At 37.9% G+C, this 72,089-nt stretch overlaps 1 protein-coding gene across 1 annotated transcript; it reads right to left on the bottom strand.

Annotated features, from left to right (window-relative positions):
- Positions 1-24,677: 24,677 nt before the first annotated feature.
- Positions 24,678-45,587, bottom strand: LOC135197010 (zinc finger protein 628-like). Its single transcript, XM_064223901.1, has 3 exons — positions 44,872-45,587; positions 29,562-31,215; positions 24,678-29,173 (listed from the first exon to the last, which is right to left on the bottom strand). The coding sequence occupies exons 1-3, from the start codon at positions 44,882-44,884 to the stop codon at positions 28,216-28,218; spliced, it is 2,625 nt and encodes an 874-aa protein (XP_064079971.1). The 5' UTR covers positions 44,885-45,587; the 3' UTR covers positions 24,678-28,215.
- Positions 45,588-72,089: the final 26,502 nt, after the last annotated feature.

Below are 72,089 nucleotides of genomic sequence, written 5' to 3'. Positions count from 1 at the left end.
CTCATAGGACCTAGCGCTTGGCTTCCGGCCTAAATTCTATGTTCTATCTATCAATGGCGAGCATGTATGATTTTGTTTTTTTATACGAGGTGGGGCGTTGAATGACGGAGACAATGCTGGCCTAAAATGAAGCTCGTACCGCCATGCAAGTTGCAGTAATGGTCGTCTCCTCTTTAGAAATGAAAAAAAAAAAAAAAAAAACAGAACTGTTATTCTACCGAAACTTGTGATTTTGGCAATACGGAGGAACACTGAGAGTTTCACATTCCGGAACTTGAGTGGTGTGCAAGATAGTTTACTCAATACACATATTAACAAGAGGGCTTCACATGTAAAATGCTCGCTTTTGTAATTTTCCTAATGATAGTTTACTCAATACACATATTAACAAGAGGGCTCACATGCAAAATGCTCGCTTTTGTAATTTTCCTAATGATAGTTTACTCAATACACATTAACAAGAGGTCTCACATGCAAAATGCTCGCTTTTGTAATTTTCCTAATTCATGCAGGCTACTAGGATTAGCGATGAATTCGTTGCCATAAGGATTGCTCTTTGCACTTCGAAGTTACAAGACTAACTCCCCCCCCCGTATGAGGGTAGTGCGGCAAGTCATGCGGTGCTCTGTAGGCATTACTTAAAGTTTTTTTGCAGCGTCCCTTCGGCCCCTATAGCTGCAAACTCAATTCATTCGTTTTACTGTACCTCAATTCATATTCTCTATCGTTCATCTTACTTTATACCCTCTTAATTATTTCATAGTGTAACTAAGTGGTTTTCCTCATATCGAGTATCTCTCGAGTTGTTTACAACTTCATAATATTACTTACACACACACACACACACACACACCTATATATGGTTTCGTTTCCCCCGACTTTGCATTCTTTCGCCTTGTCCATTGTTTATTTCGTATATTCTTTGATTATTTTGTACTTCACTAAACTATTCAGAAACATAAAGATGTGATATCATAGAAGCATTACTGAATGGTCATCAAAGGAGCAGTGAAGTGAAACCCGCAGTTGCTCGTATCTCGTATGACAGTCACAGATCTTTTCCGTGAGGCAAATCCGCGATGGTGCTCCACGTTTTCCTAATAGAAAGGCAGAGTAGCCAGAGAGCTAATATGGCTCGTAGACTTATGAGTATCTTCGGATGTCTAGACTTTGGGACCAAAACTGTTATTTTCAGTATGTTTATTTGGATTGCCCTTCTGTTTGCTCAGCTTGTGTTACATGCAGATACTCATATACACAAACTATATATACTGTTATATATACCACACAGAAATATATCCATATACATACATAAACAATAGGTCGGGTAAATGAGAGAACAAATTTTTGGATATCAGTGGTGTCAAAAGGCGTCCCATAAATGAAACATGGCAAGTCAATCCCGTAGGCTTCATGGATTTCATGTCTCCTTCCCACGTTCACCTTCCATACCGCTCGGTGCCTTTAAGAAATATCGTGGACAAGCGAGTCTGATTGGATGCACATACGAGAAGGCTTTATGTATATACCCTAATATGTATATATATACATATATATATATATGTGTGGGGTTTTATATATATATAATATATATATATATATATATATATGTATATATGTATATATATATATATATATATATATATATATATATATATATATATAAAATATATATATATATATATATATATATATATATATATATATATATATATATATATATATATATATATATAAAATATACACCACCTTATATATGGGTTCTTATGCTCCTTAGGTCAAGCTATTCGATGACGAGAAGCAAAGCAGTTTAGGTATGCTCCTTTAAGTTCCTAAGGCCTCTGTTGATCTAGTGGTGAACTGTGGACTTAGTAGCTAGTCATGAATGGTTAGTTACAACGTAGTTGGAAAGAGCCTGGGCCTAAGAACCTTATCCCCAGTCCATATTATATTTATATACGTATACACACATCTTTTATTTTTACTGAAAAAATTTGTGTTTGATCCAGATGGTGGTCACACACACACACACACACACACACACACACACACACACACACACACACACATATATATATATATATATATATATATATATATATATATATATATATATATATATATACATATAAAATCCTTGGTAGAAAGGTAAGTGAAACAGGTATTTGGAACAAGTACTTTGGTAGTTCCTCGCTGGACGAGTGGTTTTCGCGCTCGGTTGCCAATCCTGTGGTCCGAGGTTCGATTCCCGCTCGGCCAACTCGGAATCAGAGGAATTTATTTCTGGTGATATAAATTCATTTCGCGATATAGTATGGTTCGGATCCCACAATAAGCTGTAGGTCCCGTTGCTATGTGACCAATTGGTTCCTAGCCACGTAAAAATATCCAATCCTTCGGGCCAGCCCTAGGAGAGCTGTTCATCAGCTCAGTGGTCTGGTAAAACTAAGATATACTTAACTTTCGTAGTGTGTATAAAGCGTGTGTAATATAGTACCATATATACACATGAATTTGCTTATTCCATAATATAAACAACAAAAATGATAAAATGACGTATGTTACCAAGAGCACAGTATTTCGAACTGTTACGAGTCTTATGGAATAAATGGCAGAAATCACAGTAAGCAATATATATATATATATATATATATATATATATATATATATATGTAATGTACCTGACAGAAGTGAGTGTGCTATTAATTTCACGTGACTCATGGCAGTTCGAAAAGCTGCGTGCTATTGGTCACATAAATAATTTTAGTATTGTTGTTTATATTGTGGGATAAGCACTATATATTGGTAGGTAGATTGCTATTAACTAGGGACGCATACTTCACAGATCACTCTTTACTAAGTGTGAAAAGAAACTGAGAGCTATTGAGGAGACATAGTGTAAATTAGTTTAAAATCGCGAATGAAACGAATATAGTACTTAAACACTTTACGTAAGATAAATCAGTCAGGACGTTAAATACGAATTATTGCAGAGCTTATGAAGTAGATGCACGCTCTTAAACTTAGGTCAAATGCATGTTTAAAGACTTACCGGATCCTTAAGAATTAATTATGCCCGTGTTGCCCCTAGTAGGGAATTGGGTATATACCTCGAACCTTGGTTATCAGTAGGCTGTTGTGAGTGGCAGCTTGTGTCTCAGAGAGAAAGAGAGAGAAGTTAAGTGATCAGGAGTCATCAGTGTTTCATTAAAATATAAACCATGGGAAGGTTTCGACTAGATCATTCTTACCACGCCGGTGAGTAAAATGAATAATGGAAGTCCTCGGGTAAGGGCTAGTAGTATGTGTGTGACATGTAGACCGGATGTATACCAGTTATGACTCAAACATACACAACCCGACCCATATGCTGGTTGTGAGTTGTGACGTATTCGTGCTGCTACTCCGGTATTTTAGGGTGATGCGACCCAGTGATGAGGAACTTTGTATAATGTTTTGAGATTCGACTTTAAGTAGTCAGCCATGGCTAAGTCGGATGTAGTGAGAGGCAGGTGTTGCAGTATTATAATTTTTAAAGAATATTCATAGTATCCTGAGTCTTGAAATGGAGAAACAAGTCCACATTCATGAAAAGGGGAATCCAGCAGTTTCCCGAAAGCTTTCTGTACAGATTTATCTTTAAAAATATGTATATATACATAACTGTGGATTTATTTCTCCACTTTTATTATATATATATATATATATATATATATATATATATATATATATATATATATATATATATATATTATCAGTCCTCTAACTCGACTGGGTGGTATTTCTAGTGTGGGGTTCCGGGTTGCATTCTGCCTCCTTAGGAGTCCATCACTCTTCTTACTATGTGCACCGTTTCTAGGATCACACTCATCTGCATGAGTCCTGGAGCTACTTCAGCCTCTAGTTTTTCCAGATTCCTGTTCAGATATTATTATTATTATATTATTATTATTATTATTATTATTATTATTATTATTATTATTATTATATCTTCATCCTCTTCGCCTGGCTTTGAATTCAAACCAGATTCCCCAACAAGAACAAGAGCGGAAAAGGTCAGGGTTGTACGGATTGTAACCTCACCCAGACAGGAAAATCGTATTGCTCACGAACTGAAGCAGGTCACCTTATGTAGCCACGCTTCCAGCAAATGCAAAGTTCCTTTACCGAGAAAAAGACAATTAAAAATGTAGCTGTGTCATTATTTTCGTTGCATAATCGTGGATGGGACGGAGGAGTGGCGTGACATCTCCTCGGGGCATCCCACTCAGACCAACCTCGTAGCACACAGCGGTAAAATTGGGACTAAATAGATAATTTTGATAAGATGTTATTTTCACATGACGGCATGGGTGGTAGAGAGGCGTGTGGGTTGAGAGAGAGAGAGGGAGAGAGAGAATGTACATACACATGCAATAAAGGTAGGAGGATGATTGATAGATAAGCAGTCAATTTAAGACCTCTCTCTCTCTCTCTCTCTCTCTCTCTCTCTCTCTCTCTCTCTCGTACGTTTTGCCATGTTATTATGTATAATATTAAGTTTTAAAATGCAGAGGCAAATATACTTTGAAAACATGATGTTAAATAAAGACTGTCAGTGCCTGTGTATATATATATGAGAGAGAGAGAGAGAGAGAGAGAGAGAGAGAGAGAGGCAGCTAAATCTAATGAAGTGTCAGACCTGCGCTCTAGCAGCTATCAGGTGCACGTTATCAACTTATTTCCGCCTACCTCCGGTATCCTACACCCACCCAGCCATCAAATTAAGCAGTGATAACACTTTACTCTGCCTCCTTCTCTCACTATTTGTTCTTATATATCTGCCCATGTGTTCATTACTCTTCTTGTCGTTTCTTGCGTGATCTGCTTCTCTCTCACTGTCAGGGTTTTTATTTTTTTTTTTTATTAAAATGTTTCGTATATAACATATTATTAAGACCCTTTGGGTCACACAGCGTTGGAGGCGGTTATGTGATGAAATATTATTGGGCTATGTACTAATATGCAAGAGCACGTTTTCATTTATATACAGCATAGCCTCATACATTTTTGTTTTTGTCTTCAGTATATGCACCATACTTTTCTATGTTGATTTATTCGCTGCGTCATTGGCATGGCAACCGTAATGGTCGTAGGCATCGGTGTGTTACTTGATTTGCTTGAACAAAAGCACACTAGACGAAATGTCCCTTTCTATGTTTAACAAAATTAAAAACAATTGAAAAGAATACGACCACGTCCACATATTAAGATTTTCTCTCTCTTCTCTCTCTCTCTCTCTCTCTCTCTCTCTCCTTCATGGTCAGGTAAAAAGATGGTGGAAAGCTTATAGCATAGGGGTTGTTAGATAGATAGAGGGTCGGGTGCGGGAGAGGGGGGTGGGAAGGGGAAGCGGGGGGCGGGGGGGGGAAGGGGAGAGGCCCAGAAAAGGAACTTGGCCTGGGGTGGACGATGATGGTTATAGTTGGGTTAAAGGATAATAATTGGGTGGTTGGGGGGAGAATCTGCTGATGTTGGTTGGGTGGCAGAGGTGATGGTGGTGGTGTTGGAGGAGGAGGAGGAGGAGGAGGAGATGGAGAACGAAACTTTCAAGGGTTGAGAATGGGAAGAACAAGGGGAATGGGAGAAAGGACAAGTGATTTTCTTGGAAAACTTAAGGAGAGAAACCAGGATACCACCCCCACCCGTTTCTCTCTCTCTCTCTCTCTCTCTCTCTCTCCTAAGAAAATTTGGTGAGTTCGAGTACTCTCTAAAAACCGAGTACTCTCTCTCTCTCTCTATCTCTCTCTCTCTCCCACTAAGAAAATTTGGTGAGTTCCGAGTACTCTCCTCTCTCTCCTCTCTCTCCTCTCTCCCCTAAGGAAAAAAATTGGTGGAGTTCCGAGTACTCTCTCTCTCTCTCTCTCTCTCTCTCTCTCTCGTTGGTTTTTGGATGAGGGGTCTATACACGAGAAGGGGCAAGTATCGAGATGGTAGGTAATAATTTGTGAGCAATATAACCAGCAATGTTTACATTTCTTCTTCTCTCAATGCAAAGAAGGAAGGCTGAAAGGAAGTAACTCTTTTGGGTCAGAGCACCCTTCGCGTACCCACACCACCCTTCGCGTACCCACACCACCCTTCGCGTACCCACACCACCCAACTGAGATGGTCGTCGCCGGATGATTATGATGGGCACTCGTGGGGTGGGTGGGTGGTCAAAAAAGGGTATAGTTTAGGAAGGTGGCGGTCGGTGGTGGGTAGTGGTGGCTGCAAAAAGGATGGACATAAATTCCAATTTTGTCTTCTGGTGGCAGGTGTTAGTAGGAATCTCTCTCTCTCTCTCTCTCTCTCTCTCTCTCTCTCTCTCTCTCTGTTCCTCCACTTCGTTCCCATACGGGTAGTGTCTGCCTGTCCCCCACCCAAAAAATTCCACCCACTGAACTCCGTCTCCTTAATTTTCTTCCACTTTATAAAATTCCACCCTCCATCCTTCTTCTTATATAAAATTCCACCCTCTTAGAGTTCATCCACTCGTGTTCTACATCATCAAGTAGAATCTGTGAAACAAGAGTATTTAAAAGATACGACACAACTTAAAACCTAGTACAAACGTCAGAAATAAAAGCGAAGATACCAAGTAAATGAATGGTGTAAACTGCTCTTGGCCATTAAGTAATGTATATTCTCTTTTTTCACTTAGTCTGGATCTTATGGTGTACTGTGCAACAGTTCGGCTCGGGCAAGTTTTTTTTTTTTTTTTTTTTTTTTGTAATGCGGTGCGTTTCACATGCTTTGGGTACAGGCTTATCAAAGATGATTTTAGTCCACTGCAAAAACCGTTTACCTACCGCATTGCCCATGCTAGGCATAGCCCATGTTATAATATCCGTTCTGCAGCGTCTCACAATTCGGAGGGAATGAGAGAGACTTCTCATGCACGTAGTGCTCCCATTTGAATGCCAATTTAGGCGCTTTAGATGAATAAGAAAATACATAAATGATTAAGTAGATTCGTTTTTCTGGTCTATCCTTATTGTCAAAGAATTTAAAAAGTAGCAACAACTTCACAAAATGGGAGGCATGTCCAGGTATTTTAAGATTCATTTTAATTGAAAGAACAATGGCTGACTCATGACCTGTATTGAGCTTCTTTGTCAAGTCTTCCACTCTTTATTCCTAAAATTTTGTCCGCAAAGGAGGCGTATTGCGCCTTGTTTTCTCAGTATCTATGAGGCAGCCTTACGGGCAGATGTATGTACAAAGATCGTGGGTATCGAAAAAAAAATCTATTATAACTTTATTCACGTTTATGCAGTAGTAAAAAAAAAAAACAATGACAGCATAAATTTTAAAGAGTTTTGTCCAAAGATTTGGTGGAAATTCAAACTTCTTATCACACGCAAACGTTTTTTCTTTGTTTTTTTTATCGCTAAGTCCCGATCCAAGCCTAATTCTGTAGAAAGTTTAACGGTTTTGATAAAGTGGAATTTGGTTTAGCAGCTGTAATCTTAAAGAGCGACGTTTCCAGTTCCTTATGCCATGAGAAAGAGCAACTTAGCCTGAACCCAGGACCTTCTCCCCCCTCCCCCCCCTCGGTTCTGGTGATAGAAGTTTACTCTCGACGTGGTTCAGAAGTCACGTAAAGCCGTTGGTCCCGTTGCTGAATAACCACTGGTTCCATGCAACGTAAAGACACCATACAAACAAACAATCTTCCCCCAGGGAGGAGCGCCGTCAGTGCACCTCACACGCGGCGGTGCACTGTAGGCATTACCTAAGGTTCTTTTTAGCATCCCTTCGGCCTCTAGCTGCAGCCCATTTCATTCCTTTTACTGTACCTTCGTTCAAACATATCCTCTTTCTTTCATCTTCCTTTCCACCCTCTCCTAACAATTATTTTACCTGTTACACCTTTGTAACCTTTTGCTCTCAATTTCCCTTTCAGCGTTGAAGAACCTCATCGGTCCGAGCATTTGGCCTACGGAGTAAAATTTTATATGTATATAAATAAATAAATATACGTACATGTTATATATATATAGATATATATATATATATATATATATATATATATATATATTCGTGTCCAATCCAGCACGAAGGAACACGTACTTGAGAATATCCTTAAATCTATGGTAGAAAAGTAAGTGAAACAGGGTCTTGGAACAAGTCATTTCGTAGAATACTCTACATGTTCAGGTTGTCACCTTCATAATGTAGAATATACAACGAAAGTACTTGTTCTAAGTCCCTGTTTCACTTACCTTCTTATTTGATTGTGCTTTCTGCTCTGCATTGATGTTGTTCCTTGGCTTCCTGGGTGTTGTTCTGTCGCAGGTGGTGTCGTTGGCGGCTCTCGAGACGTTGTCGTGGTTCCTTCTGCCTTAACTGAAAAGCAAGCACATAAATCGTGCTTTTGACGCTTCTTCACAAATGTGGCCCCCAGAGCTGGAAATGATTTTTCATTTGACGCAGTTCAGAGCTTGATACATTTGGCTTTGCAACCTTCGGAAAATGTATCTAATAATAAGTCTGTTTAGGGTGGTTTGTCCTGATGCTTTTACACACACACACGTATATATCCTTAAATCCAGGGTAGAAAGGTAAGTGAAACAGGGACTTGGAACAAGTACTTTCATTGTATAGTCTACATTAATCAAGGTGACAACCTGAACATGTAGAATATTCTACGAAATGACTTGTTCCAAGTCCCTGTTTCAATTACCTTTCTACCCTGGATTTAAGGATATTCTCAAGTATGTGTTCCTTCGTGCTGCATTGGGCACGTGTGTGTGTGGTGTGTGTGTGTGTATATATATATTATAATATATATATATATAATATATAATATATTTACATAACATACATATATGTATATTTATTTATTTAGATATATTAATGAAATGGTGAAGGACAGAAGAAATACTTTATATATTTAGATAAAAACTCCTGAAAGTGCATAAATAACGCCCCACGCACATTACGAAAACTACACATCTCATCGTAATTACGAGACGTCAGTAATAATTACCACACGAAAGAAATATTAAAAGTAAAGAGGACAGAGCAACTGGTGCGAATTCTGATTTATTATTAACAGGTCCATCAAAATGCGCAGATGTCTTCGAGAGACATTTCATGGGTGGCTCTGAACGTACTGCGCATGGCGTGAATAGGAGACACTGGGTACGATTTCTCCTGTTTCCAAAGGCGGTAAATTGTAATGATGAAAAATGATGTAGTACATAATTTCCGTTGTACCATAATTTCCGTAGTATTCAGTACAAGAACTAAAGGTATTCTGTTTACATATGGATATAAATATACGTATGTATATATATATATATATATATATATATATATATATGTGTGTGTGTGTGTGTGTGTGTGTCTGTATATATATATATATATATATATATATATATATATATATATATATATATATATATATATATATAATGCTCTTGAGATGTTCCCGGGGTTCTCTTTACAAGCTATTGGAACTTACCTCATAACATGAGACAGAATGAGAAGTACTTCAAAAGTCCCTTCTCAGCCATGTGCTAAACCTGTTGGGAAAAGTTGCTATATTTCCAAAAAAAAAAAAATAGATAAATAAAAACTCTTTCAGCAGAATATTGGTTCAAGTATTGTGGCCATTGCTAGAAGCGTCATAAATAATCCAGAAGACCTGATTATGATGACTACCACCTCCAACTGGTAAAAAAAAAAAATAAATAAATAAAAAAATACGATAGGGGAGGGTGCCATAAGTTTAGTTTTCGTTTTCGTTTTAGTAATGGGATCCGCATTATCCAGACTCTTTCACTCCCATGTCAAGCTTCCTTCAAAAGGTCTGGGAATTAAAAAAAAAAAAAAAACTTGCAATCATCTTGAGGAAGTCTGTTCCTGGATCCTGGATGAAGGTTATGTGTAAGAAGATTTTTTGTTTTTGTTTTTTGTATACATCTTGGTTGCCCTCTTTTGTTAGTTTATTCGTTCCTCTCGTAATTATTCTTGTATATTTACTCATTCACCCTTTCCTCCTTTTTCTCTGGGAAGAAATGAGAAGGGTTTTGAACTTCACAAAAGCGGGAAAGGACGAGATGAAAAGAAGTCGACGATTGCTAGAATCTCCTTCCCTCTCTCTTTCTCTCGTAGAACAAGGCCAGGTGAGGAGACCGCAGGTTAATGGGCGTGTGTGGGCGGGAAGGAAACGTGGGCTGTGGACTTGCGTGGCTGTGGGTTGTAGGTTACATCCAGGTGGTGTTGGATCGTGTTGGAAGGAGAGAGAGAGAGAGAGTACAGTTCGGAGAGGGAGAGACAGTAAAGTTCGGACATGACTTGCAAAGTGACATGTTAAACGTGGAAAGTTATGCCTTCAAGGAAAACAAATCTGACTGAAGTACTTAGCACTGTAATGATAATTGGCAACGGGAGAATCTCTCTCTCTCTCTCTCTCTCTCTCTCTCTCTCTCTCTCTCTCTCTCTCTTGAGGTAAATCAATTTATGCGCCTTCTTCACACTCAGTCTCGTAATAGATGTAAACAAGTTTTTCTCTTTCTGATACTTGGTTAGATACTTCGTTGTCTTATGGTTAAATTCAATAATATTTCTTGCTTATTTATTGACCTTAGTAAAGAAAAAAAAATTATACATAATAATAAAACGCAAAACGCAGTGTCTATCCACTAACTTATTTTTCGCTGTACATAGCGAACCACTGAACCAGCCCCTGTGCAAGCTTTCGCAGTGAAGGTACCATTGTACCGGCATCAGAACGGCACGTAACATTTGCACAATGAAGGTACTATTGTACGAGCATCGGGGCAGTTCGTAACCTCAACAAGAACGAGACTTGGCGTCTCGACTATCTCATATCACGGCCATTTTTTGACAGTAGAGTAGAGCGGTTTGGTATGAGCTCCGTTCAGAAGAGCCACTGAATTGAGCATATAACAAACACGGCTGAAGATGAGTAATGCAGATCTTGTAGTTGTTTTTGATTGCGCTGGCTTTATGCCACCACGGGCTCTTGCTCATAGATCAGCTAGTGTCATTACATTTTTGCAGTAATAAATGGTCATGAATAAATGAGTAAAGAATTATGGCATGAAAAGCGGAAATATGGTAAATGCAGATCGTGTATGTATGTAGCAGCACCGTTTCAAGATGTGTAGAGGGAACTCGAAATGGGCCTTGCATGTATCGCAGTTAACTCTAGATAGCATCTGTTTGGAGCCGTTTTATTTGAGCGTTTTCCTCCTGATTAATCCCAAAGTCCTTTGCTTTAGACCTTGTTTAATCCCAGCGTTATTAACCTCACCGGGCATTGTTGGTGGTTTCTCAAGTTTGAACTCTGCTTGGGTCTCCGGTGTCACTTATGCATCGTTCGAGTTAGACATTGTACGATGCTCCCAATCTTTCTCTGCAAGGTTTTCTTTGTTGTTATTTATACCGTATTATCCAGTCCAGGCACTGATCCTGGTTTCTAACCATTCACGGCACCACATTGGTTCATCTGCATGTGGTTTCTAAACACTCACTGTAGCATGTGCTAAATAAAACTTTTTAAACTCTGAAAGTTCCTCCTGATTTTAAGGTGGTTTCTTAGATCTAAGGGTGGCTTAGGATATAAATCCCACAGAGAGGGGTTTGTGTCATCAGCTTACTTCGTGCGGTGCACTGTAGCCATTACTTTAGTTTTTTGCGCGTCCCTTCGGCCCCTAGCTGGAACTCCTTTCATTCCTTTTGCCGTACCTCCGTTCACATTCTCTTTCTTGCAACTTACTTTCCCCCCCCCACCCCCCTCCCCCCCCCCTTTCCCCCCCCCCCCCCCCCCCCCCCCCTCTCCTAACAGGTGATTCCATGTGCATCTGCGAGGTTTTCTTCTCGCTATACCTTTAGACTTTTTGTGCTGTCGTTTTCTGTTTCGGCGCTGAATGGCTACATAGGTCCCATTGCCTGGCTTTTGGCCTCAATTCTATATTCTATTAGGACATAAAAACTACTTTAGCTGTGCCAGCATTTTTCTTGGAACTTTGCAATATCTTTTCCCAGCCTTGCCTTTTAGGTGGTTTCTAAACTTTGTTACCGTGGTTTTGAAATATAACTATATATTACGTATATATATATATATATATATATATATATATATATATATATATTTATATATATATATATAATATATAGTAATATATATATATATATGTATATATATAAAGAGTGGGTCTATTTAGTGCATAGATGCCCGCTTATCCTCACCCGCCGACATTACGGTTAAATGACTATAACTTGAGGCATAATTTGCATTTTTATTGTTTTTATTTGGCTCCTTTTGCAAGATATTTCTTTGGGTACAGTTATTAGGGCTTGTGCCTTGTATGATAAGGCGCCCTATGAGGTAATGTTAGACTAGCGATAAACTTACGCTAAGTCGGTTGGTATTGCACTTCCATCTTCAATGGAGTGTCTGGGGTTTTGTAGATCACTTACGAAGTCGGTATTATCTTTACGACGATGTGTTAAACTCATGGTTTCGGTGAGGTTCTTGTAGAAAACACTAAGTTAATATAAAAAATTATATATTCTTCTGAAGTTTTACATGGTGAAGATCAGATATGATTGTACAAGTCTTCTAATAACGATAGCTTGATCGCTTCTGCCAATGATAATGGCTAATCCTATTCCTCTACATGATAAAGCTTAGGTAAAGAGGTACAGGTCTTCTAATGACGATAGCTAACTCTGTTCTGCCTGTCTACCATCTCTGTTACAAGTTATGAAGGAACAGACAGTAGTTCGAACATATGAAAACATACATACAATGACATAGTTTCATACGAACACACAATCGAATGAGACACGCTACAGATCACGTAGGCCGCCGTTTGAATAATAGGTCGGGGTAGTTGTCTCAAGCAGGGAGCTTGGACTAATGTTTATAAACAATTGAATGACTACAGGTGACGGCATGTTATCTTAGCCTACATACTTATTGTATACGTCATCTTTAGCGTCTCTAGTCTGATCACATTCCTGCAAGCAATCTGGTTGACCTCTTTAGTTTTAGACTTTTATTTATTATATGGACCGAACATTCCAATACTTTTTATTATGTAAACACTTACATCAGCTCGGTCAGCTACCAAAACCAACCACTGAATATTACTCAAACTTGACTTGCATTTGACTTATAGGAGTGTGATACAGCACTGTGTTTATATATATAAGTAAATAAAATTCATTGTGTACATGAATTGATTCAGTAATAAAATATAAAACAATGATATTGGTAAATAATAGTGATCACGTGATATATAATGATACAGTTTTTCACTTCATCTCATTAGGAGACATATGCCACAGAAAATACTAATGTACTCTGATAATTGCATAGAATGAAGATTAACATGATAAAAATCATAGTTTTAACTGATAAAAATTTCATATATGAAATGATAAAGTTATTAATGTTTATGCTGATTGATTCGTTGATCTTTATGCTAACTGTTATATATATCTGATCATTAATCTCCATATACTAACACATATAAAACTGCAGGATATTGGTAAGAAAAAAAGGTAACGGATTGATTATAGGCTACCTGATTTGTTTATACATTGGTATATGGATTCATATAATTATGATTAATATATGTGCACTTTAAATAGATTCCTACTGCGTACACGCAAAGATATATTTAGATTCTGTTATTTATGATCATTTATATAAGAGATTCCTATTGCGTACACGCAAAGATATATTTCGACTCTGTTATTTATGATCAATTATAGATAGGATACATGATACTTATATATATAGGATACATGACCGAGGTTATACTACTTCACTTTTAACTAGCGTTCGAACAACTTTTCGTCCATTACACAGTTCCAGACAACCACCTTTAGCCAAATGAAACGGCCTTTTTCAATGGTTAAAACAAGGGGAAAATTTGCCTGGGCGGGTCCAACGTTCTATTTTTGCGCTCATACTTATTCTCTGTATCCTAAGCTACACGATTACGTTCGCGATGAAAAAAAACATCCCCAGCACGAGTCCTTCGCCAGCAAAGTAGAGTTGAATATCCTTCGGGTCGTAATTGTCGGAAGTATGTCCCTTTTTGTAGTCGATTTCGACAGCCGCCGGAGCATTCCGCATTAAAACGAGATTAACGACGAGATACGGTGTCGGTCGAAGAAGTCCATGAAATTCCTTTCACATTGTAGGCGGTTGTTACTTGACTGTAGTCGTCCGCTGCGACGAACGATTTTTTGAAGTTGCGATGTGAAACTCTCGTACTGCAGGATACTGTAACCAGGTTCCATTAATCAGCCTGTAAGTGAAATTATACTTGTCACAAGGGCCAAGTAAATTCAGAACATCCAAATACAGGGGAGGGGAGAGAGCCATTTAGACCAGACTTAACCCACATGAATTCGCTGATATTTTGGAATTCAAAAGAGTCCGCTGTACAAACTTTTTTATCCATGGCATTAACAATGAGTGAACCTATCCAGGTCTATGATGACTCGTAAAAATATCCATAATTATAAAAAATAAATAGATATCAATACGAATCTCAAAGAAAATTCGATATTACTGGTAGTAAGTTACTAGACAAAGAAGTGGAAAATGGAGCTATTTGTAAGATTGCCAGGCAACATAAGAGTCAAAGAAAATATTAATCATGATTCTATGCGCCCTAACAAAAGTTTAATATTCAATTTTCTCGTGCGCATCCTCTGAGGTTAATTTTTAAACTTTATTAATAGGTAGGAGATGCAACGAAAAAAAAACCCACTATGTAACTAATTTCCAAATAAACTTTGGGTTTTTCAAGAAAAAGTGACATTTTCCCATGAATGTTTTACTTGAATTGTAATAGGCTAATGTTGCAAGTAAATATTTCATATATACATATCTTGATACTTCTAAATGTCTATGAGGTTCAGAAAAAAAAATTAATTCATTTTGTTGTTATAGAAATTCTATTTGCTTATTTTGTTTATTAATTTTAAAATGATTGCAAGTTGCATTGCGCATACCGATAGACACTTGTACCTAACGTCTGCCTTGCCCATGAGAAGTTCGGTTTAAGCATTCCTTTCTCCAGTCAATCTGCTTTTGCAAGCAGAGACGACACACAGATGAAGCCTGTGTAAGCAGATTATTGAGGTTAAAAGGAACAAATGCTGATACGGCAATGATGGCGTCGTCACTTGGCAGGAGATTGCTCTCAGCCAGCTAAGAGTTACGTTACTTGCTGTAATAAATACGACTTTAGGATAAATTTTTTTGTTTTTTAATACTCGACCCACATGAGAAGAATGTCTGAAAAAAAAACAGTACCAAAATTGAACAATATATTAGTTTCATGTTGGAAAACTGCATGATTATGTTAAATTAAATATTCCTTATTGAAACTAATGAAAAAGGTTTCCATACAAATTCTATATATATTATTAGCCCTGTATAAGAGATTCATATAGGATTATTTCATAGATAACATTTTCACTTCTAGACTTCCTGAACTTTAAATCTCTTTTATTTTATTTTATTTTTTTATTTTATTTATTATTAGTTTATTTATTTATTTATTTATTTAATTTTTTTTTTTTTTTTTTTTGACTACGAATAATAAATCACCGGGACAGACAATATGTCAGTAGATTTTGGATATGTGTTTGAACTTTTAGCTTATTTGTCATTACTAAAGCGTTAAGTTAGAGTTCAAATCTTTACGCATATATATTTGGTTACGTTTTGCTTATTGATTTTATCGTGATTCCTTTTTTATTATAATTTGTAACCCTTCCGACTTCTTACGGAGTGTATTATATTGACTCCACTTGTATCCATATTTATTTTATTTTTTTTTATATTTATTTATTTATATATATTTGATAAATTAATGGTTGGCTTGAATATGTGGAAAGTGTTCTAGCGGCGTACCGTATAAGGCTACTTGCGGCATTAATTCTATAGATACAAGATATAAATGATAAGTATTTAAACCGCGAGAACCGCTATAATCCCAGTTCGGATCCAATATCACGAGTTGTAACTCGTAAGACATTGACACTTTCCTATTTAATTATCAGTTATTCTACCAAAACCGATTGACTCTGGGTGATAAAAACATATATTGGTTTTTCTTAATGGAAAGGAATTCACACCACGTGTTATGGAGATTATTATTGATTTACACCACCCGAGTCAGATTATCATGTGTTGAATTCCATGTTTACTGATTTAGCACTCATAAATATTCCTAACGCACTCAATTGCGGTGTTTGTTTTTAGTGCTATTAATTCTATATAACGTGTCAAGGAACTATTGACACTAAGAAGTGTTTATCCCCTCTGTCAGACTCGTAATTCTGTTAATAATTCTACGTATATTCTTTCAAGGATTGATTTGGCACAGGATAGGCCCTTAAACTGACAGGTGTCTTAGTGTATCCTTGTTTTCATGACACGTGTTACAATTAGTTATGTGCTTTTTATATCTGTAAGCATTGTAGGCCAGTAAAATATGTTTGGCTTTCTGTGACATAGTAGGGAACCCTGGATGACGGAATGCAACCAGTTTATGACAATTGGTATGAAAGAGATTATTACTACTACCTGGTCGTTAGTCACCTGCTGTGTTCTTCGGGTTTTCCTCGTCACGGACCTACATATAATATTACATTTGATTACATTATTCTGATACACATACTTTAAATATACTTTTGCTTTAGGGTTTCTGCTCGAAGTGTTTATTGTTTTTGCCTAGCCACTGACCCTGTTTCCGTTTCGAAGTGTTTATTGTTTGGTGTTTATTGCTGCTGACTCTGTTTCCGTTCGAAGTGTTTATTGTTTGGGTTATGTCTGTTGACTCTTGCTTTGTTCAGTGTAACAGTTCTGCTCTCCAACCCAGATATTCAATGCTCACGATCTCTTGGGTTAAGGAATTTTCTTGTTTAGATACGGTTTTAACAATAGGTACGGATGTTTCTATATCTTTTAGTCCAATTAATGGTTCTTTGCTGTATGGTGCGGGATTGCGGGATAATGCGTCAGCTATGATATTTGCTTTCCCAGGTAGATATCTTATCTTGGCTCCAAAGACCTGAATGATCATTTGTCACCGAGTTCCTTTTGGACTGTGATTAAAGCCTTTGAAAAACTCGGTAAAGGACTCATGTTCAGTAAGGACTTTATCAGGATAGCCATAGATTATGAACTTAAAATGTACTAGTGAGTTAAAGATACCTAGCCCTTCCTTGCCTATTACTGTATATTTACTTTCAGAGGGCTTTAGTTTACGTGAATAAAAAGCTATAGGAAAGAACTGTTTATCATATTACTGAAGTAGTACCCCTCTTACCCCTTGGTCTGAGGCGTCTGTTGCAATAAAAAAAAATTCCTTATTTAAATCAGGGATTTTAAGTTAGGTGAGCTGCATTATTCCGCTTTTAAGATATCGAACGCCTGTTGATGCTTTTCAGACCATAATAAATCTACGCTCTTCTTCGTAAGATCTGTTAAAGGAGCTGCTATGATTGAAGAGTTACATATTTACATACGATTGTAATACCCACTACAGCGCAAAAGTGCTGTATCCCCCTTTTACGTTAATAGGTACCGGAAGTTATGAATAGCCGACACCTTACCTTGGACTACTTTAAGACCTTGACTAGACACATAAAACCTAGATAAACATGTTCGGTTTTTTAAAACTCACATTTAGATATTTTACTCTGAGATTATTTGTCTTTGTCTCTGTAGCACTAGCTCTAGTTTATGTGAATGTACTTCTAAGGTATTAGAAAAGATTATAAGACCAACCAATAGGCATGTAGGGTATCCCCTAAAAGTCTCCAAACACTATATTGTAATTGGGGCGCAACGTAAGCCGGAGGCATACGTAAAAATTGATAATGTCCCCTGAGTGTGCTGAAAACGGTGTATGAGGTACAATCACTTAGGTAATGGTATCTGGTAAAAGCTTTTAAGTAAGTCCAAGTTGGTGAAAAAAATTTATTCTAACCTAACAGAGATAAGATGTCGTCGGTACATGGCACTGGAAACTATCGGGAGTCGTTTCCTTGTTTAAGCGTCAGAAATCTACGCAGATACGCCAAGTCCGATCTTTTATGGCATGACGTTTGAGGAAAAATTATATGGGCTTATTTGATTTCCTAATGACTCCTATTACTAACATTTTTCAACTTCGTCATTTATCTCTATTTTGAAATTTCATTGAGAATCTATACGAAGGTACGTAAATAGCTTTATGTTGTCCTTAAAAAACCGTGTTTTGTGTTAAATTACATCCGTTTTTTTTCCAGAGATCACTCGCCAGTGGAGAAACTTCCTGGTATTCAGGTAAAAGATAAAAAAAAATTTCTGCTGAATCACCTCTGCTTGAATGACTTTACTGATATTACTTTAGATAGATTATCAGAGAGATTCATCCACGACTGGTTGGGCGTGATTAAAAATTAGCAACAATAAAAAATGCGATATTTATAACTTCCGTATCCAAGATATGTATACTTTTAGGGCTTTGTTCGCGGAAATCGTTATATTTCAGAGTGTCGGGAAGGATTAAAATTTCATTTCCCAGCAAAGTCTTTTTACACGCACTAAGACATTCGAGGGTGCATGCTCTTCTCGAGATTTTGCGTGCAAAGTGCGACTGCGGTTGTGGGAGAATTCTGTTGGGTCATTTGAACAATGTTACGATTTATGAGACAAATGTATAGTTCCTTTATATAAGGTATTATTTGTTTAACTGTCTCATTTTTGTTCAAACGGATTTTAATATGTTTGAAGGTTTATGGGATTTTCCTTTGATAAACACGCCTTATTTTGCAGGATGTAAGATAATATTTTGCAGGATGTAAGATAATATTTTGTATACCCCTAGATGAATCTTACAATTACACTAGATACAGATCAATGTTTTTTATAACTATAGAGGTATCTGTAAACGCTCGCTTATCCGGACTTCTCATTAGGGAAGTTCGAACAACAGACGGTGAGTCCGTAAATACAAGATATTACGTGTACTAAAGAAATAAAACAAGATATTCTAATTTTTATGGCGCGTACAGTTGGGCTTAATCCACCAGTATTTATTATAACTTATGTATTAAAAAGAAACGAAAACCTGTTCTGATTACTTTATACGGTCGTGTGTTTCATAGGAAAAATCCTTTTTAATTCAAAAAGATATCGGTATGTATGAACCAACATCGCTTTTCCCCACTCTGCTAGAGTCGCTTATTGTGTGGAATTTGCTTTGCTTTGAAAACTCGGCAGATTTAACTGACCTTGACCGCTTGACTAGGTGACACAGTCACCGAGTTTGCTTGTTTGATTCTGAACGGGCTACTGTTTCTATTTCTTTTTGTAATAATTAGGATCCTTCTCTTTATTACCATCGGCAACGTATTGTGTGTTTTTAGCATTATGTTGCTGGTTACGTATAAAGCAATGAATGACGAACTATTAGGAACTGAGCGATTACTAATAAGACAAGTTATCACTACTGCATACAATATTAACTGTTTGTACTTCATTCTTTGCTAAAATTTGAAATAGTGAGGGATCCTGGTCAGCGCATTCAGCCTGATGAAAGTTTTTTACAGACATGTTATTCCTTGCAATCCAGCCATATTTTTAAAGTTGAGTTGAGTCATTGAGGTTCGATATTTTATATAACTCAAAAAACTCAAGGCTAAAACTGCGATCGGGACTTTGCAAAGGAGCATTTATTGTCATGACCCGAAATAGTGTTACCTCTAATTTATATAGATTTGTACGGGTGTTCCACTTGTTTTTTTGTGTGTTTCTAATCACTACGGTGCTTAACGACCCTATCCATGCATCTGTATAAATACAGACGTCCACTGCGTAAACGCATATTCACTGTTTAATATGATTTGTTACGTAAGGGATTAATAATCACCCAAAATGATAAAATTAACATAGTATATGATTATGATATTTCAGTAGAACTTCTGGAAACAGACACTCAAAGATAAAAAAACTCGCAGTAGCGAAATCTCAATGATGTAGATAATTTCTGTAAAAAAAGTAAGATTAAGATGTCTCGTAACTTCAGCCACAGGAATAACGAAATTCGACCTGCAAAGGAAACACTCAAAGTTACTCCAAATGAATAAAAATTGTACTTAGCTTGCTTTTGTGGGAAGTCACGGTGTTCCGATAACGGACACACGGCCTGGTCCTCCTTCTCTATTTAGCGGATGACCTGGTTTGGCTTCAGTTTCCCCCGTGCGCGTTGTTTCGATGATTCGAGCCCTTGAAAGATCCGATGCTGCAGACGCGTTCGGTTTGTTTCTTGCAGTGCCGGAAACGCTCACTAACGATGTTTTCTTGAATGATTCTAATGAGAGACGAAGCTTCCGTTGCCGTAGAAAAGGACACGTCGGTTTTGTTTCTTGAAGTTATTCACTAAACGATGATACTAAGTTGCTTGACGAATCTTGTTGTTTTCTGAAGTCGCTCACTAACGATGATACTAGGTTGCTTGAAGAATCTGCTGCTCCCGTCGTCGTTGACTTCTTATGATACATGATTTATTATTCTGGTTTTTTCTTCGTAGGACGTTGTAGAGTTCTTCTGGTCCGCTGGCCACCAATATTAGGGCTTGTGCCTTGTATGATAAGGCGCCCTATGAGGTAATGTTAGACTAGCGATAAACTTACGTTAAGTCGGTTGGTATTGCACTTCCATCTTCAATGGAGTGTCTGGGGTTTTGTAGATCACTTACGAAGTCGGTATTATCTTTACGACGATGTGTTAAACTCATGGTTCGGTGAGGTTCTTGTAGAAAACACTAAGTATAAAAAATTATATATTCTTCTGAAGTTTTACATGGTGAAGATCAGATATGATTGTACAAGTCTTCTAATAACGATAGCTTGATCGCTTCTGCCAATGATAATGGCTAATCCTATTCCTCTACATGATAAAGCTTAGGTAAAGAGGTACAGGTCTTCTAATGACGATAGCTAACTCTGTTCTGCCTGTCTACCATCTCTGTTACAAGTTATGAAGGAACAGACAGTAGTTCGAACATATGAACATACATACAATGACATAGTTTCATACGAACACACAATCGAATGAGACACGCTACAGATCACGTAGGCCGTTTGAATAATAGGTCGGGGTAGTTGTCTCAAGCAGGGAGCTTGGACTAATGTTTATAAACAATTGAATGACTACAGGTGACGGCATGTTATCTTAGCCTACATACTTATTGTATACGTCATCTTTAGCGTCTCTAGTCTGATCACATTCCTGCAAGCAATCTGGTTGACCTCTTTAGTTTTAGACTTTTATATATATGGACTAACATTCCATATTTTTATTATGTAAACACTTACACAGTCACTGATATTCATGTTAAAACTTTAAGTATTTTTTCGTTTGCTTCTTAATTCATTCATGTTCTTTTTTTCGTATTCTTTTGTCTTTATGTTCATTTTTCTTATTTTTTATTTTGATTATCTCCCTATGCGGTAATTTTGATTTTATCCCTTTTGAATTATTATTCTTTCTTAATGCTGTATTGATCGTATATACAATCCTTTAGATGTCTGGCGCAAATGAAATAAATTACATGGTGAACATTAGATCCTGTATATTATATTATTACCGTTCTTAGGGTTATTTTCAAACAACATATTTTCCAGTTTGCTGTTATATCTAAAGATTAACCTTACGTTTAGTTTTCTCAACAGTGTGATGCCATCTAAATATTATTCATGAAAAGGGAAAATTTTGACCTGTGGGATTTTCTTTTTTTTATTAATTTATTTGTACCACCCACAAAATTAATCTAGAAGAAATATTAACAGTATTCCTTTCCTAGGTGTGTTGTTGGTTAGCCAACCCAAAGAGCTTATATTTCCTGTATTCAGGAAATCCACCTGCAACTTGTTGTGTTGATGTATTTTCCACTATGTATCCGAGGGCTTCAAGAATATGTAGAAAGCGAGTTTACCTATAGAATAAGTTGCTGTTGATCTGTGCTATCCTGAATATTTTTGGAATTTTTTTTTTTCATAAGAACGGTCCAAAAAGTCTTTTACAACGGCCAGACAGAGAAAAGGGAGTCAAGAATCAGTATTTATATAGCCTATATAGCTACCTTTCCAAGAATATTAATGTAAGATGTTACCCTACTGTGAAAAATAAATATCTTGGTAATTTTATATATATCTGAAAAGTATGTTGATTATTGTTAATTAATTTTAGATATAACTGAAAAATATGATAAAAAAATAGCCCTTTGAACGATGGTAAGATGCTGTATCCGATGTTTAGGCTGTAACTTTTTTGAGCCAAATATCTAAAGGCATTTGTATACGAAAAGAGAGCATGAAACTATCTCTAAAGAGTACACAAACTACACTAATATATATATATATATATATATATATATATATATATATATATATATATATATATATATATATATATATATATATATATATATATATAAACTAAAAAAACTGTTAATTAAAAGTAGCCATTTTGAACGGTAAGATACAGTAGCCCATGTTAGGATGTAATTTATTTTATTCGGACCAAACAAAACATCTCAAGTCCTTCCATAAAGAGCAAGACAGCAGAAAAAAAAGTGTACATAAACGCTGCTCTGGCATCCCATTGCCTTAACTATGGTCATCGTATTAACTGGGGTGCTGATGTCGTAGTAATCCATGTTAATGACTTGACCCAAAGCAACATCTGGAAACAACGTTAATTAACTGTATAAAAGGGCGAAATTTAAATAGTAGCCCTGGTATCCTTCTCAACGACCAATTATTATCCTGCCCTATTTTTTTTCTCTCTCAATCCGATTTAACAAAGGCCATAAAAGAATTGAGCTCTGGGGAGTCTGTCCTTATTTCATTGCAAGTCAGAAAGACGAAAGTATGAGCTATGATTAATAAAAATGTTTATTCTTCCATTCATGCCAATATACATGTTTCATAGCTGTCATGCGTTAACTCTCTTGATATTAATCACGCACATACATACATATATATATATATATAATATATATATATATATATATATATATATATATATATATATATATATATATATATATAATATATATATATATATATATATATATATATATATATATAATATATATATATATATATATATATATATATATATATATATATATATATCAGGCAGTCCTCGGGTTACGACGGTCTCGGCTTACGATGTTCCGAGGTAAGGTGCTTTTCAATTATATTCATCAGAAATTATTTCCAGGGTTGCGACGCATGTTCCAGGGTTACGACACCTACAACACTGATCTGGCAGATGAAATATGACACGAAAAATGCAAAATAATCAATATTTAAAGGGTTTTTTTATGAAAAATGCAATAAGAATGCAGTTTAAATAGTTTTCAATGCACCCAAAGCATTAAAAGTAAGGTTTTCTTAGGATTTTTGACCATGTTCTGGCTTAAGACACGTCTCAAGAACGGAACCCCCGTCGTAACAACCCGGGGACACTGCCGTTATATATATATCTATTTATATAGATATTATATATATATACTATTATATATATATAGATATATTATATAAATATATTCATATATGTATACATTATATTGTGTATGTATGTATGCGGTTAATATCACGAGAGTTATCACGTGAAGGCCATGAAATGTTTATATAGCCAAAAGTAAAAAAAAAATGGAAAGCTTTATTAGAAGATATATGTAGTACTTTTGTCTTTTTGACATCGTCAGACTCACAGTGAAATAAGGACAGATACATCTTGTATATGTACAGTATATGTAACCTTTTTAATAGTGTTTTTGTACTTATCTGTTATTATCTTGGGTAATTTTATTACTCGTGTAGTTTTTTTATTTGTGGCCATTTTTAGCAACTGACTGCATATTTTTTCGGCAGTTTAGTTACTTTTTTAATAATTTTGCTTTTAAATGTTTAAAACAAATTTATTCATAGATATATTCTACTTTTTTCGTGGACAGTTTCAAGACATTCCTTTGACTTTTTTTATACTCTTGTAAATTGTGTGTCTTTCAAATAAGGTTTTGGTTTTTGCTTATATATCTTTCAAGAAGTTTAGAAGTGTTCTCGTAGCTATTTCGATAGCCATTTGTAAACTGAAAAAATTTGCTTTAAGATTTTGAAACCTTTCAAGGGGAATATTGGTCAATATGACGGCTGTTTTAATTCCTTTATTATATTTTAAAAGCAAAGTTTCCGTTAACGACCGAATTCACTTCTATTGTTTGCATCAGAGTAGACAAATTAATCATCGGATATCAAAGTAAACAAATTAATCATTGGGTATCAGAGTAGACAAATCAATCATTGGGTTTCAAATTAGACAAATAAATCATTGGGTATCAGAGCAGATAAATTAATCATTGGGTATCAAAGTAGACAAATTAATCATTGGGTATCAAAGTAGGCGAAATAATCATTGGGACTTTTATTTATTGTGTAATTCCTTGCTTTGTTATCATTGTAATAATGTCAATTATTACGAAAATGCTGTTTGTGATGATGATTGTAAGGCATTGTAAGGCAGGTACGTGTCTCCATAGAGCACAGTATTAACACATTATACAGAAGGACGGAAAGAAACGTCAGTCTTTTTAATATCATAATTTCCTTTATTGGTATGAAAAAGTACATTACTAGTAAGAGGTAATTGAAGGCATTAGGGAATGGTCGGTGTATAAACAAGTCAAGACAGAAACAGGTTATAATTGGATAACCGCCTCGGAGACTCCATTTAGTCGTAAAAATACAAGACAGTCCCGGGAAAAAACAGATGAAACAGTTCTACATTTTCTACCTACGCGAGAAAAAAAAAAAACATGGTGACAGCTCTATAAAAATTGAACTTTGGAATACAGTGGAAATATATCATACACGTTTGATACAGAAGAGTAGAATAAAGGAAAAAAATGAGACAAACGCCTTGGAAGAATCGTCAGTATTTCACAGCTCATTGAATCAGTCCATTGAACAGACTTTCTTATGTTTTATTGACTAAACGAAGCCTCTTTTAATACGAGGGGACACAAGGTCGCGTTAGGGAGTCTTGGAGTCTCACGGCTCCTCATCCCCCTACCCTCCAAAAAGAAAAAAAAGTAAACTATCTACATCATGTTGGAATTGCAGAGTTTTACCCTGATTAGTCACCAAAATATTCTTTTTTTTATTTAAATGAAATTTTTTGCCGTCATCGTCATCATGTTCAATTTGACGGCCAGGACAGTTGCAACCATCTCAAAAAAAAAAAAAAAAAAAAAAAAAAAAAAAAAAAAAAAAAAAAAAAAAAAAAGAAGTCTGTTTGGATTTCCACGAGACTCCATCTTTTCTGTACCAACTATAAATAATGGAAGGGGCTCGAAGGATTTTCTTGTTTTCATGAATGACTTGTACAGTAAAAGGATAAGGTCAAGGACTTTACGACTGTGATTAGAAGACACACTCACGCACACACGCACACACACGTAAAAAAAGAAATTGCTTTTTCCTTTTTATATATTATTGTAAGTTCGATGCTGCTAAAACTCCTGTTTAACGGTGAGCATTAAATCGAGTTAAGTTACTACAAAAGACATTTGTCTGTGAAGGAAATGCACTTCGTGACTTGTGTGTTTTATTTTTAGAAAAAGGGTATTACTCTACCATGACATTCTGTTGACAGATCAAAATGGTTGACATCAGTCCCCTCTTTACCAGTGGGAATGGAGTTCACATTGAAAATACCTCGACGACACCCTCACATATCCTTCCAAGACACCTGTTTGTAATATCCTTTACAATAAATAGGCTACAAGGTGACTCCAGGTACCATTGTCTGCATCACTGAGATTTTATTCGCAACGGCGAACGGAGAGACAGAAGAAAGACGAGGGTTTCAAGTGTTTGGCCAAAATGTCGCGCACTTGCAGTAATCCTGATGAACTGTACCGGAAGCTCAGAATTGTCCAGGCGAAAAATAGTCGTTTAGGAGAACCCTCTTCTTCTTTTCTGTCGCTTTCGTCGCTTTTTGCGGCGTGTGGTCCAAAAAAAAAAATCTTTTTAAAACTGTTTCTTCACAACTAGACTCCTGAGTTGTGTTTTTCTGACTGAGGAATCCACAAATGTCACAAAAACGGAGAAATGCTATTTACAAGGTTAACAAAGAGGCTATTATTGTAGGCACAACACCTGTGTGTGTGTGGGGTTTTGAGCATATTTTTTTTCTTGTTTGGAAAATAATTGACACACGTTTCAGGATAACAGGTTATTTTGATTTTCAGAATCAGATTAGAAAATGGGTTGCTGTGTGTATCGAGCGGGATTATTCCAAAAGCCCATGGTCTCAAATTCACAGACAGACAAACAGACAGACTTAATCGAAAGAATTTATGGCTACAGTGAAACACTGCTTGTTAGCACCAAACACATTTGGTCAAGAGTAGTAGTTATTACACAGTTCAGCGTATAAATAGTTAATTGGCTTTGTATATATCAGTACTTTGGCAACAGTCTGACTAGAGGGCCAAGTCTACAACTGCTTTTTTTTTAATAAATCACAAAATAAAAATCACAATCCCTGGTTGCAAGTCCCCCAAAAGAAGAAACTTGAGTCTGGGGTCAAGGTTGAGTAGTCAGGAAATAAAATAGTAGATTACGAAGGCTATAGTCAAACCTGACCCACAATATTAAAGGGAAATCATTTAGACATTCCATATTACATAGTAACAATAAGAATCACAGAAATCCATCGGGTTGCAACGTAACAATAATCATAATAATTATAATTAACAACGGAAGGCGACAAAGTCACGAAAAAACAGATTCACAGTCCTAGAATATTATTATCAACAAAATCTTTGGTCTGATTTGGACTTGAGAAACGCTCACCCCCAAAAAACGGTCCTCGCCCTCCCTACCTCCCTTCGAGAGAGAGAGAGAGAGAGAGAGTCTACGTACATCCAACTGTGAGAACCGTTTGGTTCCTCTCCTTGTTCCCAGTTAGTCTGTTCCTTCACAGACGTCCCAACAATTCCCTAAAAATGAATCCCTGCCGGCCCAGCACAGTCTTCGGCTATTGAAATATTATCTGTGGGACGTTTCAAAAGAAAAAAAGTATTAACCTTTTTTTTCATTCCCACTTTAATTTTTACTCATACACATCTACAAAATGATTCTAAGAAAGATCAAAAGAAAAAAAAAGCAAATAAATTTAAAGTACTGCCTGAGCCATTGCTTCTTCTTCAAACTAAATCATGAACGTACAATCAGGCATCCGTCTCAAAGGGTCCCTAGAAATGAGGAGGAAGGACTATTTTCTTCCTCATCATTCATCCCTCTCTTTCTCTCTTACGGTCCTCTTTTTAAGTGTCATGCAGCAGGTTGGCAATCCACACGTTCACAACCCAGTCCACAACCTTTGAAGTTGCCCTTTCGAGAGGGGTTAGAATTCTAAGTCCCACAACCAAATGTTTATAACCTACAAAAGGTGTAACAAAATATCCATTATTTACACCCCCTGGTGGGATTCCAGGATTTCTTGCGATCCAATTAGATCCTATTCTTAATCGAAGTATTCCTTTGTATCAAAACATACCCACTTACACACACACTCATAAAAGGGTTGAATTGAGCTTTTAACATCAATTACTTTTGTAAACATACAGCCACTTCTCGCAGTTTGACAGAGGTATTGTCATCATTCTTATCTAAGAGATAAACACGCCTGATTCAGTAAACTAATAATTGTACTCAGAATCTCCACATCTCTAACGTTAGGACATACCAAATGGAATTGTATCTTAGGACAAGATAATGGAATTGTAAATGGAAGGATAAGGAGTGATTGCATACAACTGCTTGGAAAAATTAAGGAAAAGGTCAAATAATAAATTAATATTAATCCTAGAAAAATAGGATTAGCGTTATAGTTTCAGTCAATATATACATATTTTGCAAGTATGTAAATGAACCACACTGACAGTGGCAATATAAGGTTACTATATTACCAGATGATTAGTACATCCTTACATACGCTATCGTAATCATAACCACCTAACATAGGTAGCTAAATGTTTCAAGGAAAACATTGCAAGAGTTGTTTCCAACAAATTTCTACCCGTTGTACCAACTGAATTAAAATCAAACTAGGTTTAACTAGTGGACTGCTGATTTCACTTGGGCAGAGGCAGCTTTGTGAGCAAGGTTACGATGACTTATACCGCGTCGACCGTGGGTCCATCTCATGTGCAACTGTAGTCGAGCCCTAGATGAAAAGATTGGACGACGAGGACACCGACGGCACTGGCGATTTGCAAAGCCTGGGTGATTGGCCAGACCCTTCCTTTTCACTTTGAGAGGTACTCTGCGGCGGGGTGTGCTAGAGGTAGACTCTTCATTAGATTCTGATTCTGCCACTGTTATGACTTTCTTTGGGCAACTTTGCTTCCTTGATCTCTTGCTGAATCTTTCAGTATCAGGCTCCTGTACTTCAGCTACTGGAGAAGGTGATTCTCGATTAGCTGCTGGAATAGCAGACTCAATCATTGTTGGAGTATTGGCAATTGCTGGTACTGGTGATGGAAAAACATCAGTGACAGTACGTTTACGATTAAGACCAGTCACAATGGCATCCAGGGGACTCTCCAGAGAACTTGGGCGTACGTGTACCTTTTTCCAGAGTTGAGGACCATACACAGCGGTAAACACATGTACACATGCAGCACATACTTCCTTGTGGTGTGTGAGCCAATGATCTCTTGACAGCTCATCATGTGTCAACTGGTAACCACAGTGTGGACAGCAAGAGGCACCACTTCCACCATGATCACTGCGCACATGTTCAGCCAAGGCCCCACCACCACTTAGGGTCTGACTACAACCATTCACTGGGCATATCAACGGTGAGGAAGGTGGTGAAGGTTCAGACCTAATTTCTGTTTTCATAGATAAGTCGTGTGCTGTTTCCTGCACAGCTGGTGTGGTGGATGGGATGGTGGTGGTGCGGGTTATTCTTGGGTGGCTCAGATGCTGGTGAGTCTCGAGTGCAGGACGGGTGTCAAAAGTGAGACCACACGAAGAACAGATGTACCGTCTGGAGTAAGGGTTGTTGTGACTGTAAGGAAACAAAACAGTTATTCGTCAATGATTTAGAAACTATTGAGCTAATGTTAAGGAAGGGATTCAGAATTTGACTGATTGACAATATTGATTTAAAGAGGTAGCTATAATATTTAGTTTTTCAAAGCCAGCTCATTTATTCAATTTCACTGATTGTATCCTTTTGCTAATCAAGTACGCTTGAAGATACTCGTGAATTTTTTTTGTTTTGTAGCTTTCAAGAAGTAGTTAGATAATCTAATCAGTGAGTTAGCAAAATTTTGATTTTATACTAAAGATTTTTATAATTTCATGGAACTGGTAGTTTTTTCTAAATTAAAAAATTGTCAATAAGGGCTTGATGAAAATATGCATGAATATCTCAGTAGCTTTTTAATACTCACTGTTCTTCACGGGTATGCTCCAGCAGACGTTCTTGGGTGTCAGCAAGAAAATTGCACTTGTTACAGATTCTCTTGTTATGAACTTTCCACACGTGAGTGGACAGCCGTTCAGCCCTGGCAGCTTTGTAGTCACACATAACACATGCAAATGGCTTTATGTGTGTATTCATATGTCGCTTGAGGCACCAATTGTCACTTCCTGACCAGTGGCAGTAGGGGCAAGTGTATGCTCGATCTCCTCGCCTTCGTCCACGACCAACATCTGGGCTTTCATTTCCAGTTATAACATTCAGACTTAAGCCCATAGTTATTACTCCCGCAGGAGATGGTGGATTGCATTCTTCAGGAGTGGAAGGAGCACTCATAGCTGTTGCCACATCAGACACAGATACTGCTGGAGTAGCAGTTGGGGGAGACGGTACTGGAGGTACTACAACAACTGGAGGTGGGGCTGCTACTGGTGTCACAGCTCTAGGTGGTTGAGGAGCTTCTGTTGGGAGTGATGCCACTGGGGAAGGAGGGGATCGCGCAGCAACTCTTCCTGTTCCTGGCTGTTTGCGGATTTTGGATATTTCATACTCGGTCTCGGGATGCATCCTCACAAAGTGTTTTTTGACGTGGTCTGCACGGTTGAACTGTTTGAAACACAAGTAGCAATGAAAAGGTTTGTCATCTTTGTGAATATTTTCATGACGGGTGTAGAGGTCCCGTCTGTCAGTGGCATAAGGACAGTGAGGGCAGTAAAAACGCTTGTCTGCTAATGTGTTGCTAGAGTCTATTCTGTTTTCTACTTTGTTACGAAGCTCTTGCATCAGACGAGTCACCTCCATGAGAGTTGAATTCTCCTTCCACATTGTAGTGTCTGCAAACTGTTCATTGTGTTGTCTTGTGAGATGCATCTTTACACAGCGTGACCAAGCAGATGTGTATGGGCATCTGGGGCAAGAGAACACCCTCAGGTTAGCGTGGGCACCTAACCAATGCTCTGCTACTCTAGACAGAAACCCAACACACTCACAATCGACACACATGAATAGTTTTTGGGCTGGATTGTATGCCGCTACTTTTGATTCTGTCCACGTGAGTCTGATGTCGTTTTCAATCCATATATCTTCCACTACCTTCGGTTTGATGTCATCAAGGGTGGCACGTCGGTAGGATGAGTAGAGGGACTTCAGGCCTTGTGTCCTTAGGTCAAGTGCAGTTTCACATTCTTCTTCCTTGGCAGCTGGTTCACTCTTGACATTATTCTGCCAAGAGCTGTCACTGTCTGTGCTGGTTGGTGTATCGTCGGCAGCAGACAACTTGCCACTTCCTATTGAGGAGGTTTTGGTGGTGAGAGCGAGAGCGTGGGGAGCAGTGAGGGCTAACGGCAGATGAGATGTTGGATTCAGAACAGCTAACGAGGCGGCCACGGACGCCGGGTCGTACGGGTATATTTTGGCCGCCATTTGCTGCAAGATCTGGGTGTAGGCAGTCAGGTCGAACGACAGCACAGGAGAGACTCCCGCAGCTGTTGTGCCCTTGGCGTTAGGGGATGATGTGGTGGTCATGGCTCCTCCCAGAGCCAGCAGACCTGAACCCAGGCCTGCCGTTGCTGCTGCTGCTGCCTGGTTCATGACTTCGCTCGTCCGCATTGTTACCGTCGCATCATCTGCAACAGAGAAGAAGAAATTGACTTAATGAAGAATTCAACGCTGGTTGATTAGTGGTAGTGCGATCACCCTATAATTTTAATGCTACTCCCCTCTGATCCAATTTCCCCTCTACTTAAACCCGGCTTGCAGGTGTTTCTCTAAACAGTTCACAGGTGCCATTTTATACTGCACCTGTCGCAGTGTATAAAGCAAGGAACATCAAGTTGATGAGGTACCTTTTTCTCCTGCTTTTCTTTTATTTTAGTTATATATATCACAGAAATTACTTTTCCTCCATACCATATTTCTTATAGTTACAGTCAACTGCCCACATGTTTGCATTCCTTCGAAAAATTCCATGTACTAAATAGCCAATACTGACAACGTTTAGTCAATCTCCCTCTCTCTCTCGTCGTAACAATACGGGTGAACAGCATACGCAAAGCCCAATTATTAAGTATATAATCATGTTTATGTAAACAAAAAATAGTTTTACGTGAATGTTACCCGTGACGATGACATTAAGAGACTGTTAGTAACATAATTAGATGCTAGTGAAAATATTAAATCTCGGTGTTCAAAAAAAAAATTGCTGGTTTTTTTTTCAGCGTTGAAGGCCCTAAACGGTGGAATCGCACCTGACACTAAAGGATGTTATTATCTGTATCCGTTTACTGGTTCAGTTCGGTGAGGCATACTGTAGACTAGTTTATACATACACACACACACGTATTATACATACATACATATGCACATATAATATATATATATATATATATATATATATATATATATATTAGATATATCTATATATTATAATATATAATATATATATGTGTGTGTGTGTGTGTGTGTGTAATACATGTATGTGTTCGTATCTGTGTAAACTATACTGTCTACAGTATATATATATATATATATATATATATAATATATATATATATATATATATATATTATACATATATATATATATATATATATTATATATATATATATATTATATATATATATATATATATATATATATATATATGATTTTGATCGACTTGTGTTATAGAATGTTAACTTTCACTGCTCGTGGGAAAAAGCTACAACTGTTTGGTGGTTATTTACAATGTGAGTCACAGATCGAAATATACTATTATTATTCTTATTATCATCAATGTTTTAACAACCTTGCAACTCCCTTGCAACTTCCGGAACCGGATTCAATCTCGTGTCATTTAAAACGCGAGTCTTCAATTCATTAATTACACCCTCCATCTGCTGCTGCCCCACCCATTTACCTACACCCTCTCTCTCTCTCTCTCTCTCTCTCTCTCTCTCTCTCTCTCTCTCTCTCTCTCCTCTCTCGTCTCTCTCTCTCCTCTCGTCTCTCTCTCTCTCTCAAGCATAAGTTGCAGTAACAGATAAAAGGAAAAATGTAACAAGTCTTCATCATTATAACCACATTCATATTGTTGATTCATGATGTCTTGGCTACTTGGTGAATAAGTTGTGGTCGCTTCCGGTTATACTGGAAATGAATAAAACTTCGCATATTTTTTAAGTCAATGTAGGTGACGTGATTCACTTCCGCAATCGCCAAGTTTGGTAATAGATATATTCTTGCGTTCAGTATAATGAATTCATTCTGGGAAATTATGTCGTCATTAGGGTATATATGTCACGTGACTGCCGTGTATGCAAAGGGAGACTTTACTTGTGACGCTATTCACTGCAAAAATGTTATAGACCGTAAGTTCCTCATGGAACGAGTGGGTTGCGTACCCGCCTACCAATTTGGTAGCCCGAGTTCGGAACCAGAGGAATTTTTTCTGATGATTAGAGATTCATTTCTCAATGTAATGTGGTTCGGATCCAACAATAAGCTGTAGGTCCCATTGCTAAGTAACCAATTGGTTCATAGCCACGTAAAATCATCTAATCCTTCGGCCCAGCCCTAGGAGAACTGTTGATAGCTCAGTGGTCTGGTTAAACTAAGGTTTACTTAACATATATAGAATCTGTCGCTTCTTTCGGGCCTGGGCTAGAAAAGGACATCAAGTTCTTCGTCCCATTGGCTTTTCATGTGAAGATGCTCGAAACCAGCCCATCCTGAAGGAACGAAAGAAAGATAATAAGGTATCTTCCCCCGTAATCGATGTCAGTTTCGTCGTCGCCGAAGGTGAGATATTGAAGGGAAGTCAGTTTGTCACGTCACAGCGAACATTTAAAGGCAAATGGAAGCAAATATTGCTACAGACAAAGCGACTAACACTATGTAATTTAAAACTGCGAGATTGATCCAGTCGATTGAGCGAAGATAACATGATAATGTAGATGAATCCCATGGGGGGGGGGGGGGGGGGTAATGCCGTCAATGCGCCTCATGCGGTGCACTGTAGACATTACTTTAAAGGTCTTTGCAGCGTCCCTTCGGCCCCTATTGGCAATGCCTTTCATTGTTTTTACCTATACATCCGTTTATATTCTCTTTCTTCCATCATACTTTCCAAACTCTCCTAACAATTGATTCATGGTGCGAGGATTCCCCCCTGTTACACCTTTCAAGCCTCTTTGCTGTCGATTTCTATTTCAGCGCTGAATGACTTCAAAGGTCCCAGAACTTGGCCTCTGGCCCAAAACCTCCTATGTTCTATTCTAATACGTAAGAAAAACGAATTAAATCGATACAGGCTCTAACAAAACAAGCAAAACGGTAGTGTAAAGTTATTGAAGATAAATTCAGAAAGCCCCAGAAGGCTGTTGATGAAAGCCATATCAGTATTCAGTAGTACATTCAACCAAGGACAGTTTTGGCGCTCCGTCTGTCTGCAGTCGAGTGTGGGGGGGGGGGGGGGGGGTGGGGGGGGGGTGGGGGGGGGGGGGGGGGTCTCAAGACAATAACCTATTGAGGATAAAACATCATTTTTTAAAGATAAATTAATACTGTGGTTTCAGAGCATCCCCATCCCTCTCGAATAGGAAACACGGAAAGAAATAAGGAATAGTGTGAAATAATAATAATAAAAAAATTTGGATATTTTGGAATTATGTCGGTACAATTTCACATGACTTGCTTTAAAATATGCGATTTTTTTTTTACCGAAATTCGCTCGCGTACAAACCTAACTTTTGCAGCGTGTAGGTCTAAAGACAGCTGCTCCTCAAACGAAGAGTAACATCACTGAACTTCTAGAGTAAATATGGTAGAACTGAAGAGAGATCAGAGGGACGTGAAATAAGAACCTCTATTAAAGCGGAAGACCGAAAATATTGTATTGGAAGCGGAAGGATTAAGCAGAAAGGTACAGCAGGCCTCCAGGTGATCTTGAACCGATTCAGGAGAGGGGTGTTCCTCATCTCTTAAGAATTTTAATTACATAGGAAGCTTAACCATAGATTGTATAACTTTCGAACTTGGTACCCAGTCACGTTAAATATATCTTAGTTTCACCAGACCACTGAGCTGACTAACAGCTCTCCTAGGGCTGGCCCGAAGGATTAGATATTTTTACGTGGTTAGGAACCAATTGGTCACCTAGTAACGGGACCTACAGCTTATTATGGGATCCGAACCATTTTATATCGAGAAATGAATTTCTATCTCGAATTTCTATCACCAGCAATAAATTCCTCTGATTCCGCGTTGGCCGAGCCGAGAATCAAGTCACAATCCATACGTCCGGGACATCTCGCATTGGTGCTCAAGAACAAATTCATTTCATTTCCTTGACGCAGAGAGAGGTCTTAATGTTGGATTAAGAATCGAGTCCAGGAATGAGCAGAAATCACTCGGCGAATGTAAAAGAGACAGGGGGCGTGTGATCGTAGTGAACAGATCATTAAATCAATGTCGGTGTTAGGGGAGGGGTGGCAAGGTCAAGACATATTGGAAAATAATACATATGGTAGTACATTGCTGTGAGAGGCTACACCACTTTCCCGTTGGAAGTATCAATCACTACTTTGGTGGCCTGGTTGCTCGCTCTCTCTCTCTCTCTCTCTCTCTCTTCAATAATTCTATATGTCACTGGCTCCCACTTTCGTCCCCTCCTGCCTTACCTAGCCCCCCTTTGTCCCCCCCCCCCCCCCTGGTCGGTGTTCGCTGTCTAATACATAATTTCACCCGGACGTCAGCACCTCTCCCTCAACCCTTACCTCTTGTCACTTCCCTCCGCCTGACATCTTACACACTCCCTTCCCTAATCCCTGATACTCTCTCTCTCTCTCTCATCGCCACCCACTTTCCCTTACCGTCTAATTCCAGTCACCGAGTTTTCTCCTTCTTGTGTACTGGACATGGAAACATAAAGTCTTTTGTATTTTTTTTCAGGGCAAAGGGACATTTAATGCCATTGATAATGCCAATAGTGTGAAACGTTACTTTTATAGATGTGTTTCTTTGACGTATTCGTGAGTCTCAAGAATCTCTCTGTTTCTCCTGCGGGGAAATATTAAAGCGGAACCATTTGAAGTGGCATTTAGGACTGGTCAGTCGAGGAGAGAATTCATTTAAGGCGATTAATAGAAAATGAACACGCAAATAACGACGAAAGAGTAAGGGAAGCGTAAAGAAGAAGGAAAGTTAGTAAGGAATGGAACGTAAAAATAAGCGTAAATACAACAAAATGATGAGCAGATCAAGTATGGATGGGCAGAAAATAAAAACAAAAGCAGCAGAAAGAACTTGGCAGAAGAAGAAAGATGGGAGGGGCGGGAAGGGGTGGTGGTGGGGGGAGAATTCGGGGTTGAGGTGAGGAGGATGAGGAGGAGGGGGATTCCGTAATCATCTCCAAAAGGGGGGAGAGGGGAAAGAAACCATTTATGGAGTTGGAAGCGATGATGCAAGAATAGGTGCCTCCATACAGGTGTGTGTGTGTCATTCTGCCTGTCTTGTTTGTATGCACATGGGGAGGTGGGGGGAAGGGAGGGGGGAGGGTGTTAATATCAGCAGAGGCTCCCTTATTTGAGTGGTATGTCACCCCGCCACTTCATCCTCTCTCTCTCTCTAGCTCTCTCACTCCCTCTCTCTCTTTACCAGAGAGGAGAGAAAGGTGAAAATACGATGTTGCCTTATTCCATGTAAAGTTTGAACTCTCAGTAACTTTTTACTTGAGAGATAGAGAGATAAGTTTGGACAATGTTCCCATTTGCCGTTTACCACAATATATATATATATATATATATATATATATATATATATATATATATATATATATATATATATATGAGTGAGAGAGAGAGGAGCGCGCGTTTTTGGACATTACTGTTATAAACATACATCTGAGCATTTAACGAGAGAGAGAGAGAGAGAGAGAGAGAGAGAAGAGAGAGAGTACTCAAGGGGTAAAGGGGAAGGTGGCCGAAAGAGAAGCAACATAAATCCTCATTTGGAGTCTCTCAAACCCTCTCCCCACCCCATCCCTCCCTCCGGTGGCAAGCGGCGGCGGTGGTGGTGGTGGTACCTACTATAACCAACCCACCGACGAAGAGGGACCTTGCAATGGTCACAAGATGGGCAGCGCGGCGAGATGGATATAGACACATGCGCTACTAATAGAGAGCCCCAGCACCACCAGCCCACTCACTCGCACTCAGGCTCTCTCTCTCTCTCTCTCTCTCTCTCTCTCTCTCATGAAATGTTCAGCTGTAAATGGAACTATAGGAAATAATGCCCACATCGTGTATTCTCTCTCTCTCTCTCTCTCTCTCTCTCTCTCTCTCTTTGTGTGTTATAAAGTGTTCAGTTGTTAATGAAACTACCCTCGTCGTATATTCTGTGTATGTGTGTGCGATAAGGTGTTTAGCTGGAAATGGAGACTAGAAAATAATACCCTTTACGTCTGTTATCTCTCTCTCTCTCTCTCTCGTCCATTTTTAAATGCTCCCGGTCGAAATCACTCCTCCTATTGACTGGATCATATTAAATAAGAGTTCGCATGGCGTCTCCTGACTTTACGAGGATGACCCGTTAAGGGATTTTTTTATATATACCCATGGGAGTGGGAGAAGAGAGTGAGGGAGGAAGGGAGGGAGGGTTGATAAAAACAACGGTGCTGAGGACGTCGAGGACGAGCCCCCTATCCTTCAAGGTAGGAGGAGGAGGAGGAGGAGGTGGGAAGGGGGAGGGGTAGGAGGTGGAGCTCGCTTATGGTCCGGGGCGTATGGATCGTTCTTCCATACAAGTCGAGACTCGAGAGGGAAGAAGGTTCAGGTAGCTGTGTGTCCGTGTGGGTGTCGAGGGATGGAGAGAGAGAGAGAGAAAAAAAAAGCTGGGAAAAAATTCTGGGCGCTCCATGCGGTGTAATGGCTGAGTGAATGACTGAAAAGTATCTAGGTCCTCTGGCGGTGAAGTGACTGAGGAATGTTCGAGTGACCTAACTGATCCTGTTGGTTTTCTGATGATTGACTGACTGACAGACACTTGACTGAAAATGTTAGTTTTCATCCAGTCAGTTGAAAGGTGCTGAAAATATATCGAGGGAAAACCAGTCGTAACGAAGAGGCTCAGTGGAAAGTCTAGTTCCACTGTGTGTGAGAGCGCGCGCGCGCGAACGCATGTGTTAGCATGGTAGTGCCAGGTTTGCTTATGGATAGGGAGAGGGGTTGGTGGGGGGGGGGGGGTTCGAAGTCGGAGGACCAAAGGGAGGAGAAAGAGAGAGAGAAAGTGTGTGTGTGTCGTAGTGTGGGTTTGGCTGTGGGTGTGGGGAGTGTGGGGACAGGGTGGCAGGGAATGTATATCCGCGGAAAACCCCCTCCCTCCACACACACACACACACACAGACACAAAGATGGACACCAAGTATGACAGGAAAGGCCGTTTCCGATGGCATTCGCGTTGCGCTGCTTTTTTTGGGAATAACCCACACCTGAAGGAGGGTGAGGGAACCTGCGGTCGTTGTGCAAGAAAAATAATAGGAGAGGAGGTAGGCAGGCAGGCAGGTCCTTCCAAAGTTATTTCAGAATACATGATATTTGTACCCCCTCGCCTCCTCATGAACAGTAACGAATCTCTCTCTCTCTCTCTCTCTTTACATTTTTTTTTATATTTTCTTATTGGTTTTGCTAAAGGAAAAGTAACACGGTATCGGGAGGAGGGAATTCGGGAAGGCCCCTTGATAGGACCCCCCCCCCCCCTCTCTCTCTCTCTCTCTCTTTCTCTCCAACCAGCCCAGGAAAGGGTTACGGCAGTAAAGGAAAGGAATGAGATAGAGGGATGATCCACTGTGAAGAAAAAAAAAAAAAAGAGGGTCGGAAGTTCGGACATTCAATATGGAAAGGCCCAGAGAGAGAGAGAGAGAGAGAGAGATCCACACGAAAATCAGGGCTGGAAGTTAGGACATACAATATGGAAAGGGCTAAAAGAAGGCAGAAAGAGAGTGAGTGAGTGAGGGGAGCAAAGAGAGAATTATTAGGCAAGAGAGAAAAGGAGGGGAAGGTGTGCTAAAGGCTAAGAGACTCAGAAGGGTGGAAGGGTAGATGGGGGGGAGGGGAAGAGGGGAAATCCAACGCGCACCTGGAAATCCCTTTTCTATTCCCCTCTCGTGCTCGCTCTCTCTTCCCCCTTCCCCTCGCTTTCCCCTCTTCCAAGATATCATGGACAGCAGACAGCCCTCTTGAGGGGAGAATGTATGAAAAGGGTCGAAGCAACGTAGCTATTGCTGGACTCAATAACGGTGCGCATGATAAGTAATGGCAGTACTGTTGATTGTTATCATTCATAATATTACGATAAGTATAATTGCATAGCAATGATAAAGCATGAACTGAATAACCGAATGTTATCATTCATATATTATCAATGAGAAACATTAGTGTATAGCGCTAATAATAGCAACGGTTAAGCATGAATTGAATAATACTATCACTATCAGAAGAATTGCCATTACCATTACTATGAGTAATAGCTGCAGTATTAATAGTAGCTAGCTGAAGCAGTCGTTGTAGCTAGGCAACGGTTGAGTGATAACATTCTGTTTGTGCAAGATTCCGTAAGTTTTAAACTGCTGTCAGCTTTAAGTAATGCATACAGGTTGTACGTATTCAAGGAACTATCTCTCTCTCTCTCTCTCTCTCTCTCTCTCTCAAGACGTAAAACTGCAGTATTCAGGTTTAAACCTTATTTTGATTAGCTAAGAAAAGAGAAACAACTGGGAACTACTTGGAAACAGTATTGTTGGAGCATTTTTTTTATGTTCGTAAGATAAGATTTTGTAGAAAAATAACATGATAGTTCGCTCCGAAAAATTAAATCAATATAATTCACTTCAAGGGTCAACGAAAATGCCTGGTAAATTGCACTACGCGTTACTGCAGGTACTTTGTTCCATTGTAAAACAAGTTAGGTTATTAACTTGAAATATATAAAATCCCTTAGAGTATTCATTCAAAAGGCATGGATTCATGTATATTATATATATATATATATATATATATATATATATATATATATATATATATATATATATAATATATTCATATATATGAATATATATATATATATATAGTATATATATATATATATATATATATAGTGTGTGTGTGGGTAACTTATTGATAATGTTAAACATTCAGAGGATTTAGTATGTTTTGTGTTATTTTTTTAAAAATAAACAGTAATCGCTCGAGCAATTCCCAAATTTACTTGCAAATCGCCTCGCTTGAAAAGAATATCATTACTTTCAAATCAGTTCAACCAAAGTTATATTTGAATTACTTGTGAAGAAATTAATTGTTATATAAATGTTTGAATGTTGAAGTATTAAATAAGTACGAATTATACGTGATGAACCTTTGGCCTTACTCATTGTTGTGTCGTATAGTATCCGCCGTATTTTTAACTTTTATTGCACTGCTGTTGGTGTTATTTTTGTAGCATTATTCATGTTGAGAAGATCATTATCACCATAATTAATATTTTATTAAACTGTTATTGCTGCATCAGCTGCATTAATTTTATAGAAGTTCTTGTCTATTTTTCTAATTGTGGTTTTCTCATTGTTGCTTAAACTGGTGAGCAACGCACCGAAGGCTGTCATGTCGAAAACCATATTATTATTAGGTTTTATTGATAGTAATATTATAACTATAATTAATTTTAAATTGTGTCTTCTCAGTTTTGCTTGTAATTCTTTCCTCATCTACGTTAATATTGGATAATTATTGACCAGTGTTCGTACTTTGGTGAAGTTAAATACATTAGCAGCGTATTTACAGCAGCCTTTATTCTAAATATAAAGGATGTATATGTATTTACGATGCTGATGTTTTTTTTTCTTCGCTAAAGTATGAACGTAGATCAGTTATTGACCAATATTACAAGAGATAAGAATTATATTGAAAACTCAGAAGACAATAAAAAATTTACCCGAATGATGCAGCCATCCTGTTAATAGGACATGTTTTAGAGAGAGGGGGGGGGGGTGGGGTGTCCGCTTCCTTCGTATATAATATGATATTATATAATTATTATAGATTTATTACTATGAAGTTCGAAAAAAAAACCAGCGCCGTCATCCATCCGTCCAAAGTTCATGCACGAGCGCTCTCGCCCACCGAACGGCATCATGGTCATAATCGGAGCGACTCCGGCGAATAGAGAGCTCAAAGACCCACAGGTAAGGGGGCGATTGACGAGCGAAAAATGACGTCATTGTAATGATGCATTACGCGCTTAAACGACTTCCCCATTCAGGGTATTTAAGGATCATCAATGGAGCGGAGGGGATAAGGTCGCGTCACACAATAGCCGTTGTATATACAAGACGGAGAGAGAGAGAGAGAGAGAGTGAAAGGGGAGGGGTGGGTTGTAAAGGAAGGCTTTTGTTACAAAAGTGTTTAGTTCATTAGAGAGGGTCAGGTGCATTTTGGGGTTCTCAACACCCCCCCCCCCCACCCCACCCCACCCCATCCTCCTCCTCCTCCTCCCACAACCTCAGGTGATAAGGGTACGATTTCATAGAATGTGTATTTTGGCGATTATTTAATCACCGGATTCATTTATAAAGTGGACTTTTTTGTGAGAAAGAGGAAGGAACTTTCTCTCTCTCTCTCTCTTTCTCTCGCGTGCGCGCGACTTGTATGTTGTTTGTTTTTGCACGGTATCTTTAATAGTAGCTTACGGACATTTGTTTTAGATAATTGAAATAATTAAATAGTTATATGAATATGCAAATTAGTTGGTCAATACTGGGGCCATTTCCACAAGCTTAAGATGAATTACATACATGCATACACGCGCATAATATACACCCGAGAGAGAGAGAGAGAGAGAGAGAGAGAGAGAGAGAGAGAGAGAGAGAGAGAGAGAGAGATTTGCCGACATCCTATTCCCAACCCTTCAAAACGTATAGATAATAATTAATAGAAGAAAGGACTGAATGTAATTGCTCAAGGGATTTTTTTTCACAGCCGCAGTAAAAACCTTCCTAATTTATTATTGTAGCAGCTCGAGATTTTACTCCATTAAAGCTGTAAATGTGGAGAAGGCGGCTATATATATATATATATATATGTGTGTGTGTGTGTGTGTTTATAATCAATCCAGGCTTTCTTACTACTTACGTACAATGTTTTAAGGATGGAAAATATACGTTACGTACAAACAAACAAACAGGCAACATGCTAAGTGTCCTTGTACACATGTACGAACATTCACAGACACACACACACACTATAATATATATATATATATATATATATATATATATATATATATATATATATATATAATATATATATATAATCAAAACACATAAAAAAACATTTGCCTATTGCCCTCCCCCCCAACTTCCCCGATTCCTCCATAGAAATAGATATTAAACAAAAGGAGAGGATGCCTGACTAGAACATCCAAAAGCTAAAAAAAAAATGAGGAATAAAAAAATAAAAAAATAAGGAACTATCTTTCTTAAGGGCGTACCCGCACCACCCGTATCCAAGGAACCCCAATTACAGCTGAACATCTCTTTGCCGACGCTTTAGGATAATTGAGCGATACGCTTCGAACACGGCGACATCGAGAGAGAGAGGGAGTGAGTTTTTCTTGTAGCAGGTTCTTCATGCAGGGAGTTAACATAGAGATAATTGTTATTATCAGTATTGTAAGCGCTTTAACTTGGCGAAGGGGAGAGAGAGAGAGAATTATGTTAATTGTAAAGTGTTCGAGCAGGCAACGTGTTAGTATAGAGTATTAATATTGAATATTAGCAGCAGACCGACCCTAGAGAGAGAGAGAGAGAGAGAGAGAGAGAGAGAGAGAGAATGAATTATTGCTGTCACCAGACAGTTTAACAACAAACTGAATGTAAAGTGAGATAAAGAACGACAATTTGAAAAACTGTGATATACAAGAGAGAGAGAGAGAAAGGGGGGTAGGGGGGGGGACGCTCCCGCCAGAGATATGGAAAGGGATGAGGGAGGGGTTTATCAAGGTATGTAATGCCCGTCCTACCCCCCTCCTCCTCCCCCTCCCGCCATCCCATCCCAAATTAGGTCATTATTAATATGAGAGTTTTGCCGTGTGTGGTGTTCTGTTTCAGTCCTCTTCGCTCGATGCCTTATTGCTTCGCTCGACCCGGTAGGAACTGAGCCCTGATTTTGTTTATTCTCTCTCTCTCTCTCTCTCTAATAAATTTTGGACAAGTCGCTCTTGATTTGCTATTGTCAGTATTTTTGTTTGCACGTTATTGTGCGAAATGTAATAAAATACTGAACGAAGATAATTATAATAATAATAGCAATAATAATAATAATAATGAACCAAGGAAGTTGAAAGAATATTTATGCACAGAGTTTAAAATGTCCATAAATATATTTAACACTACTGTGGCTTTTAATTTTCAATAATAATAATAATAATAACAATGGCTGTATTGCAATTCACAGATTGTCCCTGACAGTACCAGCATGAGAGGACCTTTAACATCAGGCTCACAAACAAACAGGATTAAGAGATAACGCCAAGCGACGCATAAACAGCGGCAAATAACAGCCAGCGACATTTCTAAAACGATAACGTAGGCGACAGACAATATTGCCCTCTTACAGAGAAAATGGCTTTAACTTTTCACTCTACTTAATGGGAAAATTCGTTGATTGATGTATGTGTATGTGTATTGTATAAATGTGATATATATATATATATATATATATATATATATATATATAGTATATATATATATATATATAGAGAGAGAGAGAGAGAGAGAGAGAGAGAGAGAGAGAGAGAGAGTTTCTGATATCACAGTCCATGTGTATATCTACATGACATAAATATAGTTGATCTTATCAACTTACTGAAAAAAAAGTCTGTTCAACATTGACAAGTGTCTGGATATTTATGTTAAGTTTTGTTTGACCTTGTTTGAGAATCGTGTTTTAATTTGCAAACTATTCAGTTCACTGACCGACACGTGAGAGTTCAAGGTCTGTGAATGGATTCAGCAGGTTAAAATAAATTCATTATTACTACCCTGTTACATGACACAGCTGAAGGGGAGATATTATTATTGACACAGTATCTAAGTTTTACACTTTCTCATAAACGATTCCTACGTTGCTCTCAACTATCGCTGGGCTATAACCGACTTAACGCGGGAACTTATTGCTCGATAAGTGAATTAAAGTTAAGTAGAAACCAGTATCGAAAGATTAAAGTTCGTATCGGGAAACATAGTATAAGACGTAAGGAATCTGTCTTGAGTTACTTTGAGGCTGACTAATGTTCATTGTGAATTCTGTATCATAAGTAAGCCTTTACGATAAAATAGGGAGTGTCTTAAGTATGTATGTAGTCTGTGTTATAACTTTTAAGTCTATCTCAACTTTAAAAGTGTTCATCATAAGGCAGCCTGTCGTATGTTAGAAGTCCGAAATGACAGGATTAAAAATAAAAAGTTGAGAGCTATGAAGAAAAAAAATTCCACGGTCATAGGGTAATCGGAGTGTGCATGACACGGTAGGAACCTAATTCCCACTATTAAATGGGTCACGTAAACCAGACTAAGTCTAAAGAATGAAAACTAACATAGTGTACAAAGTCGCTCTCACGAATTTGGCATCACCTAGCGAATACACTTTTTTGTATAAAATGAGAAAAATAGTTGGATGACAATTGCCATTGTATTTCTGCCTCGCGTCGGGATCGAACCCAGGACTGGCAAGTGATGTTATTGCAGTACAAATGATTCAGGAATGAGAAGAGTTGAATTAAAGTAGAGAGAGAGAGAGAGAATAAAAAAGAGGTTTATCTAACATCCTGGTTAAGACCGATGCAACTAAAGTTTAGATATAGAAAAATATCAATTTAGGTAAATATAAATGTTAAAGATCAGCTATTTACTCTCATGTAACTTTAAAAGCTTGGTATCATACCACGTGGTCGTAATGAAAACGTTAGTTTAAATCCCAGATCAAAATAAAGTGAATAAAAATCTCCAGCTATTAAAATACCAAGCCTCCTGATCTAAATTGAAGATGACCCAGAAGTAAAAAAAAAGAAATAAAAAAAGAAAAGAAAAATAGACCAGACTTGGAAGAGTAGAAGAAAGAAAATTCATAAGAGGAACACGCAGATAAAGTTACAATAAAACAATAACAACAGGTGCTGAGAGGAATAGGGTTACTCAAGATAAAAAAAAAGAAAGAAAGAAAGGAGAGAAATGAAGATACTATCTTAGCACTTACCCTTGCACAACATGAATGCCTGTATTTTGTTTGAGCAAGATCCTGGGAGACGAAGAGAATGTAGTAGTATTCCAGCGTTTTGGTGAATAACTTGTGAGAATCGTCTTCGTTGTTTAGGGCTCCCGAGATGAAATCCCGCGAGATTTGAGTTTGATACTCCACACAATCTATAAAGTTTTTTTTTCTATAAAATGCACTTGTTTGGAGTTTGGGTCAGGAATGAAATTCCTTTCATATAAATCAACCCACAACTTTATACATCCTCGGAATGAAAGGATTTTAAAGTCCCACTTAGTTCTTTCAGAGACACACACACGTTGAAAACTCGAACTCCAATCGTTGCGAAAATTTCGACTATCGGCGAAAAGAAAAAAGACTAAGTAGTAGATAGTCCATATATTTTAACAGTGTGGCAGAGACGTCTAACGTTTAAGTAAATTGAGCACAGATTTCCTTTCGGGGGAAAATAAAACGTTCCCCCCAACACAGATAAAAACGTTTTTCAAGAACAGCCAGCGCGTGTCTCGTATGAGCGCCTCTCCTGATAAACACGTTCTCGCAACAGAGTGCAAAGCGATACTGAGGCTTAAGCACCGCTGCTGCCGCACATCCCGACCACCCTCCACGGTTACGTGCTGGGAACTGATGATGGTGGTGCCCGAGTGTGTGTGTGTGTGAGAGAGAGAGAGAGAGAGAGACTCGCGGGGGAGGCACAGAACTATAGACCACTAGTACCTCCGCCCTCTCTGGGAGAGACTGTGTAAGTGTGTGTATGTGTGCGTGTGTATGCTGTGTGCCTTCCTACCCCCTTCCGCCCACCACCCCTCGCTTGAAGGGCTGTGTTTAAGCCCCCCCCCCTCCCCCTCTCTCTCTCTCTCTCTCTCTCTCTCTCTCTCTCTCTCTCTCGTCCCTTTACTATCTAACAATATCAACTCGCCTTTATTTTTTCCTTCTGCTTTTGTTTTATTATTTTTTTCTTTCTTTCTCTTTTGTTTTAAGTTCAGCTGGAAATCTATTGCTTTCTGTTCGGCATCCAATCGGCTGGAGGTGGTTCTTTCACCTGAGGACGCACCTGAGTTTCTTTCCCCCCCGTTGATAGTGTAGTCTCCTCTGCCGCTACGGGTCGGTTCTAGAGATAAGGCAGGTGTTTGTGTGTGTACCTGTAGGTGCCTGTTTGCGCCCCTGCCCCCTTGGTCTCTCTCCTCCCCGCCCCCCCCCCCCCCTGTCTGTTTGCACTGACTCGTTTGTGTGTGCCTATGTAGACTTCCACCATATCTGCTATGAAATTGCCTTGTTTACGCGTTCCTCTCCTCTCTCTCTCTCTCTCTCTCTCTCTCTCTATCTCTCTCTATATATAGATATATATAAAAAATATATATATATATATATATATATAATATGAATAATTATCACATCACCGTGATTCATATAAATTATTCGAGCTACCAATGTCTTTTGATATCTAATTCGCTCTACCTCGGAATTAGTATATTTCATATATATAAACCGTTTACATATATGAAAATATTCCGAGGTACAGCGAGTTAGATATTAAAGGACATTTGTAGCTTGAATAGTGTGTGTATATATATATATATATATATATATATATATATAAATAAATAAATAAATATATATATATATATGAGTAACTTGATCACAATATATATGAAACGTGATGCTATGTATAAATAAAGGTAATGCCACGAAGCACGAAGGAAAATGAAAAAACGAGAACTGCCTAGATCTTTCGGTCTTAACGACCCTCTACTTATAAGCAAGACTATAGTAAAGGGCCGTTAAGACCGAAAGGTTCTGATATGGTTTCCTTTCTAGAAATTTTCACTTGACCTTGCTTGTTTTTCACACATTGTCTGACGGGGTGGACAGCCCACGGTCTTATCTAGTCCAAGGTATAGAGAATAATTCTATATACTTTGCGCTAGCCCTGCCCAGAACTAAAACTAGGGGCTCGGCATAAGGAAAACGGGAGCGTGGGGAGACTTCCAGTGCCTAGTCGTAGGTGGAGGCAGCAGTAGCTTACATTTAGCTGTTTTCTTTTTTTTACTTTTACTTTTGATGTCGGCCAGTTATTACCGTTGTTGATTCATTATCAGTGACATCTTCGCGTGAAATAGTTTTAATGCAAAACAGCAGTATTGTTTCTGAAAATATAATTATTATTATAAAGCATCTCAGAATAGCATGAGTCACTAAAATGGTGAAGAAATCCACAGTAGTGTAGACGTAAATATATATATTGTACTCCGCATGGGAAAATCAAAAGTTTTTCTTAGAAAATGCCCAACAGTTTCGTCCTCCAATGGACTTATTCTTGGAGCGTTTATTAAGGAAAGAGATAAAGTTTACAATGTATGTCAAAAAGGCCTAAAATCTATGCATATGGAATACTGTTTGCAAAAACTAGCAGTTTTAGCCATAAACCATTCAGCAGTAAAATAATAATAAAACAAGAATAGCAGTTGAACAACTATTCTTATTTTATTGTTATTTTACTTCAGAATGGTTTGTAGCAGAACAGATAGTTTTTGGTAACAGTATTCCATACGTTTAGATTTTAGGCCTCTCTTGGCTACATACATTGTAAACTTTATCTCTTTCTTTAATAAACTCTCCAAGAAGAGGTCCATTGGAGGACGAAACTGTCGGGCATTTCAAAGAAAATCTCTTTTGATTCTCCTATGTGGACTACAATTGAATATATATATATTATATATATATATATATATTATATATATATATATATATATATGAATATATATATATAATATATATTATAGTTATAAATTTTTTAAATCATATAGATATATCATATATATAACATATATATGATTATATATATATATATATATACAATATATATATATATATATATATATATATATAAGATATATATATATAAAGAGAAATTCCGAGAACCTGCTGATTCTCCTTAGCGTGCTCGTACCATGATAAGAGAGGGTCGTTACGAAATCTGGAAGTGCGGACCAATGTGTATTGAAGAGACTCTGGCCGTTGATTTGGAATCATGGAATCATCGTCCAGTATCAGATATTTACTTTTATTACGAGATGCATTAAGAAATGTGTGGTGTTGAGTAATGTCCATTTTCACGCTGAAATTTAGTTTTGTTTTTTTGTTTTTAAAACCTTATTATTTTCGATTGAAACTTAAAAGTAACTTAGAAACGTGGCAAATGTTTTGACAAAAGCTGTCAGTTTTCGTGTCAACTTAAGACAGGTCATTTATGGGACGGTTAAGCTAATTAACCCACGAAGTTGGTTGTTATTCTCTCCAGATACCAATTTTTAAAGGGCCGCCGGTTGATCCACGTATGACAGATTTAGACCACTTCGACAAAGTTTTTTTTTTTTTACCTTTTTCTTATTTTTTTTAACTACTGAATTTCTGCACCACAAAGAAATCCCCTAAATTTGAAAAGATTTCGTTGTAATGATGGAAAAGATAGAATTTATATGAAGCAAATAATAGTTTCATAAAGTATAAAGAAAATAGTTTAAGCAAAACAAAGGAAAATTAATAAGAAGGAGCAACTACGTGACATAAAATTTTAATTTGAATTTAAGTTCAAGTTTTGTATTACTCCATATGAAAATAAAATGTGCGGCGATGTCCAAGTATAATGTTTCGATCTCTATGTTATGCTTTTGTACTGACAAATGGAGGGAGGTGACAGACCTTGACAAGACAATCCCATTTCACTGTGACCCGCTGTCACTCTGTCATCCATACACGAGGAAAAAGTTAAGTATATCTTAGTTTTACCAGACCACTGAGTTGATTAACAGCTCTCCTAGGGCTGGCCTGAAGGATTAGATATGTTTACGTGGCTAGGAACCAATTGGCCACCTAGCAACGGAACCTACAGCTTATTGTGGAATCCGAACCACATTATATCGAGAAATTAATTTCTATCACCAGAGATATTTCTATCACCAGAGATAAATTGCTCTGATTCCGCGTTGGCTGAGCCGAGAATCGAACTTCGGACCTCCGGATTGGAAGCCGAGCGCGAAAACCACTTGTCCGACGAGGAACTCAAAGCGCGAGGAAATGGCAACGCCACTCAAAAAGAGGGTAAAAAGGCCAAATCTACCAGGTTATAATTCTTTTTCCTAAAAAATTTAATAGCTTTTAAGAAAATGTGGCACCAGAGCTCATCGCCTTCAAGTCTCAACCGTTTTAGCTAGACGATACTACACGCGCTCAGTAACACGTATGAACAATGTTAACAATTAAAAAAAACAAAAGCGCCGAGGTTTCTTCGGCGCAATCGAGTTTTATGTACAGCGTATAATCAAGGCCACTGCAAATAGATCTATCTTTAGGTGGTTTCGGTATAATGTGTCCGATAATATCGTTACCAGGCTAAATGTAACCATAAATAAAATTAAACCTACTAAGGCTAGAGGGCTGCAATTTGGAATATTTGATGATTGGAGGGTGGATGATCAACATACCAATCTGCAGCCCTCTAGCCTCAGCAGTTGTTTCAAGATCTGAGGGCGAACAGGGAAAAGTGCGGACGGACAGCCAAAGCCATCTCCATAGTTTTCTTTTACAGAAAAATAAAAGGGAAGCCAGAAGGTTAAACCTGGATTTACACCAGGGAGGTTGGATAGAGGGAGATGCCTTGACCATACAAACCCTTCGCTAATCATTCGGTAAGGCCAGGTAGGTCAGGTCAGTTAGCGGCACGCCCACAAGGATGGTCAAAAAGACCTTCGGGAACCAGTGAATGAACTCTTATACGGACAGAAATGAACTCTTTTCATTCTTTTCTACTGTTTGTTGTCGCTCAAGGAAGACACGGAAACTTTTTGAATTGCTTACGTTATTTTTTTGTTTTTTAAGTTCAATAAAGATATAACGGAAAATGCCAAAAATCAAGGTATATAGAATAAGGGAGAGAGGTACAGTCACTTTGGTCGCGGGGGTAGTTGTGGGGTATTTCCGTGACAGGCCTGGAGGCCAGGGTGGGAGCGGTCAAGGCAAGTACTACCTTGGGAAACTTAAGTACCTTGGGTCGAAGAGATTAGGCCTGTAAGGTGTCCTTTTCACTCTGTTATCTTGTATACGTTTGGCGTTCTTTCGAATTCATATAGGTCACTGTACTACACATACAAAATCGTGGATTGATAATGTTTGGCTCTCTAATATATAATAGAAACCTTGAATTAATATGCTTGGCAGGACTTAAAAAAATATTCAAGCATTTGACCTGGCATTTATTTACAAAGGCTTATGTATAATTTTACAATACATTATTTAATAAACTAACATAGATCGACATAGATAACACATAACAGTATCTGGCTTCATAATGGAAATTAAAAATACTTAGTAAAAGTAAAAAAAACAACAATTTTTAAAATTTTCATGGCATTATTGAGTTAATTTATGCATCTTTTTCTTTTTTTGCCTACTTGATAAAATTTGGGCATTCAGAGCTCTCATCCTAAAAAACATCCGACATCTGACAAAAAACAATATTACTTTAAAAGGCAAGGATAAACAATTTTCAATATGGCGTGCCAAGTCGCATAATACTCCATTGCCTGGTCTCAGTGTATTTTCTCCATTGTATGTTTGAAACATTTTTTCCGTTACCTTTAATATTTCAAATAACTCAGCACTTGGTTCCGTTAATTTATCATCATGTCGCTCTACTGCACTAATCCAGGTACCTTTCACTATTTTAAGTTTACATCCTAAGAACTGATAATCTGGAAATTTAGATGCCACATAACCTCCAACATATCGAAGGCCCTCTTCGTCTGCAACATTCTCTAAAGTTATTTCATGAAATTCATTTTCAAAGTTTTCTGAATCTTCTTCTGGGATCTTCTCATCTTCAGTAGAGGCAAACACCATTGCAGAAATCCTAAGCTCTCTTTTAAGATCGGTTTCATTTGAATCTTTATTTTCACAACTTTTCTCTTGACTGAACATTCCTTCCGACATATTTGAAGAATCGCACTCCTTCATCGAGTTACAATTTTTTCCAGTTATAGAGTTTATTTTGCCAAGTAAATATGACCTTATTCTGTGTTTGACTTCATGTGGCGTAAGATGATCATAAGTTGCACCCATTTGTCTAAGACAGCCAAACATGTTTTCCAGTCCATCTTGGTTAAGTCTGGAGGTAATTATGTATGATACATATATTTACTTTTATACATATGCAACCTTTGCAAGGATTTGCATGACACAATAAGCCCCTTTTGGAACTGATAGATCTTATTACTTTTGCAAACTCGTATTGTTTCAGCAGTACACTTCATATTGTCAAGGATTTTATTCTGTTCCGTCAGTTGCATCCCATAAGTATTTATAGATTTTTTTCTGTCATAAGGTACCCTTGAATTGAACACAACAAACCAGGAGTCGGCAAGCTTTATAAAGTCCCTTGTACTTTCCCAGGACATGCTCGTCAAAAGTCCCTGACTTCCATAAAAATCTAAAGCTTTAGATGTTTCCGAAAGAAGCTGCACTGCTTTCCTCACATTCATACGTCTGAATTTCATTGCTGGGGCTCGCGATCCAAGAAGTTCCTGCTGCAGGTCTCTTTTATATGCATTTTCTTCAAAATGTTTACTGCATATGCGATGAGCAGTAGGGTTAAAGAGTCATTTCTATTACAACGATGAGCCCATTTCCGTCTTGTTTCCTCATCACGAGGGAATCGGAAAAAGGATACCTCCTCTTTTTTTCTACTATTTGAATAACAACCAAACACGGCGCAGTTGTTTGGCATTATTTAAATAATAATTTAGATTATATAAAAAATCAAAACTATGGTTGTATTCGAAGAATGTAAAACTAAATCAATACAGAGATGACTGACGTGACCTGTGATATACATTTAAATGAAACGGTAGCTGAGTGACTTCTCGCCCTGACCTGGCCTCCAGGTGATGCGGCTCTTTGGGGGATAAGCCGCAACCCGCCACAAATGACTCTACCTGACCATTCTATATACCTTGGCCAAAAATAAGCTTCAACGTAGTGAAAAACCACCAATTCTTAATGGACACTGAGACTAAACTGCAAATATAAGGGAAACAATTCCTCCCTTTAGGCAAATCTCATGTAATGCAATTACGAGATTGACAAGTGTTGGCTTCACTTTATTCGGGTGAGGGCGTCTTTATAACCTCCTTGATTAACTCGGGGATTCTAAGAACGGATTTGAGGATTCCTGTAGGAAAGGGGCCTCTCTTGATAAGGGAGGGATTTAAAGGACCAAGAAGGGCAACAGCAAACTGACAAGCGCCTCAGTGGCGTGGTGGGTATGGTCTTGGCCTGCCACCTCAGTGGCCGCGAGTTTGATTCTCGGGCATTCCATTGAGGGGTCAGCGATGTATATTTCTGGTGATGGAAGTTCACTCTCGACGTGGTTCGGAAGTCACGTAAAGCCGTTGGTCCCGGTGCTGAATAACCACTGGTTCCGTGCAACGTAAAAACACCATACAAGCAAAAACAAACAGCATAATGACCCAAGAAAACGACCGGAGTCTCTTCCTAATTATATAACACTTTTATAGTACTTTTACGCTGCATATCCCTTAGGGGGCTAGTGCCGCCTGTGCAAATCACGTGATGCACTGTAGGCATTAATTAATTAAGGGCGTTCGTAGCATTCCTTCGGCCCCTATTGCAACCTCTTTCATTTCTCATACTACACCTCCGTTCATATCCTTACTTCCATCTCACTTTCGGCCCTCTCCAAAAAGTATTTCCTAGTACAAAAAAAAAATTAAAAAATTAAAGCTCTGAGGTTTTGCTCCTGTTACTCCTTTCAAACCTTTCTACTCTTCAATTTCCTTTTCAGCGCTGAATGACCTCGTAGGTCCCAGCTCTTGGCTTTGGCCTAAATTCTGTATTCTCTTTTAATTCTTCGGCCAGTGGCGAGAGAGGCTGGCCACTGGTTGAATGACGGCAATATTATTGCTGGCAGCTGGCCTGATTTACCTGGTGTTTAATTATATTCTCAGTGGCGCTTGAAGCTTGAAGAATGCAACACACCTTTGGTATTGAATTAGATTTTGAATTTTGCACCTGGAATTTCAAAGGGCACTTGGCGCAGAGGCAGAGATTGACGAAGATTTATCTAACAGACTGGAAAACCTGCTCGTGGTGAATTGCTCAAGTTTTTCTAATGATTTCGTTTTATTTTCCTGATCTTTTGTATAAGGAAGTTGTGAATGTTCTCTTATTAAGATACATTGCTCTAGTTTTTCTTATAACTTCAACATTATAATTTCCTGTCGCTCTTCCTTTCGTAGTTTTTTTCACTAGAATCTTTTGTATTTGGAGGTTATTAAAGGTCTTTTATTAGTTGGTTTGGTTTGATTGTTGGTCATTATAAAAGTCGTAATAGGTAGACTATTTGTGTGTGTGTGTGTGTGTTTTTTTTTTAAGTAAGTTCCCTGTCTCCTTGTAGGTCCCAAGCCCCGGATAAATCCCGTAAGGGGGTAGTGCCGTCAGTGCACCTCACCTGGTTTACTGTAGACATTACTTAAGGGTCTTTACAGCGTCCATTCGGCCTTGGTTGCAACCTATCTCATTTCTTTTACTGTGCCCCCGTTCACACTCTCTCCATGCCCGGATAAGAGAGGAAGGTCTAGATTATTGCCAAGTACTTAAAAAAAAATGTTGAAACTTACTTTGGGTGCCATTGAGTGCCAAAATCCCAGAGAAGTAAAGTGACGGGGCTGAAGAATGAACAGGAAGTAAGAATGGGTCAAACAGTGGCCATCATATTAACCTCTATGGGAAACCATGCCGAGGCCTACGACAGCTTTCCTTTAGGCTGGTATTCTTTAGACCTTGGTACCAGCGAGGATTATAGTCCTGGAACTAGTATCAGTGGGTCACAACGAGACCGGAAATAGAGAGTAAGTGTGTCCTGGACACATCCGTCACTAAGAAGTTTACTTAGTGTGAAGACTTTAGGGGACCTGATGCAAGCGCCATGAAGGCCACTGGAGAGAGAGAGAGAGAGAGAGAGAGAGAGAGAGAGAGAGAGAGAGAGAGAGAGAGAAATATGCGGTTATCATTGTTGGGGAGTTGGAATAATAAATGTTCCAATCTTTGTCACCTTGTTGGTCGTGCAACGACTTCACCGACATAGTTCCTCGTTGGACGAGTCGGTCATGTGCTCGATTACCGATCTTCAGGGTCCGGGTTTTATTCTCCGCGCTGCCAACGCGAAATCAGAGGAATTTATTTCTGGTGATAAAAATTGATTTCACGATGTGTTTCGGATCCCACATTAAGCTGTATGTCGCGTTGCCAAGTAACCAAGTGGTTCTTAGCCACTTGAAAATATCTAATCCTTCGCGCCAGGCCTAGGAGAGCTGTTAAACAGCTCAGTGGTCTGGTTAAAGTAAGATATACTTAACCTTTTTTCACCAACCTTTCAATTTATTAAGACGGCTGAAGTGTACTGTGGAAGGACGTTACATTTAGTCGAATAAATACGTCATTCAGTAAAGAGCAAAAGGTGTAATGCTTAAGAGTAAATTTACCCGGGAGGAATGAGTGGAAGGTCGCCTGGTAAAATTTTATGGCTCTTGAAATTTTTCTGTGTTCAACTACATTCATGTGTGTGGGTGTGTGTGTATTTGTTTGTGTCTTGATTTGTTTATCTTTATTTGTGTAGCATCCAAGTATGTATTATTTTGCTGTATTTAATATAATTGTCCTTCGTTCCATGGAAGATTCCTCGACGATATTAGTAAGCGCCTCAGTGGCGTGGTCGGTATGGTGTCGACGTACCACCTCAGTGGTCGCGAGTTCGATTCTCGGGTATTCCATTGAGGTGTGAGAGATGTGTATTTCTGGTGATAGAAGTTCACTCTCGACGCGGTTCGGAAGTCACGTAAAGCCGTTGGTCCCGTTGCTGAATAACCACTGGTTCCATGCAACGTAAAACCATCATACAAACAAACAAACAATCGACGAGATTAGTTTATCTTCATTTGTGTAGCATCAAAGTCTGCACTATTTTGCTACGTTTAATTACGTGTTCTCCATTCCATGGAAGCATGCTTGTCGACAAGGTTATGGCAGTTTGGACTTCTATATAAGACATTGATCGCACATGTGGCAGTACAGTATTTTGTGGGCTCGCGTGTCGGTTAGGGCACTCTACTAGGAATGACAACTCGTCTTGGAAGTTAACAAGACTTATCAAAGTGGCTATGAAAAAGATGGGTCGAAGAGTTCCCTCCCCACTTCTTAACCTTAGATTTTGTAATCCATTGAATATTATATATATATATATATATATATATATATATATATATATATATATATATATATATATATATATATATATATATATGGCTTAATGATGACAAATAATATTGCCAGGACCGGGAAGAACATTCTTTATTAAACGGTCTTGGCAGTGTTATTTATCATTAAGCAAAGATTTCCAAGTAGCCTCCCAGTTACTAAGACACACACACACATACACACACACACACACACACAAATATATATATATATGACTGGTATGTTCTGTAACAACAGAATTCCATCTAATAAAAGGAGCCCATAAAAACACCAAAATGTCGAGAGAAAAGTACTATATTTCAGAGACTGCTGTCTCTCTCTTCAGGTATATGAAGAGAGAGACAGCAGTCTCTGAAATATAGTACTTTTCTCTCTACATTTTGGTGTTTTTATGGGCTCCTTTTATTATATATATATATATATATATATATATATGATACAAGATGTATGTAATCCCTTGCAATATATATTATATATATATATATATATATATATATATATATCTATATATATATATATATATATATTGCAAGGGATTACATACATCTTGTATCATATATGTATATATATATATATATATATATATATATATATATTTATATATATATGTAGTGTGTGTGTGTGTGTGTGTGGTCTTAGTAACTGGGAGGCTACTTGGAAATCTTTGCTAATGATAAATAACATTGCCAAGACCGTTTAATAAAGAATGTTCTTCCCGGTCTTTTATATATATATATATATATATATATATATATATATATATATATATATATATATGTATATATACATACATACATACATACATACATTCACATATATATATTGTGTATGTATGTATATATGTATATATATATATAGTATATATATATATATATATATATATATATATATATATATATATATAAAGGTTTTTTTGCCACGAAGGAAAAAAATGAAAAAACGAGTTGGCCGAGTACTTTCGGTCCTATTCGGACCCTTTACTGAGGCATACTAAAGGGTCCGAATAGGACCGAAAGTACTCGCCAACTCGTTTTTTCATTTTTTTCCTTCGTGGCAAAAAAACCTTTATTTATACATAGCATCACGTTTTATATACTTCGTGATCAAGTTATTCATATATATAGATATAGATATACATATATACATACATACATACATTCACATATATATTATGTATGTATGTAAAAGACACTTCGAAGCGTTTTTTTTTTTTATATAAAAAAGCTCATCATTTGATCAGTTATTGTTGATGTCATTCGGTTGTTATTTTCATTATTGCTAGAATCTAAAAATAAACTAGGTTTTATATTCGCCCTTGCTTAGACTCTCAGTTTCTTATCGTTGCCTACAATGTTGTGTGTGATTCATGATGGTAGAACTTTTAGGTTCACAACTCGTTTCAAGTGACGGTTGAAAATATCCCTGTTTTCGAAATGGCCACGTTGGGTGGGGTGGGAAATCCTCGGTTCAGTCACAGCTTGGAGAGAAGAAGAAGAAGAAGAGAGAGAGAGAGAGGGGGAGGGGGGGAGTTGGTTGGGGGAGGAACCCGGTAGTCTCTGAGGGTGATAAAAGTAAACAAGACAAGAAGAGTAACTATAACCATCCCGCCAGCCTGGCCTAGGTTCAGCCCTGGGTCTATTTAGGCCTCTGTGAGGCCAGTCCACACTCTTCGGAACCTCTGAGCTGTCCTGAAACCCCTGGCCCTTTTCACCATTGTCCGTCCGCTGATCCCTACTGTTCCTATATTTGCTCTGGCTCCTGCCCCCCCCCCCCCCTTCACCCCCAACCAGCTTAACCCCCCGTCCCCCCTTATCACTTCCTTACCTGTAACCCCATCCCTCCTCAATAAGGTCTTCTCATCTTCTTACTTTGAGGAGCCACCTAAGACCATCTTTGTTCTTGCCTTGCGTCTCATTTGCTTTCATATCAGTTCTTCCTTTTTATTGTGTTTTCTTGACTTTCTTGCATATATCTATATAATATATATATATAATAATCTATATATATTATATATTATAAGTATGGTCTTGCAATGCATTCCGAATTTGTCTATGGCGATATGACGAAACAAATGATTATGATGATAATTCTCCATTTCATTTCTCGTCACTGTGGGGACATCCATCCACCCCCTCGTCTTCCGTTTCTGAAAGCGTTTTATTGCTCGTTTCCTCTCCGGCGTCTTCCATATTTTCGAGTTGTGCTCATCTGCTTCGGCAACCGCAGCTTCCTCTCTCTCTCTCTCTCTCTCTCTCTCTCTCTCTCTCTCTCTCTCCTCTCTCACAACGTTTCCACCTCCTTTTCCTCCCAGTCTCCCCAGAAACTTTTCCCAAAACAGGACACGAACATGTGAGGCCTTGGGAACCTTTTCCCCGCAATCGCCCACCTTATCTTAAGCCACGTTATCCTTATTTCCTCATCTCCTCCTTTCCAGCCCTCTTCATTTAACCTGTTTTGCCTTCTCTCCTCCTCCGCTATGCACCCAGTTCTAACCTCTTATTCCTCCTCCTCCTCCTCCATCATCGCCCAAATTACTGCCTTCGCTTCCAAACGGCTCATATACATACCATTCGGTTCTCTCTCTCTCTCTCTCCTCTCTCTCTCTCTCTCTCTCTCTCTCTCTCAGTAGTAGTCTACAGTAGTTCCAACCTCGCAACATTTATTGTTTTCAAATTTTTCCTTTCCCCGACGTTAAGAGAAAAGGGAGAAGCCTAAGGTGCAGTTAAAAGAAGGGGATTTTTTTTGTCACATTTTTATTTTCAGGACTTTTGGGGAAAAAAAGGAATGCAACAAAGTCTCTGAAATAATTTGGAATATAACAGTTATGTATTTATGTTTGTATGCAAATTTGTTTTTTTTTTTTAATTTGTTTTTGTTGTATTTTTTATTTGCTTATTCTCTGATCATTCCCTTTCCCGCTAAGGGCCCTCTTTGTGTTAATTTGTGTATTTTTATTTGCTTATTCTCTGTCATTCCCTTTCCCGCTAAGGGCCCTCTGTTTTATTTTGTGGACGCTTGTTATGCATATTAAATAGCCTTTTTTTATTTCTTGAGAATGGTCATTGATAAGAACGAATTCATTGTCATTCATTGAAATACTTTTCACCTTCATTTAACTTAGTTCCCTTCGATCCTTTTCCTGTATGTTTTCGTGTTTGGAGAGAACCGAGAGAGAGAGAGAGAGAGAGAGGTGGGGGGGGGGGGGGGGGGGGCAGATGAACCGTACTCGTGTGGAACAAGCCCAAGGAAGACCATTGACTTAATTCAAGCTTCCAGAAAATATGGTATTCCTCAGGAGGCAGTGAGAGGAGGTCAAGGCAAATACAGAAAGAAGAGATATCGCTTATTTAAAAAAGAAAAATCAATTAATAGATTGCTCTCTCAACTTTTTCCCTTCGTCTAGAGAGCACATGTGATTGACATCCATATATATATGTATATATATATATACATATATATATATATATATATATGTATATATATACATACATATATATGTATGTATATATACATATATTATGTATGTATATATATATATACATATATATATATATACATATATATATACATATATATATATATACATACATATATATATATATATATATATATATATATATATATATATTAATATACACATAAATATGGAAATTAATATACACATAAAAATGGAATATTTTCACCTTAAAAAAAGGTCGGTTCCTAAAGCTTTTATTTAACACTTCGGTTCTTAACTTCTTTTGGCATGAGGTCGTAGTAATCTTCACCCTGATTGCGACCGGCTGCTTTAGACTAATTACCAGGTACTTGCAGTTGTCCTCTCTCTCTCTCTCTCTCTCTCTCTCTCTCTCTCTCTCTCTCTCTCTCTCACTGGTAATTAGGTAGCAGGGCATTGTCGTTAATGACAAACGGCTGAGACGTGTCTTCGATGTAATGCCAGTTGTGGTGTTTTAATTAACCCGCAGAACCTTGATTAAGGTAAACCTTGGCCCTCACCTCCCCTCCCCTTCCCTACCTTCCCTTCCCCTCTCCTCCCCTCACCTCACCTCCCTCTTTAAGTCTTGGTCGTAAGACAGGCTGTCTTTAACGCTTTCTGGATATATTTTTTTTGTATCTCATTTCCCTTATAATCTCCCCAAGAAGAGAAGAGAGAAAAAAATCGGAAGAAAAGAAGAATAAAAAAGGAAAGCCTATCAAATATATCTTTCGCTTTTTGTCTAAAGGTTCCTAGTATAACGCTGGGTAAGTATGTCTCTTGACCGGTGTGTAGTTTTAATTTTCTCTCTTATTTTGTGGAGTCTTTTTGTTTTTTCTTTTCTTTAGTCAGATATCCTATGGTACTTAATGGAATCTATTCCTCTATTTTAGTAATTATATATATATATATATATATATATATATATATATATATACTAAAATCGAGAGTTAAGAATACACTTTAAGGAGAAATAGATATTATGTATAAATATTGTCCAAAACAAATACTTTCTAGAAAACACAGGAGACACAACTTTGCTTGTATGTATTGTATGTATTGTTTTGGACAATATTTATACATAATATCCATTTCTCCTTTAAGTGTATTCTTAATTCACGACCTTCGTTTTAACTTCATTGAATAACAAAACAAAAATTTGTCGTACAATAGATTTCTGATATTTCCCTAGAACTTTATATCCCATTATTTATATATATATATATACATATAATATATATATATATATATATATATATATATATATATATATATATTATTATTTTTTTTTTTCAGCTGAGAATTTCATCCAGCACGTGCGATACGAATAAGCAGTTGCGGTAAGTACCAACGATAATATTTTTACCGACTCGAATCATTCCGAATCATTTACGGTAGTTGATGACTAGACAACATTCAATTCTATATATAATAATAATTGCAACAAAAATATTTTTACCTGGAAATCTCGTGACTAAGGTCAGAAACCTCGACATAAATTAATGACAAATTTTGAACGCTATAAATTCGTTTATTTTTAGCTTTTCCCAGCTGCTACTTATTTTGTTTTGTGTAGAATTGTTTACCTTTGTTTATTTAATTCGATCTGTGTTGAATGTACCTAATTCCCATTTTTTTTATTTGTTTTTTATTATTCCACATAACGGCTTCCTATTTTAATGGATGTGTACAAGTTAATGAAATTTGTCGCTTGTATATTAAAGTAACAAACTAAATTATTATTATTATTATTATTATTATTATTATTATTATTATTATTATTATTATTATTATTATTATTATTATTAAAGCGAGCAGTTTTCTCCTAGGTTTTGACATTTTCAAAAAAGCGCCAGTTCCTTTTTCATTGGGTGGAGCAGTAATCTTTACTTCTTCATCCTCATTGTTTTGTTCATGTTTTAATGTTTGTTTTACAATCTTGATTTTATTTGGCTTTGTCCTTTTCTATGTATGGGATGTGGTTTTTAATCCCTGAGGCTGTGCTATTATGTCCTTACACGTCCTTTTAAATTCTTGACTGTGTGATTTGCAAGAGATCAGTATATGCGGCCAGTCAATTTTAGCTTACTCGTGGAGTAAGCCTACATACTACTTTGTTGGTGGGGGGTTGGGGGTTGGGTGGGGAGTATGTGTGTAGGAAAGGTCCATGGAAAAGCCTATAAATATCTAAAAAAAAACTGTTTTGCGTTGCGTTAAGGATACAGGAATCTTTGGATAGGATTTATAACTTATTTATTAGAATGGAAATGTAAAAAATAAATAATGTAGATGTTAAACAGTACAGAAAAATTATTTCTAGTTAAATATATATTTTTATTTTTATTTTCGTTGACGAAAAAAGGATCTATTTGACCATAGATTGACACGTTTTAATTTGTTTGGGGTGCTGAATTTAGAGGCCATGTTTCTGTTCAGTTATCTAGTGTTTCCACTTTTAACTGAGAATATATGAATGTGTTTAATTTGTGTACTTTTTATATAATCCTTGTTTTTAGCATGAGTATTAATTACGAAGACCACTCCACGTTGAGTTAGGAATATAATGTTTGCAACTAATTCGTGAGGGGAAAATCTTGCTCGCGTGCAGAGTAAGCTGGAGGTTAGGTCACGTCTTTTTTTTCCCACTATTTTGTCTATCGAAATAGTTTTGTTACGGGACAACGGAAAATGCATTCTGATGATCTTATTTCAAAAGTCAGATACGACAAATTTATTTTTAGAGATGGATGGCTCTTCCGTGTATTCAGTGCAGATTTCTGAAGCATTTCTACCAATCCGGTTTTTATCCTTCTTCCTAATGGATTCTACTCCCCCCTCCCCCAAGTTCTGTTTTCCTCCCTCCCTTCCTCCCTCCTATCCCCTTCCATTCCCACTGTCTAGGGGATTAGAAACGAAAAGTATCTGAATGTTAGCTATGCTTTTAGATAGAATGTTGGGGATTTGCCTCCGCTTCAGGTAGGTTTACTGTCCCATTTTAACCGTAAATACGTAAGTACGTACGTACTTGTGTACGTACATGAACTTTACGTACGTACGCACATGAACTTTACTGCTTCTGTTCCGGATTGGCGTTATTTAGTAAGGTCCACCGATTAGATTATTCGATAGAGAGAGAGAGAGAGAGAGAGAGAGAGAGAGAGAGAGAGAGGTAATTCTTGTCACATTTTTTATTCTCGCTTGAATACATCGTTGCATATGGATGGATAGATAAAAAAGAAGAAACTTGTCGAGAGAGAGAGAGAGAGAGAGAGAGAGAGAGAGAGAGAGAGAGAGAGAGAGAGAATTCCTAGTTTTATGTTGGAATTCACCCATTTTTATAATTCCGGTATCATTATATCTAACCCCCGTTTTATTCATGAACCCCGTTAAAGCACTTCTCAGCTTACCTTTATATCGATTATTGTACACCCACACTTTCATAGGCACTACACCCATTCCTATGGTGGCTAATTCCCAGAACTCATTTTGTTAGTTCCCAGAACTCATTACCGTAAGTTGAGATCTCTACACCCATATTTGCTTAGCCTTTCAGGATAAACAAACAGGTTGTTGTCATGGTTATGCCTTGCCCTTCGAAAGGCGATGGACATTGGATGCCTTTAAGAATTATTACTGATCCCTTGAGGGAGGTTTTCTCCACTTGCTGAAATAACTGCTGGTCTGCAGAATGTCACAAGTCAGGTGGGGGCCACTCGGTCAAAATTTGCAAGTGGTGTGATTCTAGCCTCTGTCCTGTCCACGCTAACTGGTACCTCTGTGGTGTACTTCAAGACAAACCAAAGGGTCTTTGTTTCCCAGTGTGACTGACAGACGGATTGCCAGTTGCTAGTTATCTGATGCATTGCTGAGCTTCTTCGTCCTCTTGGCAGAGCTGCAACAGTTACAGCGTTGTGGAGAGAAAATGGTGGTTGAAATCAACAACAGTCGCTGCGCCTCAGTTCAGTACAAATCGAGATGGCTTTGTCTGTCCGTCCGCATTTTTTCTTTCTATCCGCCCTCAAGGTCTTAAAATCTACTGAGGCCAGGGGGCTGCAAATTGGTATGTTGATCATCCACCCTCTAACCATCAAACTTACCAAAATGCAGCCCTCTAGCCTCAGTAGTTTTTATTTTATTTTATTTAAGGTTAAAGGTAATCATGATCGTGCGTCTGGCAACGCTAAAGGACAAGCCACCACCGGGCCGAAGTAACTAAAACGGTATATATATATATATATATATTATATATATATATATATATATATATATATATATATATCGGGGCTTGGGTTGGCAGGAAGAGGGTGAACGTGAACCTTTTCCTTTTATGTAATAGGGTTCACGCTCCTTGGCGTTACAAACTTAAGGAAATTTACTGAAGATAAGTGTTGTGATTGAAGGGTAGGGGATTGATTTATAGAAATTGGATTGTTGATGGGAAGTATAGATATTGATGTGAGATGTAAGGTGATATATTGAATGAGGGGTTAGAGAGTATTATACACACACACACACACACACACACACACACACACACACACACACACACACATATATATATATATATATATATATATATATATATATGTGTGTGTGTGTGTGTGTGTGTGTGTATAATACTCTCTAACCCCTCATTCAATATATCACCTTACATTTCACATCAATACCTATACTTCCCATCAACAATCCACTTTCTATAAATCAATCCCTTACCCTTCAATCACTACACACACACACACACTCACACACACACATATATATATTTTGCAAATACCAGAATTAGAAGTAAGAGAATGCTTTCGAAACACTTTCGGGTATTTGCTGTGTAATCGTCTTGTCTTAGAAGTTGGTTGCTTGTAGGTTATAATACAGTGCTTGCACAAAAATGCTCGGCAAGCATTCCAGTACTTCATCTTGATTCTGGTGTTTGTAGTGTATTTTCATCACTCGGTCCAAGTTACAGATACATACATAGATACATACATAACGTAGCATTAAGCCATGTTTTCCTGTAAGTTACGAATACAGAGGAAATCAAGGATGAACAACTGGTTCCGAACACTTCTAGATCCTCAAGAACCGTACCAAGGGCTTATCATGAAAGGTCAGCAGAGTCCTAGCAGTCACTGTCCCTACATACAATTCGCCACTCACGTCTCAATTTGACCCCCGTCTTTTGCTTCATGACCAATATGGTCGTTCCCTGCCTTCATCCCTGGCGATGTATCTAGTAGCTACTTTCTTAATATATTTTCCTTGTCGTGTCGTTGCCTGTATTTAGAACAGCCTTACAATTAAAATATGGACACTTCCTTATACCTACCTCACCCTAAGTCTCTCAGTCAAAACCACTAATTATATTGAATAAGCATTTGGTGACAGGACAATTGCCTCTGCTTTATATATAAGCATTCTCATACGTTGGTTTGTTCTGTGCCTTTGTCATGTGTGACCAGGTTTCGTTAATATTGTGTTATGTCAGAGGAAATGTATTATTAAAGGAAGTGTTCTCAAACATTGGTTTGAGTCAGTCTTTGAACGGCGTAGCCTTTGCTTTAAAGCACAAACATGGATTACGACGTATGTCATGGTTTCCAACAGTCGTGGTTTGAGTTCTGCTTATAGGTACAGCCACGCAATATTTTTTATATTGATTCATTGAGCTATTATGTATAGACTTTTCATTAATTTTATTCTTATTTATTTTATTATCATGAATGTCTAAAGGCGGGAGGGAAAGCTGTCACGTGACACCATCTTCATAAACAGAAATATTCCCTTTTGTGAAAGATATCAATTAATGTGAATATATATGTTTTGAAAGTTTGGAAATGTGATAGTGATACATCTTATTAAATGATGTAAAGCTTTTTTTCTCTGCACGACTTTGGTGAATCAAAGAGTATTTAAAGCCCGTGCACTGGTCATGCAGCCTCTGTTAATGAAGCTGGATTGAGCAATTTCCCTGAATACAATGATCTGTAATTATATGGACTTTTGCGTGATTAATTGTGATTTTTTTTTAGCTTGATAATACCAGTTCCCCCCGTAGGGTGGTAGTGCCGTCAGTGCACCTGATGCGTGGCACTGTAGGCATTACGTGAGGAGGATCTTTGCAACCTCCCTTCGGCCCTTAGCTACAACCCCTTTTATTCCTTTTACTGCACCTCCGTTCGTAATCTTTTTATCTTCTTACTTTCCACCCTCACCTGAGAATTGATTCATAGTCCAACTGCTTCGAGATTTTCCTCCTGTTACACCTTTTAAACCTCTTACTCTCAGTTTTCTTTTCAGCGATGAATGACCTCATAGGTCCCAGTGCTTAGCATTTGGCCTAAATTTCATTTTCTGTTCTATATTCTATTCTATAGTGCCAGTCTGTGTCCAATTTATGAGATGTTTTAGTAATCAATCCCCACCCTCTCTCTCTCTCTCTCTCTCTCTCTCTCTCTCTCTCTCTCTCTCTCTCTCTCTGATTGCACCATCCCGTGCGTGTACGTGCTTTAGTGAGGTAAGTGTGGGCGTGTTGGATCCTTTCAACCTCCCACGCTGTTTCTCTTCTTCATTCATTAATTCTCTCTCGCTCTCCTCCTCCTCCTCCTCCTCCTCCTCCTCCTCCTCCTCCCATTCAGTATTAATATACTTTTAATAGCATTGCTTTTTTTCCCGAATATTTGCTATTTATAAGTACAGACATACCTGTTATTATTATCATTATTGTTATTATTATTGGGGCTAAATTTAGTTTTAAAGAATGACGGTATTATACAAGAGGGTCGAGACGGCAAGTCACTATCTTTGGGACTTTCCGTACCGGCCTTGTTAACCTGTATTCTGCATAATTACGTTAGTTCCCTTGGTGGAAGACGGGATCCCCGGATTGAGCGGTGGCAGATCTCAATGTCGAGTGCTTCATCACAGAAGAAAATAGTACTTGAATACGCATTGCGTTATGTTATTATTATTATTATTTACATACATACTACTGCGGACTATTTTTCCATTTAAGATCACGAGAAAGAGATGGTATCAAATTATTATTATTATTATTATTATTATTTTATTATTATTATTATTATTATTATTATTATTATTATTCTATCACAGTCCTCCAATTCGGCTGGGTGGTATTTATAGTGTGATTATTGATCAGAAACATTCAAACCCATTAGTAACCATGACTTCCATTGGAGGTCCGGAACTAACGCGGATGACAATAAGCCTGGAATAGCATGATTATTATTATTATTATTATTATTATTATTATTATTATTATTATTATTATTATTATTATTATTATTCAGAATGATCACATATCAACATGGTCATTGATTAGTTTGGAAGAAACCACAGAATGAAGTTAACCGTGTGTGCTAAAAGATAGAAGTAATGCCGAGAAGAGAAATGTGTTAAAATGCAGATATAAAGCCTGAGTGAATAAGGGTCAATCAGCGAGAAAATAAACAAATACTTCCGTAAACTATCACCGTGGAATTATCTAATAGTTGAACAGTTATTAAAAAAAGTAGAACTTGATGGAGCCAGTCATATCGTGGAGTTAAATGACAGTAAATATTGATTGTTGGTCCTTATTGAATTATGTGCAATGTTCATTAGGACATTGGCTTAACCGAAATATTATGTCATGTTTATGTTTTATGTCTATATTCTCGCCGACATCTACGTACATTTTTGCTTACTCGGGGAGTAAGCTTACAAACTACTTTGTTGTTGTTGCTGTTGTTGTTATTGTTTGGGGTTAGGAAAGCCTTATGAAAAAGCCTAAAAAGGTCTGAAAAAAGTGTTTCGCGTTGAGTTAAATGTACAGGAGTTTTAGGACTGGATATTTATTATTTATTTATTAGAATGAAAATGTAAAAAATAATAATGTGCATGTTGAACAGTACAGAAAAATGATTTCTAATAAAATTAGGGTATATATTTTTATTTTCGTTGGTGAAACAGCGTGCTATTTGACCGTAGGTTTTAGCACGTTTTAATTTATGTTAAAAGTTAGGAATATAATGTTTACAACTTATGAGTGAGGGGAAATATCTTGCTTGTGTCCCGAGTAAGCTGGAGGTTGGATCATTCCTTGTTCTTTTACACATACCACTGATTCTTCCGTGCGAGGTTACTAGCCCTGGGTCTTTATCGGTTTCTGGCTGCGACCCGCCATAATCGACTAACTTCCAGGTTTATAATTCACAGCTTGAGTTATCAGATACAGTGATTTAATTATTATTTTTTTCAGCAATCTATGCATACGCTCATCAGCACTCGACTAACAACCAACCCAAGCGCCTCATTGGCGTGGTCGGTATGGTCTTGGCCTGCCACCTCGATGGCGAGTTCGATTCTCGGGCATTCCATTGAGGGGTTAGAGATGTGTATTTCTGGTGATAGAAGATCACACTCGACGTGGTTCGGAAGTCACGTAAAGCCGTTGGTCCCGTCGCTGAATAACCACTGGTTCCATGCAACGTAAAAACACCATACAAACAAACAAACAATCGACTAACAAGCAGGGTATGATCGCTCTTAGGTCAAGTGGGGCATATTGGGTTTAAGGAAACTCCTCCATACCGTTTCATACTCGCCCAAAATCAAACAAGAAATCAACTATATTTTTGTTGGAAATACTTCTTGGACGTCAGAAGTTCTTCCAAAGCTTCAGTTGTGATGTTACCAAAGAACAAATCAAATAAATGAACACACTTTGTGTGTGTGTGTGTGTGTGTGTATGTGTGCGTGCGTGCGTGTGTGTGTTGTGTGTGTGTGTGTCATTCGAAGGTATATTGCAAGGAAATTAGAAATATGTAAGTAGATTAGATATGGAATTTGGAATAAACACAAGAGAAAATACAGGTGAATGTAGTAAACAAGGTATGAAAATGCACAATAAAAGAAGGTAGTTTGAATGAGGCCTTGATACTTAATGAATAGTCTTATTGGTACCAAAACAGTTGTCAGAATTATAGTCTGCCCCCAAAATAGAATTCTTTATGGTAAGAAAAAGATGAATGTCTCCGTTAAAGGTACAGAGAAACAAGTTGGTTATCGAAAATGGTTATTTATTTATTAAAAGAATAATGCTGGAGGTGGGGAAAGAAGCACATTCGGCCCTGTCAACTGCTTCGAACATAAATGGCCAAATTTTAAATATTATAATTGCAGTTTCCTTTTCAGGAAATTTATTTATCAAGGTTATTCCCCGTAGGCGGATAGTGCCTTCATCACATGGTGCACTGTAGGTATTACTTAAGGTTCTTTGCAGCGTCCCTTTGGCCCCTATCTGCAACCTCTTTTATTCCTTTTACCGGACCTTCATTCATATTCTCTCTTCCATCTGAATTTCCACCCTCTCAAACAATTTTTTCATAGTGTAGCTGCGAGGTTTTCCTCATGTTACACCTTTCAAACCTCCTTACTGTCAATTTCCGATTCAGCGCTGAATGATCTCATAGGTCCCAGCGCTTGGCCTGTGGCCTAAATTCTATCATCCGCCTCGGTGGCCACGAGTTCGATTCTCGGACATCCACTGAGGGGTGAGAGATGTGTATTTCTGGTGATAGAAGTTCACTCTCGACGTGGTTCGGAAGTTGCGAAAAGACGTTGGTCCCGTTACTGAATAACCACTGGTTCTATGCAACGTAAAAGCACCATACAAACAAGCAAATAAATTCTATCATTAAGGTTATTTCTGATAGGACGTGTCAAGAGTAAATTTGCCTTGATCGTTTGAAATAAGGACATCATAACATTGACGTTGTGGATGAGGGTATAGATTCGCGACTGGCGACCCTGTCAGAGGTCAGATTTCTTTCAGTGGTGCCTGGCGTTGTAACAAATAGTTAAGGCGATTTCGCAAATTGAATTCGCCTCTATCCATTGGTAATGGAGGACGTGGGATTGCCCGAGGTTTCGGATTTTGATGTTCCCTTAATTTCCAGACATTCGATTCTGCCCTGGTTCCGTTTTTATCCATTCCACTCTTCCTGATCGCCTGTGTTTAATTTATCCGTTGCCCCGTTCTTTTTTTCGTATTGTTTTAACTTTTTTGGGTGGGGGCGTTCAACCCCTCTCTGCCTTTTTGAAGAAAGTGGGAGGAGGAGGAGGAGGAGGAGGCGGCGACGGCGGCGGCCTCTAAAAGTATTAGAGTTCTCGCAGTCGAAGAGTGAAAATAGACTGTTTATTTTTAGAAAAGTCTACACAGAATCTCTCTTCTCTCTCTCTCTCTCTCTCTCTCTCTCTCTCTCTCTCTCTCCAACGCCAACATCATCCCTTCTTCTTCCAGAATAGATTCTTAGAAGTTGAGGTGGGAGAGGAGATCCATGGAAGGGGTTCGTTGATGATAAGGTGGTGAAGGAGGGGAGGAAGGTCGGAAAGAGAGAGAGAGAGAGAGTGAGTGTGTGTGTGTGTGTGTGTGTGTGTGTGTGTGAGGGGAGGAAGAGGATGAGGCTGGGAAGATCGCGAAGGGTGTGGTGAGGGGAAAAAGCGCCTTAAAGGGTAAGGGGAGAGAGAGAGAATGAATGAGGGGAAGCACAGGTTTGTTCCACCAACGAAAGAGAAGGAGAATTTGTTATCGGTATGACATTGGGATAGCTAGAAATATGATGACAGGAACGATAGGTAGGTAGATAGAAAGATGGAAATAGACGACCTATGGGTGTAGATAATTTTTTGAAATAACGCCTATAGGTAGATAGATAGATGGAATAAACCAGATAGATGGAAATAGAACGACCTCAGGGATAGATAGACTAAAATACGATGACCGGATAGATAGATATCCAGACAAAAATATGGTGAGCTAGAGAAGGTAAGGTCTTGTAGTTGATTTGCCTCTGTTGTTTCTGTATGGGTTTGTTTGTCTGCTCATAAGGTGTTTCAAAAAGTTATTGATGGGTTCAGGTGACTTTGTTAGACACTGAACTTGGATCCATATCCAGGATCATATTTTGAGATGGATCCGGACTCAGAAGCAGATCCGAGATTATAAGTACGAGACGGATCTGGACCTGAATGCAGACGTAAGATAAGATTTTGAGTTGGATGTAGATTTGGTTGTGGATCCGAGATTAGATTTTGAGATTGATCTGGATCAGGATAGGGACTGAAAACTAGATTCTTAAATAGCTCCAGGTCTGGATGTGAATCCAATGATGGATTTTGAGGTGGATTTACAGTTGGATCCAAGATTAGGTCTTGAAATATAGATCCAGATCTGGATGTGAATCCAAGATTAGATTTTGAAATAGATCCAGATCCAGATGTGAATCCAAGATTAGATTTTAAAATAGATCCAGATCCGGGTGGGAATCCAAGATTAGGATTTCAGATAGATTTGTACCAGGATGCTGATCCAAGATTAGATTTTATGATACAACCAGGTCCGATGTAGATCCAAGATTAGATCCTGACCTGGATATGGATCTAAAATTAGATTTTGAGGTGTATTAGGACCCGGAAGTAGAGCCAATTTGTCTTTTCTTGTGTGCGTCATGTGTTTTTGCTTTTAAGTTTCAGTGTGTACTTAGCATAAAGAAAATCCCTTCCAATTTTAGTTTTCTGTAAAAGAGAACTACTGTGCCGGCTTTGTCTGTCATTCCGCCCTCAGATCTTAAAAAACTACTGAGGCCAGAGGGCTTAAAATGGATATATTGATCATCCACCCTTCAATCATCAAACATAGCAAATTGCAGCCCTCTAGCCTTAGTAGTTTTTATTTTATTTAAAGTTAAAGTTAGCCATATCGTACTTCCGGCAGCGCTATAGGTACCAACAACATAGGCCACCACCGGATTGTGGCTGAGTCTCATGGGCCGCGGCTAAGAGTTTTGTGGCTGAGGTCACCACCGGACAGAAAACTCAATTGCGTTTCTTCGGCGCATTTCTCACTTGAAGTAATAGTATTCAGGTGAATGGCAGATACAAGTGAACTAAAGATAAGAACATAAGGAAATCCAATAGATAGATAAATAATAAAGGAAATGCAATAAATAAATAAAAGTGGAATTATGGGGAAAATGTGGTAATAAACGAGGCTCAGCAAATATGTCCTTGTTATAGTGAAGACGATGAGAGAAAGAAGAAGGGAATAATTAGAATAGTATGGGAGAGGGAAAAGATAAACAAGGAGACGAACAATAATGAAATTTTTGTAGCTGGTAATTAAAACTACCTTTCAACACGGCAAAGAGTGATGGCGTACTCGCAGGCTGTGAGTGATTCAATGTATGTGATTTTTAAGTTTTAAATATAGAATTGTCGTTTGGAAACGCAACGTTTAAAAGTTATCTTCCCCAACATGAAATCCTTTTGCTTTCAAATTCAAGGGGATCTATCATCAAGGATGTGGTTTCATTTAGGACGAATGAGATTTTGGCTTTTTTGTTGGAAGTTGCAGAGATTGATTTCATGTAGGTTAACTAGAATTTTGTTTTGAAGTTTTGTTTGCTTTACTCCCAGTTTCATCAGCATTCGTTACATGTTTTTTTTTTTTTTCATCTTGTTATTTATAAAATGTACCCATGTATACATTGATACATTAAAATCAAATATATACAAATATCCAGAGATCAAGCACCCTTATCCCCAGCATGTGGTTCTCATACTCCCAAGGGGTATGGATACCCCCTGTTATTAACCCCTGATCTAGTAGAACCCTGGTGATATCAGCATAATTTTGGCATAGATAAGATATTTTGCTTGAATGCTACTTTTGATAGGTTTTATGGCATCTATTAGAGTAATATATGCATATTTTACATGAATGTAAATTAGTCCGTATGATAGTGTCAAAGTTGCACTGAACTGTGTTGGGTTCTTTAACCAACTAACCTGCTTCTTAAAGAGGATGACCTGTGTTAGCACATGGAAGGCAAAGTGCAACTCTTATAAGGCAAAAATTTATTAACAATTTAGTAACATCCAGAATAATAATTAGGAACAATCTAACACAAATGAGGGTATGCAGATGATATTAACACACTTCGTTACTTCTGAGCAAAAATAATATAGGTACTGAATCCTTAGCCCATCATGGCACATCCACTAGAGCTGTTATCTGCTGTAGGTTGCAAGAGTAGTGGTCACAGTATAATAACCCAACAGGACCAAGGAATACACTTCCTCTCTGATAACTACTTCAATTTTACTTTCAAGGACCTCTGACCAAGTCTTTAATTTGTGCATGACAGCCCTTGGTTTACAAAGAGGGTTCTGTTCTTGAGACACGTCGTAAGCAGAAAATCGTCGTAAAGCGGAACACTTGGATGTATTGATAACTATGTAGACTGCATTTTTATTGCCTTTTTCATAAAAAAAACTCTCAAATATTGATTATTTTGCCTTCTCTTGGATCGGCATCATAAGCATCGTAACCCTGGAACAT

The sequence above is a fragment of the Macrobrachium nipponense genome, chromosome 18 (assembly GCF_015104395.2).
Source record: "Macrobrachium nipponense isolate FS-2020 chromosome 18, ASM1510439v2, whole genome shotgun sequence".
Classification (NCBI taxonomy): Eukaryota; Metazoa; Arthropoda; class Malacostraca; order Decapoda; family Palaemonidae; genus Macrobrachium; species Macrobrachium nipponense.
Note: the sequence above shows the minus strand (reverse complement) of the source record. Positions and strands in the feature narration are given on the sequence as shown.

What these genes read in the sequence shown, in the direction of transcription:
- LOC135197010 (XM_064223901.1), bottom strand. An exon ending in GAGCATACCCGTGAAGAACA is followed by an intron (nt 29,174 to 29,561) that starts GTGAGTATTAAA and finishes GTTTCCTTACAG; the next exon opens with TCACAACAACCCTTACTCCA.